At 36.7% G+C, this 68118-nt stretch overlaps 1 protein-coding gene and 1 long non-coding RNA gene across 3 annotated transcripts; one reads left to right on the top strand and one right to left on the bottom strand.

Moving 5' to 3' along the window:
• Positions 1 to 24840: 24840 nt before the first annotated feature.
• LOC143598768 (uncharacterized) lies at positions 24841 to 26306 on the bottom strand. Of its 2 annotated transcripts, none has more exons than XR_013147169.1 (3): positions 26157 to 26306; positions 25007 to 25254; positions 24841 to 24933 (listed from the first exon to the last, which is right to left on the bottom strand). It is a non-coding gene; the product is annotated as an uncharacterized LOC143598768 (long non-coding RNA). The 2 variants fall into 2 exon arrangements; XR_013147170.1 differs by having other exon boundaries at positions 24908 to 24933; positions 25013 to 25254.
• An 880-nt stretch (positions 26307 to 27186) lies between these two features.
• Positions 27187 to 41699, top strand: LOC143598772 (uncharacterized). Its single transcript, XM_077076909.1, has 4 exons — positions 27187 to 27345; positions 39449 to 39551; positions 39643 to 39839; positions 41364 to 41699. Exons 1-4 carry the CDS (start codon positions 27187 to 27189, stop codon positions 41697 to 41699), a joined length of 795 nt encoding a protein of 264 aa, XP_076933024.1.
• Positions 41700 to 68118: the final 26419 nt, after the last annotated feature.

Genomic DNA, 68118 nt, shown 5'->3' with positions numbered 1-68118 from the left:
ATGAAGAAGCACATAATTGAACTGGATAGTCCGAATCTACGTTTCCCCAAGTGTGATTATACTGACTGCCTGATGAACCAGATTCCAGTTAATTGCCTGCAAAATCGAACACCGTGAGTCTCGTCACAAGAAGGACAATATGAGGGGTCTTCCCGTAACCACCCTCTGACGTAAGAATAAGTCATGTACTGTGTGTAATAAGTACGAGATACAAGTAAATTGCTCTGATTGTGTGAGAGTGAATGAGTACCTCATTGAGATGATTCGAGTATTTATAGCCGAGTGTAGTGGGAAGGTGATTGGTGGAGTTGTCACTGCCAAGATATTCCATATCTGCCTGAATGGACACGTGCCGAGCGTTTATAGGATGTGACGGCCTGTCCACGTTAGGGATGGTTACCAGGTGTCCAGATGTCGTCCTTCCATTGGCTGATGTCGCTATCAGGGAATGTTGAGAAAATCTTCTAGAAGTTGTTTGTTATAACTGCTCTTCCATATCACGTGGGGACCTTCACGTGTGTGGTCCTTTGTGTGTCCCGCGGGTTCCTTTCGCGGATTGTGTTGGAGACCTGTGAGGTGTATTTCTTGGTTCACGGGTGGCACTACAAAAAAGAGCGGTATCTGGGACTGAAAAATCAGTCACTGATACTAACGAATTAATCCCTTTTTTCCAGTCCCAATCCCTTATTTCTAGTCCTAGATAGTAGTTTTAGTGACTGAAAATCAGTCCCCATTGCGTGGCGTCAACGGGGACTAACATTCAGTGTCCAATGCACATAAATTCAGTCCTTAAACTGATCAATGGTACCTCGTAATTCAGTCTCCAATACGTATCTTCTGTGAGTAAAAATCAGTCCCTAGTATTATGATATTTCAGTCTCAATTGCATTTATTTAGGGACTAAAAATCAGTCTTCTAAGTCATGTCTATTTGTCTCTAATGCGTTTTATTATATTCGTAACTCTGTACCAGATCAGTCCCTAAAAAGATGTATTAGAGACCAGTGTTTAGTCTCTAATATCACAAATTTCTATCTCTAATAAAGTGTTTTAGTAACTAAAAATTGTTCTCTAATAATATCTCATTTTAGTCCTTAATATGTTTTTTTTAGTGACTGAAAATTAATCTCAAATGCATTGCCATTTTAGTCTCGAATATCTTTTATATAAACTAAAATTCAGTCTCTAATAACAAAATTTATCAGTCTCCAATACGTTTAATCAAATTCTGAAAATCAATCTCTAATACGCTCATTCAGTAACTATAAATCATTTAACTGTCAATATCACAATTGTAATGCTAAACCAACAATATCATAACTTTGAAACGCTAGACATAAAAAGAAACAAAACCTGGTTCAGTATTTCCAAACATTAAAATGCTAGTAAATAAAACAAGTAATAAACCATAAAGAATAAGTCTTAACTAACACGCTAGCTAGATCAGGTCTTCGCTACCACTTTCATTGAGTTGTCCACTCGATCCATTTCCTCCATTACTTGCAGATGCAGCTACAACGTTCTCAAAATCTGGAAACTTTGAACTCATGAACATTGACATTTTTTCGTACAGCTCATTAATTTGTCTAAGTTTCTCCTGGTTCTGTTCCAGTTCCTCCTTGAGTGCAACAACCTGATTTTGAAGATTTTCGGTCTCACTTGAAGGTGGTTGAGACGAATTCGATATCATCCAGTGATCCTTTTTCCTCAGTACCGGTCCAACGCCTACCTCCCATGCAGATTTTGTTGTTTGCTTTTTAGCACACACACTTTTAATTGCCTTTTTCTCTAGCTCACGTTTCATATCAGCAATTATAATCATCCCTTCTGAAGTTGACTTAGCCATAGCCTCCTCTTTATGGTGAAGAATATTTTCCTAACAAAAGAAATGGTACGAAAAACAGTTAAAACTAATCGTAACTAGGGGTGTTCATGGTTCGCTTTAAAACTATGAACGCCTTAGTTTACGATTTTCACGGTTTGGGCTTTATCGGGTCTTGATATATAATGCATAAAATAAAAAAAGTAAATTATCAGCTGCCAACAAGAATGCGTATTGTGTGCAGCTGCACATCAGCTCATACAGTAGCGACATCAAACCATAAAAGAGTAACTAACTTACATATTCAATACGCGTGTGATTGTTTAACCATCCATTTTTGTTAGATTTGAAATGCAAGTTGTAATAAGCTTCAAATGGGGTAGGTGCTACTTGAGTCTCGTGATTTGTCTACGATAATAGAAAGCGTAATAGTAGAGAATACAGCCCCATGATAGTTTAAAAAACTGTAACTTGTAAGGCTTAAATCTTACCATCTGGAATACATGATTAGCTATTGAGCGAGAGCCTCCTCTCCTTGTAATAACTTGTTACTTCTGTTAACTTCCATTTCTTATTGTATTTCTATATAACAATATTTACCAAACATGTTAGAACTACGGATGACAAAATAGCCCGAGCCCGACGGGTATACCCGAAACCCGAAACAAATGGGATGGGTATACCCGAAACCCGATGGGTATGGGCCGGGTATGGGATTAGGATTTAAAAATTTTCGCGGGTATGGGATTAGATGATACCCGGTCCGATTACCCGAAAACACATACCCCTTTACCCGAACCAATAATTACTTTAAAAAATGCATTTACTTGGCAAATATAGTAAGCAATGACTACATTAATAATTACTTTATGCCTACCATTTACCCTACCAACAGCAGTTACACCACATACACCACCGACGACAACCCTTGCCCAACAGTATTCCCAACAATTACGGGTATGGGATTAGCAATACCCGGCCCGTTGCCATCCCTAGTTAGAACTCACAACCTAAGAAAATAAGTTATGATACGTATTTTGAGCTAAGCAAATGCTCCTCTAATGAACGTTGGATCGACCTTGTTCGTGATTTTAGTCCAGCTCTTATCCAAATTCATTGCAAAATTCTACTTAACAGCAAACATACATAAACAAGAATTTAACATATTAACTAAAATGATGTTGGGTTGTAAAAAAAATCAAGAACGTGGTCTAAAGATTTTGTCAAAAAGTTTAGAATTTAGAACAATACACAAACAAGTTGTATATACATACGTACAGACATGAAGCCAATTATATACATACACAAATTCACAAATAATAAGATGCAAAACTAAGTATATTAATCAAACTGAAGGATGGTTAAGGTTTAAAAATTGAGCCATAAAAGTCAACTTCGTGTAACTTCCAACAAAAAACCAAAATTATAGCAGGTTACAGGTCATCATATTTAGTTAACTCAAAATTGTAAAAAAGGGTTATATATACTACATGGGTTAAAAGTTGGAATTTAAACAGAATATCACCACAAAAATAATAGGGTCAGACTCTATTTCTTTCTTTCTTTCTTAAGTTTCATGATCAAACTAGAATAACCATCACACTGGTGGATTTAAGGAAAAAATCTAGTTTGATAAGTTGGAAATTACTTATAAGCAACTGTTGTTTTAGTTTAGTTTGGGCTGAATCTGTTATAAAGAAGGTTCAAGTCTCCTTCTTTTGGTCCAGACTTGTGGTTTTTATACAACAAATCTGGAAAATCCAATCACAGGGGCAGTTTGGTCTTTTCATGCTGATTAAATTGGGCCAGTTATGCAAAAGTCAATTATCGAGCCAAAGTCAAACTATGAGGAAAAGTCATAAGCAGTTCTCGAATAATGTCAAACTTATGTTCTATGCTATATTTTCATGCTGATTAAATTGGGCCAGTCATATGAACAATGGTATGCGTGGCTTTATAATAATGTCAATAAGTGTTCTCGAATGCAGTTCGGGAATTTTCGGAGAATTCATGTGCAGGAGCAGTTTGGTTATATAGTTATGATGGATCAATGGCAACCTTTGAGGCAAAATTATAGACATTATAAGAGTGTTCATAATCTGTTAAATGGGCAGGGGTATTTTGTGGAAATACTGGAAATTGTTTGCTTATGATTTTGTGGTTTCTAACACAAACATTTGCAATCTTTATACTTTCTGCTAAAACTAAAACTAGAAAAATGAAGTTCAAGTTGATCTAGTGATTCACATGGTTATAAAAGATCATTTCTAACAGTATATTCACATATCATTGTATAAAAACCAAGCACACTGTTTATCATTCATGGCACCAAATAGGGGTGCAAACGAGCCGAGCCGAGCCCGAGCTCGACAAGGCTCCAGCTAGGCTCGCTTAACTTACATAGCTCGAGCTCGAGCTCGGCTCGTTTCGAGCTCTATTTTCAAAGCTCGAGCTAGAGCTCGGTTCGTTAACTATTTATCAATTATTTTTTAGATAACTATAATTATTTTTATATATTTTTTTCTACTATAATTTTATGCATAAAAATATATATATTATTTAGTTATTTTTATTAATTTTTTCATAACATTATATATATTAATTAATAATTATTAAATATATATTTTAAAAAAATATATAGATGACAAGCTCGTTTAGGCTCGCGAGCTGGCTCGAGCTCGATAAGTGAAGCTCAGGCTCGGGCTTGGTTATTAAACGAGCTTACTTTTAGGCTCGAGCTCAGGCACAGGCTCGATCGAGCTTTTTAACGAGCCGATCTCGAGTAGCTCGGCTCGTTTGCACCCCTAGCACCAAATAGCTAGAACAAGTTTGTTATTCGATCATCATACACAAATGCATAGGTATCCGATACACTACATGAACAGAAACAGTCAAAATTCTGGCTTGAGAGACCTCCAAAATTATCTTATGTCTAAACAGTGTTTTTCCTTTACTATATGTCATCATAACAATATGAACATAACAGCTAACGATGGGTTATAAAACAATTATACTTTCAAGTTACAAATCTGGACTAGAACGCCTCGCAAATTGAGAACCAAACTAAAACAAATGTCAAATAATAACAATCTTAAGGAAATCAGATTTGACTAATTTATTGTATTTACACGAATCAACAAATTAACCTAAAATCTAATTAAAGCCAATTGGTACCTCAAATACGACCTGCAACACCGGTTGTTCTTCGCACAGATGAGGGAGTTCAAAGCAGATTTCAGAGCGCGCGTAATTGAGGGACGATTAATTTGGAAGGAACGTGGGTTTATACAAGGGATTGAGAAGTTAATTTTAGTTAACGTTGATAGGTCTAAATAGATAAGCTATTCATTCAATTTTTTGTTTTTTACTTATAATATCTAAATTACTAGGATTATTATTGTAGTATGATTTTAATACTTCATTATTATTGTTGATTATTATTGAAAGTTTTATTAAACTATTATTATTATTGAGAATACAAGTCTCCAAAACTAAAGATTTAGCTATCTATCGCTTCAGACCCTGCCCGGATATGGACCCGGACGTCTTAACAGGTCAAAGGTCAGACCGACCCGGGAGAGCGGACCGGTGTTTGCCCCGGATGACATCATAATAATTTAAATATATATTTACACACACACACACCCATATATATATATATATATAATTCATTTACATATAAAAATATTAATAACCAAAAATAATAATAATAACAAACTTTAATGTTTACTTATGTTTTATACATTGTTTTTTAAATATATATGATTTATGTTTGATCAATAAGGACATCAATGAAGGTTGGTTGGTTGGCTCATGGAGTAACCATTAAAGCTTCTGTCTCTTAAATGACCCAAGTTTGAATCCGACATACACATTTCATTTTAGATTTAATAAAAAATGGGTTTTCGCCGGGTCAACCGGGCCGACCACCACCCGCAAAACCCGGCTGGGTTTTAAGAAACGTCCCAAATACATTGACTCGGCCCGGTATAGGGACCGGATCCTGGTCGGGCCAGTCCGGGTTTCAAAACACTGCTTTCTACAACTTGTTTGTCTGCTTAAATACAGCGTATGAGTTATGTTAAATAAGGCGCCAACCTCTCGGACACTTTTGTTGAGTCCAAAATGATAATAGCTCATAGACATGCATGATGGCAAGATCACATCAGATCTTAACATGTCAGATTTGATTAACTATGACCATGACTTATCATGAATTACTCATAGATAGGCATAATGGCCGTATAAAATCACGTTAGATCTTAAAATGTTGAAATTTGATTAATTATCCACTTCTTTGCCAATTATGTTTATAATAGCTCGTCATCATTGACCCTATTAAACAATACTTGGCCCTAGTTAATCATTAGTAACCCGATTAACCATTCATGAGCAAATAATCATAATTGACCATATTTTAATATCATTAACTCTAATTGACTATCAACAACCTGCTAGTTGGCCATCAAGCATTTTACTTGGCCATATTGATGAGTTTATTGTCCAAAATGGTTTTGGACAAAAGTTATTTACCAAAATGGGTTGTTAAAAAATATTTACTAAAGTAGATTTTTTTTTTTTGTAAATTCACAATTCATTTGGTAGATAATTAGCTTTAATAAATCTAATAATTTCTTTATTTATGTTACCATATCAAATTTTAGATTATTCTCATGATACAAATCATCTAGGTGTGACAGAAATAAAAGACGTCAAATGTTAGCTTTAATTAATATCAATAATTAATAAATGACCATGGGAAATGAATTAGAGTTATTTTTTTACCAAAACGGGCGGAGAGAAAAAAATAATTACCAAAATACTTTATTAGAGACTGAAGATTAGTTGTCATACGAATAATTTTCATTATCAGTTTGGGATTGAAATTCAGTCTCCAATAAGTTTCTCGCATAAACCTAATATTGTCCAATTAATTAGTAACTGATAAATCAGTCCCAAATACCATGTATTTGAGACTAATATAGCAGTCCCTAAAAGTTTAAACACAAAACGATTGATGTGACGATGATGTTTGGAAAATGAAGATCAGTCCCTAATATTCGGCGGTTAATAGAGACTACATATTAGTCCCAAATTACTTCATCAAAAATTAAATTTAGAGATTGAAAATCAGTCCCGAAAAAGGTACATTACATGATTTCTAAGACTGATTCTTAGCCCCTAGTTATATTTTTCCTTATATTGTAGAATATGCTCCCAACAAATAGAGACTAAGAATCAGTCCTTGATCTTTCCATACACAAAATACGTCAAATATTGAATATCAATTCCTAATTTGATATGTGTTGGAAATATTAAGAACTGATTTTCAGTCTCTAATATGTTCCTTTCACGTTAGAGACTGAAGATTAGTCATCAAAATTTTGTGCCACTTTTTAGTGTCTATTTATGACTAAAATTTAGTCTCAAATAATGTACGCGACTGATTATCAGTCCCTAACATTAGTCGCAAAAAAATCAGTGCCCAATAGTAATGGTAACTGATAAATCAGTCCCAGATACTAAGCTTTACTGCCCTACATCTATAATTACGGTGTATGCTTTTGAATATATGACCGTTATATATATGTGAATTATTTTTTGTCTTCAACCATGATGAAACTTCCAAAGCAACACTTCTCCCGACTCTTATTCGTTCATCACCCAACTCTTCTTGATTGGCAGCTGCCATAAGACGCAGTGGCAATGTTGTTGTCTGAGTCCTCCTTCTTGTAGTTGAATGACTCGGTTATCTCAAAGGGAATACGTTAGGAGAGTACAATTTCATGGAAAGTCCGAAATCTTGACAAACTAAATGGGAACCCAACAAGCAAATATTCATATATGTTGGCAAATTTGAAATTTCATGAGTCGATAGGAGCGGACAACAAATTTCACCATTTATCCTATAGTATTTAACTATTTATTTAAATCATGATTGCCGGTTAATACTTCACTAAGGATCTATCTTTATGACAAGCTTTAATTTTCAGTTTAGGGAGAGAAAAGGACCTATCTTTGCAAACTTTCGATTTCAATTTACTGAATATTTAATTTTTCACTCTGAAAAATAGAAGGTTTATATGTTTAACAAACATTAGTTTTCAACTTAGGGATTATTTAGTGTGGGTTAAGTTATTCTACGACTAGGAACAAAAATGAAAAGGTTGAGAAGAATTTATAGCCACACAAAAAAACCTATAAAAAATCATTACTCAAAATTTAATTGAAAAATGAAAAAGTAAAAACATAAAAATGTTTCTACCATCTTCCTCGTTAGAAAAAAAAAAGACACAATGTTAAGGGAAAAATTTCATTGTGCCTTTTTGTGTATCATTGTGTTTTGTGTTTATTTTCGTCATTGATTGTGTTTTTTCCTTGACGTTGTGTCTTTTTTTCTTAATATTGTGTTATATTACTCAGCATTGTGTTATATTTTGTTCGACGCTGTGTTATATTTTGCGATCTATAGTGTCTTTTTTTAGTTATAATTGTGTCTTTGGTTCATTTTTGTCATTGTGTCTTTTGCCGGGTTTTTTTTTCTTTTTCTTTTGAACGGGAATGATAGAGGAAACATTCGAGTTTTTATTTTTTTTTGTTTTTTATTTATATTTTAAGTTATGATTTTTTTTTTAATTTTTTACTAAGAGGGTTTTTTTTAACCACAAATTATGTTCACACTCCTCATTTTTATCTTTCTTGTATTTTAACCTTTCCCATTTAATGTTTCCAATGAAGATCGAAATAAAACAAAAGTATTTAGGGAGTTGCATAGACGCTTATATTGAGCGGTATAAGTAGTCTAAGCGCTCTTTCCAGCCGGTGGTAGACGGAAACTCAACGATTGGATGGCTAATGATTAGGCCGTTCAAACCGCTCGCCGCTCGAACTCGCTCATCGCTCGCTCAGAAATTGCTCAAAAAATGCTCGCTCGTTTTTTCGCTCGATTGTAAACGAGCCGTTCTGGTCTGTTCGGTTGTAAACGAGCCAAGCAACGAGCAAAGGTCTGCTCGGTTCGGTTCCGCTCGAATATTTTTAATTTATTTTATATATAATTATATATTAACAAATATATAAATATATAGACAACACACGTAAAATATAAGTATACAATTTTTTAAACCCTTTTAAATTTTAACTATTTCGTCAATTTTATACTTTTGTTAGTTCGATTTAAGTTTTCAAAATACTAAAAGGTTTGTTTACATGTTCATTATATCTCACTTCGAACTTTTTTTCCTAAAAATTTACAACATATTATACGTTTGTTTAAAAATTACTAATTTGTTTACAAAAAAAAAAATCATTTACAGCATTCAAACTTGTTTTTTATTGAAAATTTTAAAGTGAAAAAGAAATTAAAAAATGCTCGAAAGTCCCCCCAGTCCAATGTTCTTCTCCTGAATGTTTAATAAAGTGAGGTGAACTTTTGGACTTTAAGCAAGGGGTTTTGAAAAGGGTTTCTAGTTTTAAGGTTCTCCGTGGGGATTCTTCCCGCGGGTTTCCTAATGTCACTTGCAAAAATTCCCGATTTTTTTGCTTGATCTTTGGGTATGATGCGGGTAGGTATGTAACCTTCTCGCAAGTCAGGAGCGTTGAGTCTCACTTGTGTGGATTCTCCTTGAGGTTTTAGTGGTTTTGAACATAGTGATCAATTATGTTTAAACCACCAATTCCATCCTGGAGCTTCAAACAATGTATTTCTCAACGTTCCCGCTATGCGGGGATGTTATTTCCGTTTCCACAAGCATTGCCCAGAAGATCCTTCCTGGTTTCAATTCCCTGCCGGGCGCTAGGTATGTGAAGGGTTTTGCCTTAACACTGTACCCGCGCTCGTCTTACGGTTACTTTACTTTCAAGGTACTCCTGGCGTCAATTCCCTGCGGGTGCTAGGTACGTGAAGGGTTTTGCCTTAACACTGTATCCGCACCCGTCTTATAGTTACTTTGTTGCCGGGGTATTCTTGGCTTCAATTCCCTGCGGGTGCTAGGTATGTGGAAGGTTTTGCCTTAACACTGTACCCGCATCCGTCTTATGGTTACTTGGTTGCCAAGGTAAGGGGTATTTTCCCGCTTACCTTTGATCTTTTTGAATTTTGAATTTTGAAATTCGAAAGGTTGGTGAGGATAAGAACAGTCCAAACATCTGAAACGTCGTGTGACGGTTTCTTCTGACTGTGTCAGGACGTGCAGGAAGTTATGGTGACGTGACAGAACATGGTCATTCCAGTCGCTTTTTCAGGCGCGTGGGCATGATTTTTCGGGCGCGTGGCCGCGAAATTACTGGCACACGTCCTTTCAACAGCTGTTGCCAGCTTGCTTTTTGCCACGTGTCATAGTTTCATTGCACCTTTGATTTCTCTCTCCTCCGCATTAAATTCACCGCATTAATTGCGATTACTATATAAAGGGGGAGAGGGTTATTTGCAATTCACACTTTTCACTCTTCTTCTTCTTCTTAGTGATTTCCGGCAAATACTCCCCTTTTTCGGGCAAGCATTTTCCCGAAATCACTCTTCTTTCTGCAAAAATGTCCTCTCGTGATGCTGAAGCTATAGCTGACGACAGGGGTACTGCTGGTGAGTGCCAGTGTGCTCTGCCCGGCGATCAGTACCGGTATGTTGTCAGGAAGTTCATGCTCGATCATCTCGAGCCTGAGTTTCCTGAATCCCACCAGACCGTGTACGATGCCCCCAGTGGCAAGATCGGGGTTTATGCTGCATTTTTTGTCTATGGGAATCTTAGATTCCCATTGACAAAATTTGTTTACCGTGTCCTTGAGAGGCACGGTGTCCATTTGACCGAGCTGCACCCCATGGCGATCGCCAAGATTCGCCATTTTGAGTGGGTGTGCCGGATTTTGGGCATCGAGCCCCATGTGGACCGCCTGATGACCTTCTATACCTGGAGGTGCATCCAAGGGTGGTACACCCTGACGACCCGTATTAAGGGTCTGAAGATTTGCGACACCGAGCGCAGTCTTCGCGCATGGAAGCAGGAATTCTTATACATTTCTGCCCGCGCCATCCCCCTTGCCATGAAGTTTAAAAATGGCCAAGCGATACCGAGCCTTCACGCCCCCCAACTACCAGGAGTTTTCGAAGATATCCCGGATCCAATCTCCGGTTTACCGGTTTGCGGAGTCCGGGATGGTCATGTTAGGGATGAGCCGGGTGTGGAAAGATGCATCTCTGGTTCCCATCCTCCTCGAATACGGTTTGAACTCTATTCCCTATGGTATGTCTTGTTTTTCTTTTTTAATACAAGTTTGTCTTCTAACTGTTTCTTTTCTTTCAGAGGGAAATGATTTGGAGTCGCTTCTGTTTCCGCGGGAAGCCGACGGTCCCGCGCGGATGGGTACTCGTGCTTTGGACGAGGGCGAGTTGCCCATCCTGGAGCAAACAGCGGATCGGTTTGTGGAGGTCTATCCGCTGGGCCACGAGATCCTGAGCCACCGGCGGCCAGGTAAGGCGATATTCTTTCCTCAACCCCTTAATGCTGTACCCGCTGTTGGAATTCTTGACCTGTCTTCTTCTGAGGAATCCTCAGATGCTCCTCCATTGGTGCGGAAGAAGAAAGCTGCTGCCGGCGGGAAAGGGAAGGAGAAGACCTCCACGGCTGGTCCGGTGGTTCTATCTGACTCGGAGTCAGATAGTGAAGAGGTGGCGAGGAAGCCCGGTGGTGAGAAGACCACTGTTCCGGAGGCTACGACCGTTACCTCCGGAGAACCAACGAAGACGACGGTGACCGGTACCAAGAGGCCGGCTCCATCGGGTTCCTCCCCGCCCGTCCGTACGTTCAGGGTCAAGAAAACCCGTAAGTACAATCATAATGTCTTTGCAGATTTATTACTTCTTAAATTTATCTAACACTTTCTTCTTTGTGCAGGCGTGGATGTTGACGCATTCCGGGGTGAAGCGCAGGGGAGTACCTCCCCGCCAATGACGGTAGGCTCGGTCAGCCTTCCTGAGGCGTCGACCCAGGCGCCTGCGCCTGCATCCGCTGGTCCAGTTGCTCGTTCCTTTGAGCCAACTGTTCCGGCCGAGATGACGTCACCGCCGGCCGTGAGTGCGATTTTTACAGCATCCTTCACGGAGCCGGCGGTTACTGCTGCTGCTGAGGAGGCGGCGACCGCGGCGGTGACCACAACGGCGACCACGGCGGCTGCCACCATGCCCGCGCCACCGGCACCTACGGCCGGACCATCAGGTACGCGCAGGGCTTCCCGCCGATCTTTGCCCCCTTCCCGTCTGCCTGACCTGTTGGATGGATTTCCTTTAGGTTCAGGTGATGGGTTTGGCGGCTATCGGCCTGTCATTGACCCTACAGGTGCGTAGGGTTCCTTTCTTTTTCCCTTATGTTTTTTATCTTTTCCTTACTGCCTTTGTTTCTTTTGCAGTGTCGGATTCCAATGAAGTGTATGTTCCGCGATGGAACATACGCCGAGGAACAACCCTTCGTACCCCTGTGGAGTGCGTGGACTGGGCTCGCCACGCTGCTCCTCATGGTGCGTTGGGGGAAGCCATGGCTAGCTACCAGGAGGGTAGGCTAACCAATGAGCTTCGGGTTCTCCAAGCCCGGATGCAGCCGCGCGTCGAGCTGCTTTGTCGTGAAAACGACAAGTTGAAAGCAGCTCGCGCCAAGGACGTATCTGAGGCGTGTGCTCTCCGGGAGGAGAACCAACAGCTGGCGGCAGCTGCCGCCGACAAGGAGAAGGCCTTCAAGGCCCTCGAGGTTGAAGTTCAGGCGCGACTCGAGGCCCGCTCCAAGGCTGCCCAAGCTGTGAATGAACAGCTTCGGCTGGCCAGGGAGACTGCGCGAAACGCAACCGAGAGGGCTGCCAAGGCTGAAGCCATTGCTGAGCCTTTGCGTGTGGAGAATGAGGAGCTCAAGGCCAAATTAGATGCTCTCCAACGCGCTCATGATGCCTTGGCAATGGAAGATGCCAAGAAACTCCAGGAAATCTTGGACCAAAGAGGGGTGCTTGACCACACCGAGCGGAAGCTTAAGGGCGTCGAAGAGGCTGCCGCAAAGGAAGTTTTACTTGCCAACCTTAACAAGAGCGAAGCCGAACGCGCCCATAACGAAGCTCAAGCTGCCCTCCAATGGCTTCTTCGAGAAGCGTTGCCTCAGGTATGTTTAACTTTATCTTCTCGCTTTTCTTTTGTAAGAAAAGGTTTTAATACTTGTATTTTTTCTTTGTAGGTTGTGCGTCGGGTCTTTTCAGAGACCTCTTACGATGATGCTATGACCGCAGCCCTCAACGCTTCTCATGAGGATGGGGAAAAGGCCGGCTTCCTGCTTGGTCAAGGGTTTGTTGAGAAAGGCGTCCCGCCTTCCAACTTCCCTTTGTTCGATGTGGATACCGAAGCCATTTATGACCAAGCATTGAACCAATACGCCGCCTTCCCGCATCCAGTGGTGGAAAAGGTGGACGAAGTAGCTGCTGCTGATGATGGGTTAGCTGTCCTCAAAGCGTTCCTCGAACCACCCCGTTCTTCTGACGGAGCGGGTCCAAGTGGAAGCGGCCCTGAAGCTTGATCCTGAAGATCCCTTTCCATTGCTAAGATAGACTTGTATAGATTTACTCTTTCAGGCGGGTAGTAACCCGGCCATTCTTGTAATATATCATTGAAATATAAATCTTTTTGCGGATAAGATTGTTATTTCCTTCTTTGGATTCCTTGCTTTATAAGCTCATGACTTAGTTTAAGTTAGCAATTTTCCAAGTTTTTAGAATAAGTTAACCTGTTGAACGTGGTTGATGATGGGTTAAAGTTTCGCTTCCTCCTTCGTGATTGTGCGGGTAGAACCGTCACTTGCACTTGGTAGGATGGCTAAATTTTAACCGTCATCTGACCTGCGTGTAGGTTTTCCTCATTTTTCCTCGAAATTTCTAAGTATTTAGGATAAGTTAACCTTTGAACGTGGTTGATAGTGGGTTAAAGTTTTGCTTCCTCTTTCGTGATTGTGCGGGTTGAACCGTCACTTGCACTTGGTAGGATGGCTAAACTTTACCCATACCTGACCTGCGTGTAGGTTTTCCTTATCCTTATTTCTAAGTATTTTTTTTTTTTTTTTTTTTTTTTTTTTTTTTTTTTAGGATAACCTTTGATCGTGGTAGATGATAATTTGAAGTTTTGCTTCCTTATTTGTGATTGTGCGGATAAGACCGTCACTTGCACTTACAAAGATGGCTAAACTTTACTTACATCATACCTGCGTGTAGGTTTCCCTTATTTTTAACGTTGTGTTTATGCGGGTTTTGCCGCCTTCCACACGCAATGACTTACTTCTCCTCATTTATGCGGTAAATACCGGCACCAGTGGGGAGTTCATAAGGATAAAGGTAAACACATTATGAAAGGAGAATCATTTCCATTAGAAGTGGCTCTTGGCCTTTTCTTTACAAGTTTTGGAATTGATCTACATATAACATTTGCGTAATTGAGCTCCATTCCATGTTCTTGGGATGGGAGTGCCATCGAGCCTTTCGAGCCGGTATGCGCCCTTTCCCAGAACCTGTTTGATAACGTATGGCCCTTCCCAGATCGGGGCCAACTTTCCTGGGCGTTCTTGGTTCGAAGCCTCGTTGTTACGCAGTATGTAGTCTCCTTCCTTGAAGTTGCAGAGTTTTACCCGCGTGTTGTAGTACTTTTGCATTTGTCGTTTGTAGTTCTCTTCACGCACTGCGGCTAAGTCTCTGCGTTCCTCGGTTAGCATAAGATCCAACCGTCTTTCCGCATCATTGTCTTCTGGCTGACTCAAGACCCTTGGTGAGGGTAGACCAATTTCGACCGGGACCATGGCTTCAGTGCCATAAGTGAGGCTGAACGGGGTTTCTCCCGTACTGGCCTTCTTCAACGTTCTGTTTGCCCAAAGGACGTGCGGAAGCTCGTCCACCCAGCCGGATCTGTGTTTCAAGAGTCTTTTCTTTATGCCTTCGACGATGCTTTTATTTGCTCTTTCCACCTCACCATTTCCTTGCGGGTGTGCCACTGAGGTAAAGGTGTGGGTGATTTGAAGTTCTTTTAGCCATTGTTGTAGCTTTTTGTCAGCAAAGTTGGTGCCGTTATCGCTCACCAAATTCTGTGGAAGTCCAAAACGACAAATTATAAATTCCCAAATAAATTTTTTGATATGCTTTGCGGTTGTTTGGGCTAAAGGTTTTGCTTCTATCCACTTGGTGAAGTAGTCGATGGCTACCACTAGGAACTGAACATTTCCTGCTGCTGTAGGAAATGGGCCTGTCACATCGATGGCCCACTTCTGAAATGGCCACGAAGAAGTGACTGGAACCAGTTCGTTTTTCGGGCGATGCGTGTTAGGTGCGTAAAGCTGGCAAGACCTGCATTTTCTGATGTATGCCAGTGCATCCGTATGCATCCCTGGCCAAAAGTATCCCGCGTTGTTTAGCTTGGCTACAACAGCGCGGGGACCTGCGTGTACCCCACAGATGCCTTCGTGTACTTCCCTTAGGAGGTAGTTGGCATCTTGGTTGTCCACGCATCTCAAGAGTGGGCCAAGAAAGTTACGTCTGTAAAGGATGTCATTGACGAGTTGATAATTCAGTGCTTTACAGCGTAGTTTTCTTGCCTGTGTTTTTGACTCTGGTAGTATTCCTGCTGCAAGGTAATTTATTATTGGTGTCATCCACGTTTCTGTACTGGTTTGGATGACACAAATTTCCTTGTGCGGGACTGATGGCGCTTCGAGGAGTTCAATGCGGATGTCCTTTCCCAGGTGGGTGAAGGCTAGTGATGCAAGCTTGCTTAACGCATCCGCAGATTTGTTTTCGCTGCGCTTGACATGTATGACTTTACAATCACTAAAATCACGCATAAGGGTTTTTGCCTGGGCGAGGTACAGGGCCATGGTGTCGTTCACAGCCGTGTATGTTCCATTTATTTGGTTGGCCACCAGCATGGAATCCACATGGGCTTCCAAGTTTTTCACTCCCATCTTACGCGCAATTCTCAAACCGGCCAAGAATGCTTCATATTCGGCTTCGTTATTCGTACTTGGAAAGTCCAGCCGAATAGCGTAAGTATATTCTTGGCCCGCTGGGTTGGTTAATTTTAACCCTGCGCCTGAACCCTCGTTACTGGCTGCTCCATCAGTATAGAGTCGCCAGACATCATTGACGTCCTGTGCTGGGGAGGGTTGAGCCTCCTCCTGGCACTCTTTCTCCCGCGAAGCGGGGACTTCTGCAATAAAATCGGCCAGGACCTGGCCTTTTATGGCTGGTCTTGGCTTGTACTTAATTGCATATTCTCCCAATTCAATTGCCCATTTGGCTAGACGTCCCGATAATTCGGGTTTGCCTAGAACGTTTGAGAGTTTGAAGTTGGTGAGAATGGTGATTGGGTGGCCCTGGAAATATCGTCTTAACCTGCGTGAAGCATGTATAAGTGCTAAGACTAATTTTTCGAGGGTAGAGTACCGGGTTTCTACGTCTGTTAGTACACGGCTAACATAATAGATTGGCATCTGGATGCCCTTTCGTTCTACTAGCAGGACTGCCCCGGTTGCTCTATCTGTTGCGGAAAGGTATAGGATTAACTCCTCTCCCGCTTGTGGTGCTGTAAGTGTTGGGAGTTCGATCAGGCGTGACCGAATCTCCTGAAAAGCTGCTTCCGCTTCTGGTGTCCAGCGGAAGTGCGTTTTCTTCAAGCAGTTTCTCAATGTTGACACGAAAGGAAACGACTTATCTGCATGGTTTGCCAAGAAGCGATTAAGTGCGACTAGTCGTCCATTCAGTGTCTGAGCCTGTTTGATGGTGGTAGGTGATTCCATTTTAACAATGGCTTCGACCTTTTCAGGGTTCGCTCTAAAGCCATCTTTAGTAACAATGACTCCCAAGAACTTCCCTTCTTCCATCCCAAATGAACACTTGCTCGGGTTGAGCTTCATGTTTATCTTTCGGAGCATGTTGAAAGTTTCTTCAATGTCTTTCAACATTGCCTCAGGCTCGAGGCTTTTGATGACCAAATCATCCATATAGACTTCCAAGTTTCTCCCGATTTGGGCATGAAACTCTTTGTCCATTAGTCGTTGGTACGTGGACCCTGCATTCTTAAGTCCGAATGGCATCATTTTATAACAAAATGTACCATCGGGCGTCCGAAATGCGGTTTTGTCCTGGTCATCAATGGCCATGTGGATTTGGTGGTACCCCTTATACGCATCCAAGAAGCATTTAAGGCGGAATGGTGCCAACGAATCCACTTTGAGATCAATTTCTGGTAACGGATAACAATCTTTGGGGCATGCTTTGTTCAAATCTTTGAAATCTATGCACATGCGCCATTGTTTGTCATTCTTCGGTACCATTACGGGATTTGCAACCCATGTTTGATATCTACTAACGCGTACGATGCCTGCGTCAAGGAGTTCCTTGACTTGGGTTCTACACGCGTTAGTTTGTTCAGGCCCCATTACTCTGCGCTTTTGTACGATTGGCGTAACAGCCGGATCGCATTTGAGCTTATGCTCCGCCTTACTTCGGGGTACACCAGTCATGTCAGCTGGTGCCCACGCAAAGATGTCAGCGTTTTTCTGCAGTAAGCGTTTGATTAAGGTGCGGGTGGGATCAACGATTGTTGGTCCAATGGTAACGGCCTGGTCGGGGTATTTGCCATTGAAGGCCCATTTTTCTGGTTCAGTGATGGTTGGTTTAGCCTTTTTCGGTTTGGGTTTAGATGAAACAGATGCAATGCATACCTGGGGAATGCCAGAGATCATTGCTACACCCTCAGCTGTTGGCCATCCCATCATGCCATGGACTGAAGATACCACGGCGTTGAATCTTGCCATCCCGTCTCTTCCGAATAGGATGTCGTACGTATGATGTGGCTTTTTCATTACGACAAAATCCACGTCTTCTGTGCGTGAATGATTCCCATCAGTAAGAGTAACGGGGAAAGATAGGATACCCAGGGGTGTTTCTGTACTTCCGTCAAACCCTTCCATTGAAGCGTAGACCGTTTCCAAGCGTTATTTGTCTTCATCATCCAGCTTATCAAAGAACTGTCTGTACATCACTGTCGACGAAGCGCCGTTGTCAGCAAGAGTGCGTGAAGTGATGTAGTGCCCCAGCTGGCTTCTGATGACGATGGGGCCTTCTTTGCTGGGGCCTCCTGGCACTCGCGGGAAGCGCACCTCAGCTTCTTTCCACGCGCATGGTTCTGCCACCCGTCTTTTTCTTCCTCTGACCTTGCCATGAACCATGTTGATGCTGATATCGACGGGCTTTCGTCCGTTACCTCTGTACCGGTTGTCATTCCTTCCTCCCTTCCTGATCGATGCCACAAGATGTGCAAGCCTTCCGTCCTTGACAAATGTCTCAATAATATCCTTCAAGGATGTGCACTCTTCAGTACCATGACCCTTTGTCCCGTGGAAATCACAGGATTTGCTTTGATCCGCATTAGGTTTCTGCCGGATCATTGGGGCTTTAGGCCATGGCAATTTTTCCGTGGCAAATATCTCCGTGACGCTCTTCGTGAGTGGCGTCCACCGGTGTTTTCGGTTTGAAGGGTGTGTGTTGTCCCTTCCGCCAACAAGAGGGCGAGAGCTGGATGAGGTGTCAAAGTTTACCCTTGACTGCCAAATACCTAGCCTCCTCTTTTTGTTCTGCCGGGCGATCCGGACATTGTTCTCTCTGGTCCTCTGCGTGTAGAGGTGTGTACTCTGGGGAAGATCTCTTCCCAGTTGCTTTTCCGTCTCGGCAAAGCGCTTTGCCGCCGTCATGATGGCATCCCAAGTTGATGGCATGCCATCCTTACCCGTCAATGTGCGGATAAGTTCTGGATATTCGGCGCCTTGGATGAAGGCGGCGCGAACCAGATCTTCACTTATGTTGCCGAGACTAAGCTTTTTGGAGTTGAAGCGAGTGATGAAGTCTAGTAGAGATTCATCCTCCTCTCTCACGCAGTTAAGGATCGTCCACTGCTCTTCAGTGTACTTCCTCTGTTGGCTGAAATGCTGGCTGAACTTGTTCTGAAAGTCCGCCCAGTCATATATGTGGTGGATCGGTAAACGATCGAACCATGCCCTGGCCGCTCCGACCAGAGTCATCTGGAACATGTAGCACCACGTGGGTTCCGTCCAGTTGCTGACGGTAGCCCCCGCAATGAACCTGTTCAAATGGTCGTCTGGGTCGGATAGACCATCATAAGTGCCAATGTTGGACATTTGTTTGGCACTTCTCGGGGCGATTGCTTCCGCAATGTCCCTTGCGAACTTTGACTTCCCTGCATTTGTAGCAGTTGGTCTAAAGGTTTTGGAAAAGTCACGCGGGTTTCTTTCCACGATTGGTTTAAAGGCTTCCCCAAAATTCCTTTTTGGTTGGACGTCCGTTTCCTTACGCTTCCCTTTCGCCTTATGGCGAGGGTTCGCGTCGGTGTCGGATTCCAACCCGTCGTCTGAGTACTCGCAGTCACTGCTCATATTGAGGTGTTGGCGAGTACTGGCGAATTCGTCAGCCTGTTGAACTGAACGCAAGCGTTCGTCCAATTCGGCTTGGAATTCTCTTTGCCGTGCTTCGGCCCACGCCTTCACTTGATCTAGTGTTTGGCGAGGAACCTTCGTTCGTTTTTCCAGTTGGGTATCGGAGAACCCCAATGGAATATTTACTCCACTTGCCCCGGCTTGGGTAGTCGGGGTAGTGTTCGTAAGGATTGTATAACCGCCGGTGTTCCCCCCAGTTGCTGGGGTTGTTACCGGGGTTTCTTGGTCGGTTACTGGCCTTTGAACCGGAGTAACGTTAACCATTTCTTCAGAAATTGTGAAAAAACTAAAGTAGTTCTAGCTTTTATACACGGATGGCGCCAATGAAGAAACACTAAGTGACCCGGTACAGATTATAGATAATCTGGGGGTTAAGTAATGTTTCCCACGGATGAGGTCTAGCTGAGAAGGCTGTTCTTCAGGAGACCTGCAAAACAAACACCGTAAGCTCGTCACTGAGAAGGGGGGAGTTCCTCCTTGTGACCACCCTCCGGCGTGAGAATCAGACTAGGTTGCTCTGAATATAAGTGTATATTAAGAGATTGCTAGATAACTGGATAGCAGATGATCTTACCATTCCAAGATATTGGAGTATTTATAGCCGAAGGTAGGTTTCCAAGAAGGTACAGCCGGCTGAATAGTATTCCTGTTCAACCAACAGTGGACTATGCACAGGCCATACTGGTTGGTGGGTAGGTTACGGCCAACAGTAACAAAGTCGGCTGCACTATTCCACCAACTGTAGATTATGCACGTCCCACTTACTGTGGATTGTACGCAGGCCATGCTGGTTGGTGAATAGGTTACGGCCAACAGTAACACTATTCCACCAACTGTAGGCCGCGCATGCTCCTCAGTAAGGGTTGGTGAGTAGGCAGCGGCTAATAGTGACAAACAGTACTAGAGGGTGCTCCTCCTCGCCCTGTTGTCGATGAGCTGTCACCCTGTGATTGGCTCATGGGCTGTTCTGGTCAGATCGTCTGTCCTATCCATACCTTGGTAGGTATGGTACAAAAGATCTTTCAGAATCAGACTGGCTCATTTAGGCGGGATTGTTCCCGCCTTGCTCATTCCTTCATGTGACTACTGAAGTAGCTAGTGTCTTGTGCGTGTAGCCCTGCTGTCTGCGGGTAGCCTTCCCTGATGGCTTGTATCCGCAACTGCGGGAACAGGCGGGGTACTTCACCATTGGGAGGCTTTCCCTGCGTGTTCAGCTTGTGTACTGCGCGTAAGATCCTATGAGCATGGTGGGTCCTGCGGGAGCAGATGGCCTTTGCGCAGACGTCCCTGTTCAAGGTGAGTCTTGCGGGACCAACTGGTCTCTGCTGGGACCTACCTCTTCAAACTTATTAACAACACAATTCCACTTCCACCAGGCTCCATAAAATGTAGGGCCAAAAGAGGAGCTTTCCAAACTGGTTAAATACGCAAGTAAAATGGCAAATCCTTATCTCTCAACAAACCAATGTGTTGATCAAATCAAAATTCATTCGGAGGATTTCACTACATATAACATGTATTTTCTATACATTTAAATCTAGCTGGTTCGGTTTATTACAACATCTATGTTGGTGTATCTAATGCAAACTAGTGCTTTACCCGTCCGTTAGACGGGAGCATCGATGCTGGAATGTGGTGCCCACATTAATGCCACAAGCTAAACATCTTAAATCATTATAATCCCTAACAATTTCAAATCGGATCCATGCAATTGTTGTGGGGTGGTCGTTGAGATTCTTTCTTTTTCTCGCAATCTAAATATCTGATATGTACTGCAAAGAATAAAAAACAATATTCCTATCTTAGCGGTTAGCCCCGCTTTCCTACACGTTCAATAACATATATTCAGCAATCATATATAATACATCAATTTAAAAAAAATAGAAAGACAAAAAAGTTGACTTGGGAACCTAACATAACCCAACCCGTTTTCACCCATAAAAAAATATCTGATTCAACACGAGCCAATTTGAGCAAATAGATAGCTTTGATTTGATTCGTTACTAAAAGAATACACTATATATTTAGAATAAAAGTACAATTTGTTTCCCTTATGAGTGAAAGGACGACCGACTTCATTAAAATAAATGTAAAGCAATAAATCAGAATAATCATAACAATATTAATAACATAATATTTGCATGAAAAGATAGCATTTTCCATCACTGCACAAAAAATCAACTAAATTATATTAATTTATAAATACATAAAATAGATTTCACAAACATAGCAGAACACCTGAATAAATTCTACCCAACAGTCAAGAAACAAAATAGAAAATAGTAGGTTTAAGCTCCGATATACTTTCAATAAGCTTTCAAATGCACATTTTGTGTTCTCCAAAACCTTTCAAATGCATTACAATCATGGCAGCTGGCAATTTGTTCTGATTTGAATGTTCGATGTCATGAATATCATAAGAAATGCAAAGCGATTGTCCTCTTTCATACATTTTTTCGTGTTTAGTATTTCTCTGCTTCTGCAATAGAAAAAGTGAAGTTTGTTAAGTGTGAAATGAGTTTTAACTAAATAGTAAAATACTACAGAAAATGTATATGTAGCAAATGCAAAACAAATGATAAATGGGTAGTTAATATTTAATAACAATTTGATATCTGGCATAAGCAGCAGCAGCAGCAGCCAGATATAAGCCTACTACACATCATGCAGCAGTCAGCACCAATATTTCGTGATATAAAAGAAGATTATGATAGTGTGAAAGATGAGAAATAAAGAAAAAAATCACAACTTCACAGAATAAAGGAGTTTTAAAATCTCAATATATATTACAACACAAGTGAAGTGTCTTATGTAATATACTAGTAGGCTGACTCGCCGCGATGCGACGGGGTCAAGTTTAAATTTTTTTCGTTTGGCCTACATTTTAGGTAATAGATACATATCAAAATGACAAAGTTTTGTAGTTAATTGTTGTAGAAGATGGGGCGTGGGGATATTTGTAGCATTATATGCAATCCGGATATCGGTGACAATGTTGTAGTCAACTGTTATTGTCCGAAAAAGTTTTGTAGTTAATTGTTGTAGAAGATGGGGACATTGTAAACCATATATAGTAAAAATATTAGATATTCTTCTCGTAACAATACTTAGCGTAGGAATTACACACTAATTAGTGGCTGACAAAAGGGTAATCAAACATCCTTGGGCAAAACGTTCAAAGACATGCGTTTACACATTCACGTACAAAACAATATCAATATGACAAGCAATCAAATTCTGTACACGAAAAAAAAATTCAGGACCTTGTATGATAGGTTTTTAAAACCAAAATACATACACACATTCATGGTAACTATTTATCTCCATGTTATGATTAATACGGTTTTTCTTTAAACAACCAAGTAAAATAAAAGAAAAGAAGATACCGTAGTTTACCACAATAGCAACCGACACAGATGCGTGGTTGCCCTTCCATCCAATATGCTAGAGCCGAAACTTCAATATGCTTCTTGATTTGCATGCCATCAGCCCATCCAGAAGGGGCTGCACTTTTGACTTAAACCAACACCTAGTTTCTCCTTTATAACACCACCAATTGGAGCAGTAGAGAGTAGGAGAGGGACAACCTTGTGCATTCCTATAAGCAATTGACTTAATACAAAACAAAGTAAACATTAATTTGCTCGATAAAAAGATTAGAGGATCAAAACTGAGTTTCATAGCTTTTGGTCCGCCATCCAGATTTGTGGGTGCACTTAAACACATACTTGGGTAACTCATATTTTGCCTCTGCAGCTGCGTGAAGTGCATCCCAAATTTCTGATTTAAAAAATGTTATTTAGAAATCAGAATAATTAAAAATTAAGTAAATGCCATATTCAACATTTTAATCATTTTAAAGCTCTTAGTTAATGAAGTATTTTTTTCGGTAACCTTGAAAAAGGATTAGAGATAACCATGGGACCTACCTTTTCAACCACCATAAGATTCAACAATATCTCTGAGTTGTCATGCATGCGTTTAAGCTGCTTCCCGGTAATTTGTTCAGAATGCTTCCATGGTTATGTATTAAAATTTTTTTAATAGGTTCTGCAATAAAAAAGAAACCAAAGTACCACATGCATAGTTAAACAAAATCTAGCATTATGCATACGCAAACAACAATCAAACACTTCAAAATTCCTAGTAAAGTTAGACCATCAAGCCACGCCATTAAGCAACTCATTTTGCACGGATTATAATTGATAGAAAGTCATTAAGCAAGAAAACTTAACTGAACATCATAAAAGCCATTAATAACTACCTACTAAAATATCAAATAAATCAAAGAAATACTCAAATTGAGTTGGTACCAGTAAGCAACTCATTATGCAGACAAAAAATGCATGGGCTTAGAAATGATGGCCCGGTTTTCTTAAGCAGTGCAGTACTAATTACTCTTTTATCCGGCCAAAATAAAGCTTATGCCATCTTATATATGTTTACTTGTTCTATTTCTTGATGTCATGCCCACTGAATTTGGTATGTGGCAGAGTTCTAGATAATATGCACCAGAACTTGGGTGGAAAGAAGAATATCAGTGCCATAAGCTAAAGTCAAAGGACTCAAGAAGATAGCTATCAATTGAACGCCAACAACTACGCAACTTACAAATTAGATTCGTATAACAGACATGCATAAAAAATGTAAAATGAAATGGTACTAACACATCATGAATGACCAGTTGATCGCCAACAATGAGGCATATTAAACATACAATTCGTATAGCAGACAAGGAGTCAAAATCTAACACGAAAGATAACAGAAATTACCTTTGGAAAGTACAGGCATGTTTAGCAGCCGCCCCTTCAAAGAAGAAACACACAACCAGTCATTGAGTTAAAATGGAGACAGTAAAAAAGATTACAATCTAGGGCTCCAAATAATAGAACTGAAACACACATGCATTATGATATCTAAAAAAGCTCAATTAGCAATAAAAACTTTAACATATTTATTTTGTTAAATGTAACATTTAGGAAAAACCCATATTTATTTTGGGTTAAGTTGTCAACTTTAAAAGTTGAAGGATTAAAAATAATTTCAAAAGCAAGTAAGGGGGTGTTTGGTACAGAGAATGGAATTGTAGAGAAATGGAATAGAGAAATGGAATTGCAGAGAAAGGAAATTGGTCTGGAGAATGAGAATTGACTGTTCTGTTTGGTAGTACAGAGATTTCACTAGAGAAATATAGCTGAGAATCATTTCTCTTGTTTGGTACATAGAAAATAAACAGAGAATTATATCAACTTTATCATTAGCACAAGTATTTTTTTCATAACAAATATTTATTAAAAAATAAAAAAACATATAAAAAGATGCATAAATTCCGACCAAAATATGCATTGATCAAACCAATTCACATACAAAACATAGTGCACAATAGTTTGTTCAGTTAAAGTTAAACGAACATACAAAAACATGCTTTGTTCGTGTTCGTTTACATGCGTAGGCACATATCAAAATTCTAAAACAGACCACCTAATTCTTTAAACTCATCACTTCCTACCTGTTCAGATTGACCGTTACGCCCTCCAATTGTTGTCCTTATTACATGTCCAGATTCAGTACTCGCCCCATGCACAATCTCTGGTTCACTATCCTGGAACAATAAACTTGATTTTTTGAATATATTTTTAACTCGTTTAACTGTTTATTAAAACGATTATACTTACACTCACTTTGTCATCGCCACGTTCCACTTTATCCCTAAGTCTCATCTCAAGCATTCCCCTTCCCAACCGATCAATTGCAGTAGAGGATTCATTAAATCCACCAACAGTTCTTGATGTACCGACTCCACCATGTCCTAGGCTGGAAGAGGCCATTTTAAGCCTGATGAGAACCAAATATTCTAATGAATGTCACCCTCCACAAACACTTTTGGGACCCTCAAAGTTATTTCACCAACAAACATGTGTTCCTGAAAAAATAATAATCAATGAGGTTTCACATAACACCTGCATAGGTATGCACTACAATAACAAAAATTATAGAAGATGCACTACAAATACATTAACTTTTATCTTCACCCTTTTTGCACACAAGGTTGGGTAAAATTACCATGGTCACAAACACGACACATCTAATTACTTTTCCTCTTTAGGCAAGAGTTAAGCATTAAAAAAGCAGTAATCAAGTCCCTAGATAGAGCACAATTCCCATGAACAAACATATTAACCACTGAAGAAAATATGCTTCTATCACAGAACTATTCCCAAAACCTCATTCAGTGTTAAACTAACTCGAACTTATATGCTAAAACAAGATGACGATGCACATAAATTACTAAATCAGTAAGATATATTCCTTCTAAGAACTGTAAATAGTAATAACAAAACCATACACTCCTTATTCCACCTTTGACTAATTATCTCCAACAAATAATTCACTAGTTTCAGTATGCAGTATGCTACAAGAGGCATTATTACATTATATGATGTACAATTTCAAAGTAAGCTACATCTAAAAACCAGAATATAACATTCAGTTGCCATTGAAGTTGCAATAATCACATTAATGTCATACATCCTTTAACAAACTCTTACTATAAAGCAACCTACATCATAAATAATTTAACAATCCACAATCAATTACGTTATCACACTCTAGATTTCACAAAACCACATCAAAATCCTCATAAGATCACTCATCGCACATCAATTAATCATCAAAACAACAATAAACCAGCACAACTAACAATTCACCATAACTTAGATCCACATCTACACAATCAATCACAACAACTAACAATCAATCACCAATCGAGACGGATCAAAGCGGAATTAGGTCATCGGAACAATAATCAGTTACAGAATCACTCACCGGAACGAGAATCGGTGTGAATTGGGAGCAAATTGTGAGCATTTGACAGTTGGTGAGAACTGGATGATCCGATTCGATTGGATTTAGGGCTTGGGGTTTGTTGTTTCTCTCTCCACCAGTTTCATGGAGATAGCGATGAGAGGGGATCTGTTAATCGGAAGAGAATGGAAGTGAGAAATGAAACCCTGGAGAAATGATTTCTCCGCTTTTTTTAGAGAAAAGAAATCAGGGAAATGGAAATGGTTTATTTCCATTTCTCACCTCTTTCTTTCGTAAACAAACAAGAGAATTGTTTCCATTTCCATTTCTCACCCCCCAATTCTCTGTACCAAACACCCCCTAAGGGAATAATAAGATATGAAAAAACAAAGCATTCTTATGTTAAGGAAATAAGAAAATTCCATCCCACACGGAAAGATGGAAGAAAAGGGAAGCATTTCCCGTGGGTATAAATAAGGAATTGAATTTTCATCCCACATGGAAACAAATAAAGAAATGGAAACTCTCTATAAGGAAGCAAGTTTCCATAGAAATGTTTTAATGTGACTAACCACTTTCCATAGTCCTAGCGGAGGGGGTGCAAAGCACCCGACACGCACGCGCACGGACCCGGACTCGGGCGTAATATGGCGTTTTGATGGCGCACGCTCGCATCGCCGCGAGCCACATAAGGGCCGCTTTAGTATTTTTGGAAGATGGAAGTATGATCAAGAAGTGGCAAGTTATCAAAGATGAAGGACCAAAAGTGAAAAATCTGATTCCAGGACCCATCGCTCTACGCGATGAGCCCAGGAACAGCATCATTGCGCTACGCGATGCTCTTCCCTAGAAATCAGAAAAGAAAGGGGGCGCCGCGCTGCGCGATGACCAAGGGATATGGGGCATCGCGTTACGCGATGACCCCATTAAGCAACCGGTGCCACATGTCCAGCCACGTGTCAATACGTGGCAGTATCTGACGGGCGACCCGTTGGAAAGCAACTAAGTGATATAAAAGATATAATTACGCTTACGGAGTTAAGTTAATTCCATGGAATTAGTTGACTACGGTTGCTCGTGTGTTTGTAGGTTTAAGGAGCTAGAGAGCGGTGTTACGAGAACAAGAGCGAAAACGGTGAAGGAAACAGAGCTGGAACGCGAGAGATACGAAGAAATCAAGTCGCGGAAATTAGCTCCACCGTGGCCCACGGTCTGAACCGTGGGCCACGGTCCACCTGGTGCAAAAACTCCAGAGTCCACCGTACCGTGGAGAAGAAGGAAACCGTGGAGGCGACCGTGGCCCACGGTCGTGCTGGTAGACCTGTTGACTTTTGGTCAACCGTGGACCACGGTTCACACCGTGGCCCACGGTCCTGGGCGGAGACAAAGTTGCATGTCTTTTAATAGCCCATTTGGGAGTGTCTTTTGGACTACTTTGTCACCTTGGCCGGCCTAGAGGCGATTTTGGAGAAAAAAACATTATTTTGGGTATTGTATTGATTTGTTTTATGTCAGGGATTGTGAGAAACAAGTTACTTGATGCAAAGATGATCTCCCGAACCATGAGTGGCTGGTTACTTTGGTATTTCTCTCGGGATGTAAGGTTATTTGCAAAACACTTTTGTTTCTTGTTCTTGAACTTGGATTGATTATCTAAATGCTATGTTAGTATGATCTTGTGCTTGTGTGATTGTCTGTAGCTTGTCCATATTGTTTCCATCTAGCTTTTAGCCATATGTTTTTGGTGTCGATGGCAATCGAGATTGAGTGGAAAGAACTAGGGAGAATAGTATTGATTGATTGATTAAGTAGCAACCTCGCATTCTAGAAATCCGAGTACTTAGTGCTTGATTAATCACAACAATTGCATACACACAAAACCGAGATATTACGGTTTATCCATTGAGCGTTAACAAAAGTGTTGAATAATAACCCGAACCCCGAGAGGAATACTTGTTTAATTATTCGTTTACAACTTTCATTTAGTTTAATTTAGTATAAAAAATCAAATCAAAACCAACTTGGAAATTACTTTGTGTCATTTACATTTATCTTAGTTTAATCGTTAAACTACTTGGTTACACATTTTCCACAAACTCTTCGTGTTCGATACCCACTTACTGCTATCTAATTTAGTTGTATTTGGTTTAAGTTTGCGTGAGCCTTCGAACTCATGTCAGTATCTCAACGTTGCGGCGTCGCGCTACGTGATGACTTGAGCTAAGGGGCCATCGCGCTACGCTATGGTACCCAAATTCAGCTATAAAGGGGGGGGGGGGTGATCGGCATTTCATTCCACACCACAAACACACACATTTTCACACACTAGTACACACACTAAGCCTCGGTTTGCGTGCCGACCTCGTGGAATGTGCCAAACGCCGAAGCTCTGAAGGGTTCAGCTGTACAACGCGATATAGAGTAGAAGTGCCGCTCGATCAATCATAGGCATATAACTCTAAATACCCGTACGAGGTAGGGGTTCTGATTAAATTATTATTTTATTGTTATTATAATAGCTTAGATCATAGTCAGGGGTATATAGCCCGAACCTTGATTACTGATAAGCATAATATAACTTTTCATGCAAAGGTTATAGTTAAATAGTATTTCTTAATGACTAAGAAAGATACTATTCATCCACACTGGTTATAGTTAAAGTAATGTTTCTTCTTGAAGAAGAAACCTGGTATAAATGTTTCTTCCTAAAGAAGAAACCTGATATATAATTAATAAATAAACAAAGGGACTAAAGGTCCACATGTTTTGTACAAATAAATGATTTGTCAAGGTTATGGCTATACAAAACAGACTACGAGGTCTGAAGCTAGATCACTGATCTAGGTATTTATACAAATGTTATACTCGTACTATAGGTCCGAGGTAATAGTCAATCAATCAATCTGAAAGCTGAAAACAAGAACAGGAATCAGTAACATAAACTGATTTACAGACAGGGGTTAGTAACCGAAACTGATCAAATATACAGGAATCAGTGTCAGAAACTGATTTGCAATCATAAAAGGTGAATACGCCCCGACTTTTTACAACTCTTTTAGAGTCTGGACTGTTTACATAGGATTTACAAATCCTTAAAACGTTGTGTTACAATAATGAGAAACGGGCATACTCAAATTAAGAGTATACATGTGTCTGGATCCATACATACATGGTGACTCGGATTTCCCCGAGGCCATGCATATCATCAAACACGCCTCTGGTAGTCTACGGGACTGATCAGAGAAATGATATTGTGTATATGATTAATTGTACATGTACTTAGGGTAATTGTAACCCAATTGAGTTGGGTGCCTAATGAGTATTATCACAAAGGTATTGTTATTGTTTACACACTGGTATTATTGAGTCAACGTCATTCACCGGCTGTGTGCTGACGTATTTTCCCCCCCATATTTCAGGGAAACTGTATAAGAATAGAACTGACAGGCAGGACTGATAGAATATTGGAAACATAGTCATTAGAGGTGATCTGATGGCTCAGATATTTATTCAGAATGTTATTAAAGAATTTTATTTTCAAAAGGCAGATATTTGAAATATTAAAACGGGTGTTCAACTCCCGAGATTTTAATATAATAATATTTTATCTGAAAAAACTTTCGCTGATATTTTATACAACGGTTATTCTGACCCGACATTTTATAAATGAATATTATATTTACAAGACTTCCGCTAAAAACCCGTAACTCTGATATATTTTCAAAACCGGATACCAACTAACGAGCGTCGCACCCAGGCCCTTAGTCGGGGTGTGACAAAAACCATCAATAAATTTCCCTAGAAATAAATCTCAGTTAGCAAAGTTCATTAAATTGAACAAGCCAACATGACAATAACATTAATAAATTGCCCATTAGCACAGTAACATACACTTAAATCCAAACGACCAAATAGATTTTGAACCTGTAGATCTCAAGTAACTATTCGCCTGTTAGCACGGTAACATACACTACAATCCAATAAATCAAACAAGTTTCAAACTTGTTAATCAGAAGTAACTCGTGAAGGTCAAATGAGTGCAGAGACACTGTTCTCAACTTCATTTCATACGGATTTTAAGAACAATCGATTATATATAATGCAAAGGGAAATCAAAATTAAAACAATCGGAATTCAATCAAAATTAAAAAAGAGAGGAAATCAACACATACAAAAGAAACTCTAATAAAAATGAAAAAAAATAAAGAATTAGGGTTCATACAAAGAAGACGAAGTCAGGAACAGTAACAAAAGACAACGATCACTCCATACCTACAATCATAAACACGATGTACACATTAAGCAAGCTAATCAAAACCGCATAAACTACAGGAAACAAAAATTATGCCGCCAATTTACCTCCGACGAACACAATAAATTAAATGGGCACAATGCATGAACATAATAGTGAATCAGTGCTGAGTAAGAACGAACGACAGATGGTTTCAACAGGAAACGACATGCGCAAAGTAAGTGGCCACAAATGAACGACAGGTCGTTTCAACAGGGCTGATTTTGATTTGAGTTATATAGATCTAGGGTTGGGAGGTTACCCACGTCTACCTAAAAAGGGGTGATGAAACCTCCCTCCCATAACTCCCATGGAAATTGTAATTTTTGTGAACTTAGCGAACGGCCAATATTCAATCTTTGATTCTAATCCTTATCAGATGGTTAATATTCAATCTTAGTTGTCCTTATCAGAAGGTTAATATTCAATCTTAGATTTACATCAGACGGGCAGGATTGAAACTCACTCTACGATAACCTATTAATATAATATTATGATTTAACAGTGAGTTATTATAACTATTTGACCTCATCATAATTTCTATACAAGATTTCTTTTAAGTGTATAAAATAGTTTGTCATAAATCTCATAATTTCTATACAAAATTAAAATAAGTGTATAAAATAGTTGCAAGTGCAGCATAATAGGTGTCAATCGTGGGCTAAAATTTTCTTTTACTAAAAGAAAATTGGATTTTAATAATCTCAATTTTGATCCATTGGCCGCCGTTAAACCAAACTTAAGAAGTATATTCTAACAATCACAGCTTTCAACCTATTTTCCTCCACTAAACATTTTTCTAATAGAGTTTAACCCCGTTAGTTTTTTCATGACGTGGACGATGACATGAATGATGTTAGATCCACCACCATTTCTTAAGTTGGATTTAAAGTCGGGATTATTAAAGCCATTGCTGGCCAATAGATAATAAAAAGTTAGAAAGTTGTTTAAAATTCTAAACCAGAACTGTAATTTCATAGTTTCTTTTAGGCCATGTGATTATCAAATGCAACAATAGGTTGGGTTTAGTACCTGTCACTTTTCATGTGTAGCAGAGGAAAACCAATCCACACACCCTTTAACATCAGGTTTCATACGATATTATAGCCCCTAAACGATCGTATGCAGAGTGTGTGGATAACCAAAGGGTGTATGAATAACATATCCATTTTTTTTTTCTTCACTGGTTTTATCGGTTTAAGGCTTCAATTTTATTAGGTCGAATAAACAAATCCGGGTTAGATAAAGTTTATCACACAATAAAAATATAATATAATAATAAAAAAGACCCCCCTTTAGATATTAAAAATAAAAAACACATAATATAAAGGTAAAATTCTTAAAATAGCCCTTTTAGAGAGAGAGTCCCCAAAATAGTCCTTTTTTTTCAAAATTTTTTAAGATTTGGACTTTCCAGACACATTGGAAAAAGATAATAATTTAGGAGTAGCAGGCCAAATTTCTAAAGAAAGTTAGGGAGGAGACCAGATTTGGGAAAATAATGAAGGGAAAGTTCAAATTTTTTAAAAATCTTGGAGTAAAAGTTCAGATTTTTATTAAACTTTTTTTCTCAAAACCCGTTTTCAGAGACTGTTTTTTTATATTTCCTACCTTTCTCGTCCGTATTTTCAAATTCTAGAAAAAAGAGATTTTGAAATCTCGTCTTGAGAGACGAGATTCTACCACCACCGCCCACCGTTCGCCTTCTACCACCGCCACTACCACCACCACCACCCACCCACCCATCGTCCGCCACTACCATCGATCACCACCCACCACCACCATCCACCGTCCTCCACCACCACCGTCTACCACCCACCGGGGAAACAATAGTATTTGACTGAAAAAACACGGGGAAACAGAAGCGAAAGGTTAGTTTCGTTCCAAGTCAAATAGTGGATGCATGCGTCAACATTCAACACCCTTCCTCACAAACCCTTCATATATTTTTCTTTTCCGAATCACAAATCACACACAACACAGTAAACTTCATTCTTTCTTTCTCCGATTAGCAATAATAATAATAATGGGGAAATACATTGAGATGGTAGTGGTGGAAGTTGGGTGGGTGGTGGGGGTGGATGGTGGTGGTGGCGAACGATGGGTGGTGGTGGTGGTCGCGGTAGAAGACGAACGGTGGATGGTGGTGGTGGTAGAATCTCGTCTCTCAAGACGGGATTTCAAAATCTATTTTTCCTAAAATTTGAAAATATGGACGGAAAATGTAGGAAACATAAAAAAACAGTCTCTCAAGACGGTTTTTTGAGAAAAAAATTTAGTAAAAATCTGAACGTTTACACGAAGATTTCAAAAAAATTTGGACTTTTCCTTCATTATTTTCCCAAATCTGGTATCCTTCCTAACTTTCTTTAGAAATTTGGCCTATTACCCCTAAATTATTATCTTTTCCCAATGCGTCTGGCAAGTCCAAATCTTAAAAAATTTTGAGGAAAAAATGGCTATTTTGGAGACTCTCTCTTTAAAATGGACAATTTTGGGAATTTTCCCTACTATAAATACAATGATATTTACTAATTAAAAAAAAAACCCACCTACAATTGTAACTATGAAAATAAAGAATACGAGTAGATAGGTGTTTGGGACCAAGTACCGGTAACATATCGACAAATTCTATATGTTATTTGGTACCCATGTTTCAAAAATTAAGTTTTGGTGTTTACGATATGGCACCGATCTCGTCCCTGCATGTACGTTTATGATTCGATTACCGTTATATTACTAACGCCTATGATCCGATTACCGTTATATTACTAACGCCTATGATCCGATTACCGTTATACATGCTTCAAATTAATTACAATAATAGAGTAATAAAAAAATAGAAGTAAAAATATGAATGATATGATATTTAAACACTCTCTCTTACAAAAACATAGCACGATCCTAACACGTTATAGGGTTTGAGGTTTAATTTAAATAGGTTTGGTTTAGTTTAGTTTGGGGTGGACCCACGAGTAAGTTTAGTAAACGGGTTGAGTTGGCCAACTTGGAGTTCATGAGTTGACTCATTTGCATTCTTAAATTAAAAAAAGTAGTTTGTCTTATTTATATGTGGCAACCGATTAGAAGAAAAATTCACCGTTGTGGGTCGTGTAAGTTATAAATTAACGAAAGAATGCAAACGAGAACAAATAAATTTAAATAAAAAACAAAGTAAACCCATAACAAAAGATAAATATATTGAATTTTTATTGGTTAGACTTAGACTTTATTTGAAATACAAATGTACCTATCATTTTCTTTCTTTTGCACAAAAGTAACAAGACAAGGGGATCCCGAATCTTCAGGAACTATCGCTATCCCTCTTTGCATTAGGTAACTATTACAAATAAATGATAAGTATAAAATTTATGAACTATTAGCTAGTTCGTTTATAAAATCAAAGACTTGCTTTATACTAGGCTAAAACATCTTGGTTTATTGTGAAACTAGCTTTTGAATCCGTGTATTACACGAGATTTGTCAAATGATAAAATAAGATCCATTATTTCAATTGTGATTATCAAAATACTTATAAAGTAATTAATGTAACTTTAATAGAAAAAACAAACGGGGTTAACGAAAAGTACTTAAATAGCATAATTTTAATGGAAATGTCAGGTGTTGATTTGCAAAAATTTAAAAAATGTACTAAAATTACGTAGTTGGTTAAATCTTAGGTATAAAAATGACAATTCAATAATGTATAAAATCCACACTATGTTATAACCCACTTGACAAAATAGTTTTGACCCATAACCCATGGATAATTAGAATGAATTAGATGAGAGATTAGGAATTAGAAGAAATATAGGCTTGACACCTAAACTTCAACATTTTTTTATTAGTATTTTAAGATAAGATAAGATAAGATATCTAAACCAATAAACAACTAATAAAGAAGCAACAAATAATGTGTTATACATTCGATAGGAAAGTAAAGGCATGAGTAGGTTGCATATGAGATGTCTCTTTGTGACTTTGTGTAAGTGTGTTACAATTAATTTAGCCAATCAACGTAACTAATAAACAATAAATGTTTTATTAAAAGTTTGCATTTTGATAGATTTTCAAGTTTCAATACTGGGTTTATATTTATAAAAAATTAAAAAGTCACTTAGAAGTCAGAAGTCAAGCGTTTACACTTCGGTTTAAAACCATCAAATCGTTTTAACTCATCAATGGGTAGGTTTTACGTGGGTTATTTTTTTTTTCTTTTATGTTCGGTCGGTAACGAAACCATAACAAAACTAATTTATTTCTTCAAACTTGGTCAGTATACCGACTATGAGTCGGTTGGTCCTGACACCAACAAAGCATGTATATTCAATCCAATTTTAATTGAAAACTAAGATTCCTATTGCTGCAAAGTTGGTATAGCGGTAAGAGACTTGCTCTTCTTTAGTGAAGACGTAAGTTTGATTCTCACTTAGGCTAGTTTGAAGGATATCTAGGTGAAGGGGCGAATCAGAGCTTTAATCCCGGGTTCGAACCCAACAAGGAGCGATTCGCCCTTTAATCCCGGGTTCGAACCCAACAAGGAGCAAGGGTTTACGGATTTTATCTAATTCCCCGCCCATCAGGGGGCAACGGTCTCACGGCGCTCGAGAAGTCGACCTTGGGCATAGCCCCAAAAGAGTATATTTTCACGTGAAATTCTTTGCCATTAAAAAAAATTATAAATTGAAAACATAATAATAAGTAAAACATAATTAAATCTAAATGCCATAATTGAAACATAGTTAAGTTTAAATATAAATTCTTTGTCTTTAGGTTTAATAATATTCTGCGGTTAAAAAAAACATAGTTAGATTTATATATTACAATCAAAACAAAATTAATTTAAAGAACTATTTGTAAAAAATACAAAGAATTGTAGAAAAAAAAGTTTTCCAAATATTTTAACTAGTTTTTATCCAATGTATTACGCATTTTTCATTTATAGTATTTTTATTTATAATATTGTGAATGTATTTTTTTTTTTTATTATTTTAGTTTATTTATTGTAAGAAGTTAATAATATACGTAAACCTATTTTGATTCATTTATGTTGGGTTATGTTCATTTTTGAATAAAACATTGAATAAACTATGTATTTAATTTTATATTTGTTCGTTTATGTTCATTTGTTATAATTTGAATATTATTTTTTGAAAATTTTTATTTAAGTTGAACACAAAAGAAAAAAATTAACCCGCTTAGAAATTATTCAGGTTTCATGAGACCTATAAAACGATACTATTATATGTTCAAACTTTTCCTGAAGGAAAAAAAAAACTTTAGTTGTACTATTGTCAGTGATTCAGAGTCTTGTTTCAGATCATTTTCTTCTTTGTTTTACTTGATTGATTCTGAGCACAAACTTAATAAACCCTTCACTTCCCTATTCTCCATCTATGCTTCTCTCTTTCATTCCTGACCGTCGTCACTCACCCACCTCCAACCCTCTTCTGATGCGACCTCCATCTTGATCCTTGCACCGTTTTCAGTGTTTCCTATTCTTGGCCTTCATTCTACGTGTAGTCTGCTGGTATGTTAAACGGGTCTGGTTCGTCTCGGAAGCTACGACCCTCAGGGGTCCCTTTAGGTATTTGTTTGTTTATTTTGAACAATGCATTGTGTATTATTTGCTTGTTTGTACCTATTTTGAACAATTTGTGTTTTGTTTGTTGGATTGGAAAGGGACCCTAGATTCTTGAGATATTGAAAGTTTATTTTTAAACAGTTTTTTTTCTAGATTTTCTTATTCGGACAGTGAAATCTACTCCTTTGGTTATCCGGTTTTGAACACCCCTAGTTAAAACACTAAAATAACAAGATGCCGTTAAACAAAAGATAAAGATACTTGTAGCTAATTAGTATTTTATAAAATGGCATAGCGACAGTTAGGTTAAAATGTCTTTGAAGTTAATTCTTCAGATTTAACGTGAAACAAAATATTATTTTAATAATAAAACATTAAAACTGTAGTGATCTTTATGTGTGTTTAGGGTTTGATCATGTGATTGTGTACATGGCAGGTTTAGGCATTGTGATTACGTTTGTGAGGACAATGATGATCTCCCTATCTTACAATTATTTTGGGCGTGGTACTTTGTGGAAAGAGTTGACAAGATTGTTGTTAGTTTGTTGGAATCGGTGGTCTCGGAAATTAGAAATTTTACACGTGTGTACAAAGTTCCTGTTAATTTTTTTTTATGTTAGGGAGAATAGAATATATTTTCCTCTAAAGTTACAAAACTGATTGATACTCTCTTGTTTGGTTAGAATTCTAAGGGTAACTATTAGATAGTATTATTAGATTAGGGTTTTATCAGTAAGAGCTCACGCCCATTAGGTTAGTTAGGGTTTTGTTATGATGTCTATATATTGAAACTTAATCATTCAAATCAACCAATATTTTACCATTATATAACAATAACTTATTTGGTCGCGTCACATCTAGTTTCTTATAATTCCTTTGATATATTGATACTTCATTTTTCAAATCATTTAAAGATTTTCGATTTATTGCTAAAGGAGATTTAAGAAATCAATGTGAATGTTGCATAGAGTCTAACAGTAACAGTAATGATTGAATATCATGCAGGCATGTTAGGTAAAAGCGTTAGTTAACCGATCGTTTATATAAAGTTTTCATTAAAATTTGTTCATTGGATTTGTGATCTCCCAATAATATATAAATTTTAGCATTCTTGTTATGAAAACACAGTGATGCTTATAGAAAGATTGCTAAAGGGCCAACCACATAACCATTTCTAGTGTAATTCCATCACCTTTATTCGTTTTCAATTGTATCAGCTAGGTTAAAAGCCATTTTCAAAATATATGGGCCGTCTAAAAACCAGCGGTTTGATGCTAAAACTGTATTTAAAAAAGAAGGCGCCCAAAAATACCACGCCCAAAATAGTGTCTGCTTGCAGTATAACAGGTTTTTAAAACAACTTATGGTGTTGGTTTAAGTATGCAAACTTAGAGTTTATTTTTTAGGTTTAGTTTTCGTACCGTAGCGAATAGCGAACTTATTTATCATGACGACACACGCAGACTTTGATTTAATATGTCATATTGTCTACAGTTCTAGTACTAAAACACCCAAGTGGCATGGTACCGAACAAATCAAATCAAAAAGAACATACCATTTTTTGAAAACCCTAATCTTGTTTCTTGCTCACACTCTTTGTTCCTTGTCAATGGCCTCCTCTAGCATCAAACGGTTGTTGCTCAAAACAGGCAGAGTTCTTAACTCTTAATCAATAATCAGCAGAGTTAACTGAAAATTGAAGGCCCTAAATCTTGTTATATTGTTTATAGTCAATTTCAAGGTAAAATTGCACTAGACTACTACTTATAGGTTGATTCTCCACAATCAAAAACCGTCCAACAATTACCCTCGTTGTATTAAGGGTTCAACGGTTTTTGACAAAAAAAATGGTAATTGATTAATTTTTAATTTCTTTTCTAAAACTAATTGACTAATTGTTGCTAATTTCTTGTTTTGATATCCTACTGGCTTAAGTCATTTTCAAGAAATTTAGTTTCCATTTTTGTTAGAGTAGCTTACATGGACTCCTTAACACTAGTGAACTTGTTCACACCTAACTTGTATTTGGGGTTAATTATTTTGGTCTAACTTTTGGTATCTTGTTACTAGCTTACGCTGCTTTTGAGAATGACAGTACGTCTGATGTGATAATTAACTCATAGAAATTGACGGTTATGATGCGTATATTCGATATGATAATTAACTCATTGAAATTGACAGTTATGATGTTTTATGACACTATTTATATGATGGTTTGTTTATGCTATTAGAACCATAAAGCGATGATAATAAGATGTGTATGCTTAAGTTATGCGTCTTTTTGTTTTCTTAGTAATGTATATGATCCTATATGTATTTATTTGTGCTGACATATGAAAATGCATTGTGCTACCCGTTTCATTGCTAGTATAATGTTTTGTTTGTGTTGTTTTTTGTTTTTAAAATAATACCTGTGTGTAATTTAAGTCAAGTGTCAACAACAACAAAGGAAAGTTCATAGCATCCTAATCTGTTGTTATGTGTTTTGAGTAGGGGTGCAAACGAGCCTATTCAGTACCAACTCGGTGCCGGTACCGAATTTGCCCACCCCTAACAAGCGAAATGTTCGATTTTATCTTGTGTGATTTACTCGTTTCAACTTTATCAACAAAGTCATATTTAAAAAATATGGGTCGTAAAAAGTATCAAAAACCGACGGTTCGAAGTTAAAACAATATTTGTTATTTAAAAAAAAAAGACTCCCAAAAATATCAGGCTCAACATATCGTCTGCATGGGGTATAGCCGGTAAAACAACTGATGATGTTGGTTTAAGTATGTAAACTTGATGAGTTTATTTTTTAGGTTTAGTTTCGGTATCGTAGCAAATACCAAGCTTATTTATCATGATGACACACAAAAACTTTGATTTAGTATGTCATATTAGTTGTTCTAGTACTAAAACTCCCAAGTGGCTTGGTACCGTACAAATCAATCACAACATTTGAAAACCCTAATCCTGTTTCTTGCTCACACTCCCCTGTTCCTTGTCAATGGCCTCCTCTAGCATCAAACAATTGTTGCTCAAAATTGGTAGAGCTCTTAACTTAACTCTAAATCAATAATCGGCAAAGTTAACTGTACTTGAAGGCCCTAAATCTCGTTATATTATTTATAGTCAATTTCAAGTTAAAATCGCACCAACTACTACTTATAGGTTGATTCTTGTTTTGATTATTATGTTTTGTTAGTAAATTACTAAGAAAGCTACGTCATGGTGTGTAAGCATCCAAAACCTTGGTGCATTTGGGCCGAATATTTAATTAAGTATGCTGAAAATGATTGCTTATTTTTTGGAGGATTCATCACTCCTTGATACTTGATTCATTTGTTTATTATTTATTTATTTGTTTTTTTTTTTTTTACTTTTTGTGTTGTAGACTTTTACAAAAACATATGAGGAAGGGAACTTGGGCATTGGTCTATTAATTCTAAAAAGGGGGATGATTCCAAGAAAGATGATAACTCTAAGATTGACAAGTTGAATCAAGATGTTAATTGGCTTTCTAAAGCACTTAAGGTGGAATCAAGCCACCCCAAAGGTTTGTGTGCGTGTATGTGTGTGAGTTTTGTCTTTTTTTTTTTTCCAACCTAGTAATAACATCCCGTTGCTTATTTTATTTTTATATACAGTTGATAATCAAGAAGAACAAACCGAGCGGTGGGGTCGATTTTCTCACATAATTACAAGCAACAAAAAAAGCAAGGAAGGGATTCCGGAGTGGAACATGAGCAACCTAACCATCGCCTTGTATCTTCTCTACAATCAAAAAGCATCCAACATTCAACCTCGTTGCATTAAGGGTTCAACGATATCTGACAAAAAAATGGTAATTAATTAATTGTTGCTAATTTCTTTTCTAAAACTTATTGACTAATTGTTGCTAATTTCCTATTTTGATATCTTACTGCCTTAAGTCGCTTTCAATAAATTTTTACATGGACTCCTTAACACTAGTGAACTTGTTCACTCCTAACTTGTATTTGTGTTAATTATTTTGGTCTACCTTTTGTTATGTTGTTACAAGCTTATGTTGCTTTTGAGAATGACAATACATCTGCTTTGATAATTAACTCATCGAAATTGACGGTTATGATGCTTTATGACATTGTTTATGTGTTGGTTTGTTTATGCTATTAGAACCATAAAGCGTTGATAATAAACACGTATGCTTAAGTTATGCACCTCTTAGTGTTCTTAGTAATGTAGATGGTCCTATATGTATTTATTTGTGCTGATATATAAAAATGCAATGTGCTACCCATTCGTTGCTAGTATAATGTTTTGTTTGTGTTGTTTTTTGTTTTGTTTTTTTTAAATATTACCTGTGTGTAATTTAAGTCAAGTGTCAACAACAACAAAGGAAAGTTCATAGCATCCTAATCTGTTGTTATGTGTTTTGAGTAGGGGTGCAAACGAGCTGAGCTCGACTAGGCTCGAACTCGACTTGTTTAACTTACACAGCTCGAGCTCGGCTTGTTTACTATTTATTAATTATTATTTTTTATTTTTTTATATAATTATAATTATTTTTATATATTTTTTTCTATTATAATTTTATGTATAAAATAATATATATTAGTTATTTTTATTTATTTTTTCATAATGTTATATATATATATGTATATTAAGTAATTATATTAAATATATACTTTAAAAAGTTATATAAATGACAGGCTCGTTTAGGTTCGCGAGCCGGCTTGGGCTCAATAAGTGAAGCTCGAGCTCAGGCTCGTTTATTAAATGAGCTTACTTTTATGCTCGAGCTCTGGCTCGGGCTTGATTAAACTTGGATCGATCGAGCTTTTTAACGAGCCGATCTTGAGTAGCTCACGAGTAGCTCGGCTCGTTTGCACCCCTAGTTTTGAGTATTGTGTGCTAATAGTAATGATGTATTAGACTAAACTTAATGTGTTTATAATAGTTTTTTTTAAGTTAAGCCTTTTTCTATTTGTTGTTTTTATTTTAATGATGTGTTGCACTAAACATAATGTGTTGGCATAAATTCAGTTACTTAACTCTACTGCATCTGATTTTGAAAGAAATTGTGTTGTGTAAGTTACATGTTGATATGATTCGTGCTCTTTAAGTTTATGTTAGTGCTGCTGCTTATGTAAAAAATCGTATCTTGTGTTCCTAAGCATAGTTGTGTTCTTTTAGTTTACTAAAATTTACTCCACAGTGTTGGTGTTGGTGCTTTAGTTGTCATTTAAGTTTTTTGTTAATAGTTATTGTTAATAGTTATTTGATTTTGGTAGATATGTGCTAGTTAGTTTCTATGTTGCTGCTAATATGATTTGAGCTCATTATGTTGCATGTTGGTGTTGCTAATTGATTTTTTTAATATGTGTAGGTTGAGGAGATGATATACAATCTAGACTTAGCAATATGGGCATACTACAATAATCCCAATTATGAGGCCCAAGACGGTATGCCCAGTGAAATTCAGATTGTAAAACTTGTGCCACGTTCGGGCCCACTCCGACCAGCTTACTTTATCGGGATTGATACTTACAACAAGCTTGTCATTGTCGGGTTTAGAAGGACAAGTACCTTTTCTGATTTCATTACCGACATAGTAGCTATAAGTGAGACTAGTGGCCCAACTCATTTTGGGATTGCCCAGGCTGCACGCTGGTTTTTGGATCATGAGATGGAATCCCTTAGACACTTACCTCGAGGAGAATGAGGTTGTTAATTTCTTCTTTTTTAGTATAATGGTTACATTTGTTTGGGGATCTATCAATCACATATTTTATTTTTGGATAGTTTGCTATTATGACTTGGTTATTTAGTTATTTACGTATTATTTTAAATTTTGTTATTTTTAAAAGAACATTTCATGTCCCAAAAATTGTCAATTTGAAGTATTCTGTTCTTTCATTTCTCTAATGAGCAAAGAGATGTGGTTTCACTATTCAACAAATTTCATAGGATTTGTATATTTCTATTCTTTTCATTTCATGCTTATCAAACTTGAAAATGCTGGATTTTTTGTTGAATTTGTTAATAAGGTGACTTTTGTTCGTGAATTCCATCTCTCCTACTCGGTTGTGTCACACGATTCGGTCGCTCTCTTTGAATCACCCAACCTGAATCATTAGGGTTTGTGTAACATCTGTAGATGGATCTTGCCTCTTTCCTTATATTTATAATTTATTTCAACCTATCTTTAACCACTATTCACCAAGCTTGTTTAAATCCTTGTTTAATTAACATGTTTTACTCGTGTAAATTGATGACATCCGTATTTTTCAACTATTACCTAACATATTAGTTTTCTTAATAAAGACACTTGATAGATTTTAAGCATTTGAATGCAATTCTAGAATCGGTATCACACATTTGACCAAAGATCATTTATCCCCATGGTATCCGGATGTGAAATACGAGAACCCTACCTTTGAAGACTAAGGGTTCAAGTCATGTAGTAAGCATGTTAGATGGATTTAGTGGTATAGCCATTAAGAAATTTAACACATTTAACCTATATCTTATTTATAAAAGGTTTTCATTAAAATTTGTTCATTGACCCTTTAAAGATTACACACAACCCTTAAAGATTACACACAACCCAAAGTGACCAACTTCTAAGCGGATTTGTGATCTTTCTTGTAATAGGGATTTAAGGTGAGGCTGACCGAACATTCACTAGGTGGTGGGATTGTCATGGTGTTGGCAATAGTGATCCGCCAAAAAACAAGAGAAACAGTCGTTGGGTATGGAACACCAACTTGTGTTTCAACAACACTCACCGAGAACTGCACTGATTATGTTACCACACTTTGCATGCAGGTTGGTATATGAAGGTTTCGTTTTAACTTATGTGTTGCAAAATATTAAATATGGGGATGGCAATGGGTCGGTTTAGGTATTTCTAAACCCATACCCGATTATTAAAGTACATCCCAAACCCATCGGATATTTGGCGGGATTTTATCCGTTCCACGGGTTTCGGGTTAGTGTATCACTGTATCTACTGGGTAACATATTGCCATATTCTTCTACAATCAATATTTGTTTCACAAGGATCTAATATATATTACATCAAAAAAGGAAGTTACATCAAAAAATAAAAAAATAGAGTATACAAGTTGTAACGTCCGTAAATTCCGATAAAAAGATTTATCCTTGTAGTGATTGCGTACACCATCGGGCTTGACCCGACTTTTTCTCGAGAGCTCCTGGCTACCCTCGTAAACGTTCTCACTTAACTTTCCATCCAAGTTGCTACATACTTCAATTTGGAGGGACTTGGATGTAACTATTTTATATCATAAAACAAAAGAAAACTCTAACCCTAAACCTATTTGCAGCCGTCGGACCTGGACCCCCCCTGCTCGTTTTTCTTCTGCCTAGCCAAGTTTCAGCCGTGAAAACCTCAATTCAAGGTCGGTTTTATGATTTCCCATGTCTTTTACACCTTAATTGATCATATTAACGCGCTTATTGGTCGTTAAGATTGAGTTTTGATGATAACAGTTTGCTGACAGATTCGTATACGTTTATTGTAGGGTCTGTAACGCGATGTTAATCCACTGTTTTTGATCGATTCTTGATTCCATGATGTTCTACTTTGAGTCTAGTTTCCAGAAAGGTATAATACGTAATTTTTGGACGAGATTTGAATGGTTTTTATGAATTTATAAAATCGAGTGTCAAAGCTGATGCGGGATGACGGATTCTGGTCTGTCTTCCCGACATCATAACCTTTTTTCGACAAGTCTAAATTGGTTGGTTCCACTTCTGGAAGTTAATATTTTGAGTTAGGAACCAAACTCAATTGGAATCGTTTAATTTAGCAAGGTAATGAATTTTATAAAAATAAAACCATTATGTTGCGCAGCTGAAATAGCTGCACATACCTTTCTGTGTTAGAAGAATTTTTATGATTTTTGTGTCCACTAGAAAAATATAATAAAAATATTTTTATAAACTTAAGATATTTATGCAACACTGGTAAAAGTTTAATAATTTAATTCCATGGTTTTCCTATGTAATAAAATACATCTTTGCATGCTAAAATCTGCATGTTATATTCGTATTGATCGATAAGTTCGTTTTAGGCTTAACTGGTGGCTGCCCTTTCTCGCATCTTTCGGGGCTGTTATAATTGAAGTTCGTACTCCGTCATATTCTTAGGTATGTCACTTACAATATACTAAAATTTCATGGCCAATGGAGGTGTTTAGGTCGTTCAATCGATTTTAGTTCGAAAACTAGGGTTTATCGGGTGTAGGATTGGCAATTATTGAGTTTGATGCGTTAAACGATCGGATGACCGACCGAATCAGTTTGTACAGCCCTAGGGGGGTTTAAGGGCTGTGGGAAAATTATATTTTTGATGCACGGGGCTGTTGGGGTTAGTGCTTCGTCAATCGAGTCGGCGGTGCGTGAATTTTCGTTTAACCGTTAAAGTAAGAGTTGTAAAAAGGAACCGTCAACCCTATCAACTCGGGTGACATAATCTTGATGAATGAAAAGATTTAAAATGGAATTTGGTCCATTCGGGGCTGATTCGTTTAACAAATGGTTTTAAGGTTTATTTTGCGCGCATTCGACCCGATTTGATTATCGTTGGGCCTTAGGCCAAGTTGTTGGGCCTTGGGCCAAAGTGTTGGGCCTTGGGCCAAGTTGTTGGGCTTGAACGGCCCATTAGGCTAGAGTGTTCTTACAGCCTAGTTTAGTAACGCGTTGTGTATAATTTACAGGCCCTTGCTTGTGATTGTGCACTTAGGGATTTCCTAGCTCATTGCAGGTGTTCGGTTGATTCAGGTGAGTTCATGATGCCCTTTTTACTCTTTTACGTTTTGGGCTAGCATACACACCGAAATACAATTTTAAACGATTTTACTCGTCACAGTGAATTGAATATTTTTACATGGTCTTACTCGTGATGGTGCATTTTGAAAGCTATATTTGAATTATTTTATATGCCTTAGGATATTTTAGACTCGTTCATGGTCTAGTGTCCTTAAGGTTACATACATTATTGATGGTCTAGACTCGAGGATGTTAGTGGACTTTGCAGTAATTGAATATGAGTAGACCTATTTGTGTTTGCATGCACTGATGTTACGTGTTGGGTTGTACGTGTGCTCGACCTTGATGTTATTACTTGGATGAGATGTTACGTGTTTGGGTTGTACATGTGCTCGACCCTGATGTTATTACTTGGATGAGATGTTACCTGTTTTGGTTGTACGTGTGCTCGACCCTGATGCTATTATTTGGACGGTATTTATAGGGATATAAATATATGGATGTATATAGATGTCTAAGTATGAATACTTAGTGTTGATGATGGCCTAACTGTTTGTATCCCGTATTATATTTAAACTCTTAGAATGTTTTATAATCCCGTTTTTATATTTAAACTCTGGGAATGTTTTATAATCTCATTTTTATATTTAAACTCTTAGAGTGTTTTATAATCCCGTTTTTATATTTAAACTCTAGGAATGTTTTATAACCCCATTTTTATATTTAAACTCTTAGAATGTTTTATAATCCCGTTTTTATATGTAAACTCTTGGAATGTTTTATAATCCCGTTTTTATATTTAAACTCTGTGAATGTTTTATAATCCCATTTTTATATTTAAACTCTTAGAATGTTTTATAATCCCGTTTTTATATGTAAACGCTTGGAATGTTTTATAATCCCGTTTTTATATTTAAACTCTGTGAATGTTTTATAATCTCATTTTTATATTTAAACTCTTAGAATGTTTTATAATCCCGTTTTTTTATATTTAAACTCTTGGAATGTCTTATAATCTCGTTTTTATATTTAAACTCTTGGAATGGTTTATAATCCCGTTTTGATATTTAAACTCTTGAAATGTTTTTAAACGAATTTATATAGGCTTGCTAGGAATGGTAGGCCTTGGGATGTTAAATATATATATATCTGTGTGTGTGTGTGTGTGTGTATACATTATTGCTTGACCTATATTTGGCGATGTTGTAGTCGTTTCGACTACTGATGTTGTGTATGCCTACTTTGTGTTTGCATGCACTGATGTTACGTGTTTGGGTTGTACGTTTGCTCGACCCTGATGTTGAGCCGTGATCGGGTCAAATATATTACTTGGGGAAGACCCGGGGTGAGGAGGCCCGTATCACGTGCTTGGATGTATGAGCCGGGATCGGGTCAAATATATTACTTGGGGAAAACCCGGGGTGAGGAGGCCCGTATCTCGTGCTTGGATGTATAAGCTGTGATCGAGTCAAATATATTACTCGGGTTTGACTCATGGTAGGGAGGCTCGTGTCACATGCTTAGGTCTTACCGCGTCCGGGTCAAATATATTACTCGACTCTTGACTCGGGGTGGGGAGGCCCGTGTACGTGTGTTCGACGATGATTGTATTACTTGATGAATTATATATAATTTATTTTATTTATACCTTCTCTATTGTGTATAACTATAGCTTTGAAATAAAGTATGAATTATTGTTTATGAAAACTTGAACTCACTAAGCTCAAGCTGACTTTGTGTGTATGTTAGATTGACTTTCAGGTTGAGGATTAGAGATTTCCGCTTGAACGTGCTAGAGACTACTCGGACGGTTGAAGGCACATCTAGTCGAATAATTAATAACGCAAACCGTTTCTTTTAAATTATTACCATAAGTATTTAAATTTTGGATTTTGGTCATTTTCCCGGGTTTTGGGAATTTTGATGTTATCTATTCCGCTGTTTACTACTCTGAAACGATTTTAATGAGATGAAGATTTCAAATAAAACGAATATTTTATTTACAATTGATTTTGGACACCTGTACCCGTGTTTTGGGATTTTTGATACTCAAACTTTTCCGCTGTTATTTACTCTGAACTTGTTTTAAATACAAAGAATCGTTTGGTTTTAAATTTTTGTGAATTTGTGGACGTAATTACCAACTGTAGGATTCCCGGGATTCGGGGTCTTACGCAAGTAAATCATTATTATGATAATATTTGGTGTTAATATTCATAGGAAAAGCATATTGGAGGAAGAAGACATTGGCAATATACTATATATTTTCAAGAAGGCAGAGCTCGTCATCTCTTCTCTTAACAACGAAGCTGAAGAGCTAGTTGATTTTTTAAGGTTTGGAAGCGAGCCTGAATCTAATGGTAAGTTGATAAAAGCACAGTCACATAAATCGCTAGGGTTTTTAAAAAGTTTGTGGTTTGCTCGATAAAAGTTCGAAAAAAAGCTCGAAACTGAACGAGTTGGCTCGGCACGTTGGTTCGTTTAGATTAAACCCTAAAGTTTAGTATACACATACAAAAAATAAGAAAAAGTCAAAATAATGCATATATTATACCCACTTAATCTTTGAAATATTATAAAGAAATAACAAAATACAATGTTATTATAAGTTTTACATAAAATATATGTTAAAAAATAATATATTTGCTGTTTATAAATTGAGCATTTAAACGAGCTAAGCTCGATTTCGATTTTTCAATTTAATAAGGTAAATGTGGCTAGCCCAAGCTCGCCTGGCTTATCTCAATTACAACCCTATGTTTTACACGCATTTCGGGTTGAGCCACATTCCCGAGAACACACGGTCCATAAAGTTATATTATATTGTTGAATAATACAATGTAATTGATTACAATCTTTTGAAAGAAGGTTTGATTCCTAACAGTTGTTCTTTGCAAAACAGATTCTACACGTGAGATGTCAAATCTAACACCTAAAATATTTACTCATTTGAAGACGAAATCTAGGCAACATTTTCAAAAGTTTCTGCTTTCAACAAACTCATTTGAAGACCACATATGTGATAACTATCATGATGGTTTGGGCATCCTTAAAAGTATGTGAGTTGCAAATGATGGGCCCATTATTTTCTAGTCAAACCGGTAGCAATTGCATCATCAAAACATATCATTTTGGTTCATAACATTTTGGTTCTAATAGGGGTTTTCCCTTATGTTGGGTTTGGGGAGTAGTGGTTTTACGGTCGGCAGGCTGTTTTAAAAGCTGCTTCAAGTAATGTGACTAAACATAAGAATGTGTGTCTTGACAACCAACATGTATTTATACATTTTATATATGACACTTTTGGTTTCTTCGCGTATGAAGCAGTGGAGCTACTTACTTGAGTCAAACGGGTCATGCATAGTAATGTTTCGACTCCAAAATCCATGAATGTATTTTTTTAAAGATTAGGATTTGCAATTCAAAATGTGCTAACGGCGTAACTTATTATTATTTTAAAATTTGAAGAATTGGCATCAACAAAATCCAAAAGGAAATGTTTGGTTAAAGTTATGTGAGTTGCAAATGAATGACCCAATACTTTTAGCTTAGCAATGAAATTATCAAAACATAACATTTTGTTTCGCATGTAGCAATGACATTATCAAAACATAAAATTTAAAAAGTTTGTTTCACATTTGTGGCACATACATATTGTATTCAAAACATAACATTTTGTTTCCTGTATGAGAAATTGGCAAATGGTTCGTTTCTGAAACCACAAGGACTCAACCAGTTCAAAAAAATTTTCGAGGACTCATTGTGCCACCGCCTTAAAACCACAGGGATTCAAAAAGTAAATTTATCTTAGCTAAAACCACTACACATAGTTTTAATAACAAAGCATGAATAGATATGGTAGTTGCATAGTTTCCTTTCCAAGTAGAGTTTCGTAACAAACTTGCATGCAAAAAAAAAACATGATTTTTAGTATTCATGTCGTCATTGGCTAAGACTTAAGAAAAAGGCTCTTTTGTATTATCACATTTTTAACTTCAATTCTTTTGTAGTGATACCCTTTTTTTCTCTCAAGTGCAACACTAGTATATCTTATTGTAAAGTTTTAAATGCCCCGAGATATGATGACGCTTAAGCTTAACGAGCTGGAGTTTGTAAAGCATGTTTCAAAACATGTTCCGAACCAAAACCTGATCCACACCGACCACGTTAAACTCGTCTTGTGTCGAAACCCGCTTGCTGAACCTATGCGCAACCCATGTGTAGTTAATTAACGTCTCAAATGGATGAGTGTTATCCTAAATGTTAAAAACAGCAGAGTTTCCAAATCAAGGTTATGAATTAAAAGTGTTTTTCTTTTTCTTTTTCTTTTTTAATTTTCAGAAGATCTAATTTTATATTTTGTGTAAAACACAAATGCTGTCATTTATAAATTATCTCATATTCTCTCTCATAAGGTGGCGTTTTACAACATCATTTAATTGTTCGGCTCACAACTGTTCGGAACCCGTATAGTGCACATTCCTTCAAGTTTTCTTGTTTATATTGATTAAAGAAGCATTTATTCACATCTTCTCGTCTTTATAATTCACTCAATTTCTCATAGTTTACTCTCTAAATCTCCCATATTTTATAAAAAGAAATGTATCAACGACTAGAGGTGCACAAATCGGTTTTTTTTAAAAAAACCGGTTCGGTTATTAACCGGACCGGTTTTTTTTGGCCCGGAAAAAAACCGGTTCGGTTAATAACCGGACCGGTTAATAACCGGTTTTTGTATCTGAAAACCCTAACCGGTCTAACCGGTTAGGACCGGTTTAGAAACCGGTTAGAACCGGTTAATAAACCGGTTTTTTTATTAACCGGTTTTTTAATAACCGGTTTTTTAGGTTAACCGGTTTTTTTTTTTTTTAAATAACCATTATTTTTTCACAGTATAAACAAACCGGTAACTACAAGGCAAACCGGTAACTACAAGGCAAAACGGACTGACTCCATTCTTTGCTTTCGTTGTTAGGGTTCTTTGCTTGGAAGATTAAAAACACATAACTTTCATTTATAGCTTTTACATTAAAAATACAAACATTAAATCGTTATCGCATATTCGTAACTCAAAAATACAAACATTAAAGAATGCTTAGACACGATTACATTAACAACTTGCTGTTTCTTACTCATTATTTGCCTCCATGTTTGCTGTTTCTTTAACTAATTTTCTTCCCTACCCGATACCGAGCTATTCCTTAGGTAATCGTCGTACGCGGCTTCTTCATCGGTCATTGGTTGAGTGTGTCCTTGATTGACCTCGTCTTCATACAAGCCCGCCTCATAGTCCATTTCCCCCTCGAGTGAGCGTTGATGTTGTGCCCTATCTAAAGAGTCCAAGTAATCCTTGTAGCAAATCGACATCTCTACAGCTGGTGGAGTGAGTCGAGTCCTCCTAATCGATATAACCCTGCCAGAAACAGAAAAAGCAGACTCCGAAGCTACCGTGGAAGCTTGGACCGTTAGTAAATCTTTGGCCATGGCGGCGAGGATCGGAAACTCATCCTCCTTACCTCTCCACCAAGCCAGCAAATCAAGACTTCTAAATTCATCCGGAGTCATGTGTTTCACAAAGTTGGTACCACCATACCTTCCAAGTTCACTGCTTGGGGTATTTACCTTTTGACGTTTACCGGCGTCTTCCCAAATCATGTAGTACATCCCCATTTCAAGGTCGGTTTGGGATTGGGATTGGGCAACAGCTCTTAACGAGTCATGAATTTGGGAAGACGACCCGTATTTTGTAAGGTAAACATCATACATGTTTGACAAGGTGATGTTGAAAGCATTCTTTAAAGTTTGGTTATAATAGAGGTTTTGATCGTCGTTTAACTCTAGCTCATCACAAATTTTTTCTATTAAAGCTTCAACACCACCAACATTGATGAAAGGGTTTAACGCAGCAGCACATGTCAAAACAGCGGGTAGTTCTTGAAAATATTTTCTAAATTTTTCTTTCATTTTTACACCCATATCAAAATAAGGTGCACCCTACAATGAAGTTCACTCAACTTTGTGCACATGACAGCAATTTTTGGTAAAGCAATGGGGCTTGTTGGATAGTAAACCCCGGATAAACTAGTTGTGCAAGATTTAAAAATTTGAAGGTCCTCCGTAACGATCTCAATCAATAACCAGTTTCTAGGATCGTACGGTGCACATTTACCCCTACTTGACAAAATTTGATGAAACGCAATTAATGATTCTTTTTGTTGGATGGCTTTCTCAAACATATCACAAGTCGAGTTCCATCTTGTTGGACAATCCCAATTTGGCCCCAACCATTGACAATTAGCTTCTACACAAAATTTTTTGTATCTTGAAAATGTTTTATTGTTGCTAAAAACATCTCGTAACATTCTTTTAAAATTGTTTCTTTGCGTTTCGATCACGTTTAACCCATCTTGCACGGCCAAGTTGATAATATGTGCAATGCATCGGCTATGAAAAAACGCTCCATCACAAATAGGTTTATACTTTAATTTTAAATGGCCAACCGCGGCCGTATTGTTGGACGCGTTATCAAACGAAATTGAAAAGATTTTATGTTCAATCTTGTATTGTCGAATGACTTTATCCAAGAGTTTAAAAACATTTCTACCCGTGTGCGGGTAATCAAACAATTGAAACGCAACGGTTCGTTTCATCATTTGCCACGACTCGGGGTCAACCCAATGAGCCGTCACACAAATGTATGAGTCGGGCGAACCATTAGGTACCGACCACACATCCGTTGTTAAGTTTACACCAGTTTGTAAGTTTGAAAAGTATGAAATTAGTTCGGATTTAGCGTTTTTCCATGCTTTAAGACAATCTCTTCTAAGGGTCGAACGACTTACGTGTTGGTAGCGTGGTTGAACATACTTTTGCATCATCTCCGTGAATTAAGGGTTGTCGAAGTGGTTGAAAGGAAGTGTTTGTTGAATCACAAAGTTTGAAAACTGTTGACGTACCGCTTCAAGGTCGTACGTAAATACCGTTCCTTGATTCGTCATCTCCGGCTGCGAACTACTTCCCGATTCGTCCTTCAAGGCCTTGCAAAAGGGCCTTTGTACATGCGCTTTTAAAGTGGAGTTTGCATCTTTGCCATAAAACTTCAAACAATGTTTGCATCGAGCTTTTTGGCTACCGTTAGACATTTCGCATAGGTCGAAATATTGCCAAACATCTTGGTTTCGTTTCGTGGGGATGACCCGAACGACCGTTTCTCCCGTGTTCGAGGCACCCATGTTGACGGATGAAGCAGCACTTTGGGAGGCCATGATAATCGACTACGAAATAAGAGCGTATGGAGTGGTAATGTGGTATAATTGAGCGTGAGATAACAAAATAATCGAGTATGAAATAAACGTTTAGAGCGTTTGGAGTTGTATAATCGAGTGTGATCTAACCAATACCCAACCTAAACTATATATAGATGTTTGTGGGGGTAAAATGGTAAAAAAAAACGGTCAAAAAAAAAACGGCTATATAGCCGTTATACAACGGAAAAAAACCGGTTTTTAACCGGTTAACCGGTTATCACAACGGTCAAAAACCGGTTTATAAAAAAACCGGTTAACCGGTTTTTTTATAACCGGTTATTAAAAAAAACCGGTTTTTTTTATAACCGGTTCGTTAACCGGTTTTGGCTCTAAAAAGTGTAACCGAAATACGAACCGGCGGTTTGTAAACCGGTCAAACCGGTTTTTAAAAAACCGGTTTTTAAGAAAACCGGTTTTCCGGTTTAAACCGGCAAACCGGTTCCCGGACCGGTTTTTTTGACCACCTCTATCAACGACTCAACGCTATATTTTCTTAGGAGGTGGATGAGACGGTGATAATCGAAGTTGTTCAAGTGAGAGTAAAATTTTAGTTGAGAGTGGCCAAGCATCACGACTAGAACCGCTTAGATGATGACCACCACTAGAACAGGATAGCGTGGCGGCTTATAACCGTTTGATAAAAAGATTATTTATTAAAATACCTTTTGTATGATCATGCTATGTTCCGATGTAATTTTCATATGAGTCGCCAACTAATTTCGAGCGAAGGAAGAACGAAATCCGTGCCAACGAGTTGGCTTTTTTTTTAATTGTTTTAGTATCTTTATTTTTTTATTTTTTTACTTTCTTTTTATTTCAGGTACCCTTTGTTTTTTTTTCTTATTTCAATTATCATTTTTTCCTATGTGCATGTACCTTTTATCTTAGTAAAATGTTGTGGTTTTATTATTTAAAATAATATGTGTAACATACGAAAAATTCGAATCAAAATAATAATAATAATAATAATAATAATAAGCATGATTGTTATGGTCACTTTGAACTGATAGAACGTTAATGATGAATAATCAACACTTTAGATATGAATGCTATAACTTATCATATAATAATTATATAATATATAACCTGAATAATAATAATAATAATAATAATAATAATAATAATAATAATAATAATAAGAAGAAGAAGAAGAAGAAGAAGGGTGGTGGTTATAGATAAAACTGAAATAATAATATTTGAATTTAAAAATCTCGTTTGAAGCACATATTGATAAGGAAGATATTGAATAAAGATGTATCTGCTCCAACGAAATCATTGATAACTACCGAAAGAATTTCGCATTATCTCTAATGATTAATAAACTATTTAAACGGCTGCAAACCCTTATTTTGGTTACAAAACTCGCTCATCAATCAGCTCTCAAAATCCGTGTTTCCGACCTCGGCTTTATGTTCCATGGAGGACGTCGCTGCATACCACCCCGTTATTAAACTGCCACCCGTTGTCTTTCTACCATCCTACGATACCAGCCCTACCGCGCAACTGTCAAGGTGAATTATCATTGTTGTCTTGTTCACCGCTCTCACAACGCGTTCAGTTTTATTCGGCTATCTGTTATAGCTACGATCCTTAGCTTCTGGTTTGTACATGATTTAACTTGTTCTAGTACATAAGTTGCTCTTGTTAGTTAATTTGTTCCCGCGACGAAAACTTGTGTAATCGGAATCAATGTTTTTAAAGGATGATCTTAAACAAAGGAATTTTCTTTAACTTTCGTTGGGATCTGTTTGTTTATATTTGGATTTTGGCACTCTAAGTAAGGATGTTGAAAGTAATAAACTTAGATATAGGATTTAAGCATATGAAAAGATATAATAGTGCATACTCTATTGTCAAATTGGTGTCCAATTCATTCACGTGAGTAATTAGTATGTACGTACGGATATATGTAGGGGTGTGTGTTGGTTAGAATTAAAACTAAACATAACATAACTAATAAGAATTTATGAATATTCAAACTATAGGTGTTAGTTAAATAAAGAATTGGTTGGGGTTCTGAGTAAAGTTATGCCATGTTATCCTACTTCTTGCATGACAAAAAAAGGTTTTTGTAATTCAAAGTTATATATATAAATGTTTATATTTTGAAAACTTAAAACTTTTGGATAATTAGTAAAACGATCATATGACAAGTAGTTTTATTAATAGATCATGATTTATAAGTGTGGCCGTCGCGGGAAAATTAACGAGTCGCCGAATTTAATTAAGTTATATATGTTTAACTCGTAATATAAATGTAACTAAATGATAGGTTCTTATACGTGTTATGGACGACTTGTTCATTTTTGCTTTGATTGCTAAACCAAGGTACGGTTTCCGTTTTCGTTTACTCTTAGTATTATTATATTCCGTTACTTCGTAGTACGGTTTCTGTTTTTGTTTCCTCTTAGTACTATTTATATTCCGTTACTTTGTAGTACGGAATCTGTTTTGGTTATTCTTAGTATTAATTATAGTCCGTTACTTTGTTGTACGGATTCTGTTTTTCTTCACTCATAGTATTGGTTCTAGTCCATTTTATATTCGATGTTCGTCACTTCGTAGTGCGGATTTTTGTTATCTAGTTCGGTTTATTCGTATGATATGGTTATATTAATTTTATAGCATGCAATAGGTTATATATATTTTGAATTCATTATTGCATATTCCTGTTTAAATATCTTTTAGTTATACGACTTTAGTTCAGTACTCTGTTACCCGAGCATTTCTGACTTGTCGTTGGGGCGTCAACGACATGGCACTTGTCGTGACAGTGCGTAATCAAAGTTCACGGCGTCTCTGAAAGTACTCATGTAGTACCTTGGCCACTTAGAGGCGTATAGATCGATCTTAGCTCCGACTCCTGACTCCTGACTCCTGACATGGCACTTATCGTGACAGTGCGTAATCAAAGTTCACGGCGTCTCTGAAAGTACTCATGTAGTACCTTGGCCACTTAGAGGCGTATAGATCGATCTTAGCTCCGACTTCTGACTCCTGACTCCTGACTCCTGACTTCTGTTTGAGATGGAACAATGTGTGCACGCCACCCACACCGTCTCCTTGGTGCATGGACTAGCTAGCTGTGTACCCCTCTGTTTAGGCTCTGGGTGCTTCCGTATTACACGACCTATTTATTTTAACATCATCGTCGTGTATTTTAGTAATTATATTTTGTTTCGCTATATTTCTGGTCCGTTTTGATATGTGTATACGCATTTGGTTAAATTTGAGTATATTCAGATTACGTCCCGATCGTGTATCGGATTATGTTTCGCATTTAATTATAGTTCGGTCTTAAACGTGGTTTTATATCCGCAATAGTTTTAGTTCTATTTCAGTATGTGTTTTGTCTTATGTGTGCTTTTACCTATACTATTGTTCTTTCCGTTACTGGGCAATTTTTGGCTCAGCCGTGTTTTCTTGTTTTGTTTTTCTTATTTTGTTTTCAGGTAATCCGGGATTCTGGGAATTTAGTGATGAGAGATAAAAAAATGAAGTTCAAGCTTCTAAAAGTTAATTCATTTTGTTTAATAATATGACGTAGGTTGCATTAATTTTTGTTGTATTTTGGATTGTGGCGTTGATTTGATATCTGTAGTAGTAACACGTTAGCCTGTTCCGGGTTGGGGTGTTACAGTTATGGTATCAGAGCTAAGGCTCTTTCCTGTAGAAAACTTAAACCTTAAAATCAGACTTGTGAGATAATGGGTAGACGCTGGGTTAGGATTACTTTCTTTTCAATTTTCTTGCTCATGATTTTGTGATTTTAAATTTAAGGGTACAAGATCGCTCTAATATTGACCGTACGTTGACATTTATTTCACTTAATGACTTTCTCGTTTATAATAAGTTAAGTGCTTCTACCGCTGTTTTCGCTTACTCTCTACCAAAGAAAACAATAACTTCCGAAGACAATGTTCAACACAGTTGATGAGATCATGATTTGAGTTACTCCTCTATGCCCCATTCAGACTTTGCTATTACATATGACATCAGACGTTTCCGAAACACTTATACTTTTGAATAGATGCGACACTCAGTATTAGTAAGCACGCATAAGATTTTGGACATCGTTTCTTAATTAGTTAAGTCTTTAACATGCATACGAAAGGACAGTTAGGACACGGTCGTAAGATAAATTGAAGATTATGGTCGCGAACGTAATCGTGAATACACAGGTACGTATGTTTGCTACTATAATCCCTGTGTGCATAGTAATATCTCTCAAATACTCCGACACGACCTCGTCATAAGTTTCCATTTATTTCTTTTTACAAGTGTTATGTGCCTCTTATATTTTCATATATTTATTTGTATATGATTTAAGAAATGTATGTTAACATACACTTTAGTCATTAGTTTTCTGCTATATATATTAGTATCCGCTTCAATAATTTTTGTGTAATCAGTTAATAGTTTACCTATTAGTTATCAGCTTTGGATACATGTGGTCAAATAAATTTTCTTACTAATTTCTACTTAAATCTCAAGTTTTCACTTATTAATACAAGACTTCTACAAGTTATATGTCTCTAGATATTCGTTATTCCATATCAGTTGTTAGTTATTTGTTCTTCTATTGAAGCCTAAAGTAATGTTTCATACATTGAAATAAAAATAAAATAAAAAATTGTTATTTGTATCTATCAAATTTCGAGGACGAAATTTATTTTAAGAGGGGAGAATTGTAACATACGAAAAATTCGAATCAAAATAATAATAATAATAATAATAATAATAAGCATGATTGTTATGGTCACTTTGAACTGATAGAACGTTAATGATGAATAATCAACACTTTAGATATGAATGTTATAACTTATCATATAATAATTATATAATATATAACCTGAATAATAATAATAAGAAGAAGAAGAAGAAGGGTGGTGGTTATAGATAAAACTGAAATAATAATATTTGAATTTAAAAATCTCGTTTGAAGCACATATTGAAAAGGAAGATATTGAATAAAGATGTATCTGCTCCAACGAAATCATTGATAACTACCGAAAGAATTTCGCATTATCTCTAATGATTAATAAACTATTTAAACGGCTGCAAACCCTTATTTTGGTTACAAAACTCGCTCATCAATCAGCTCCCAAAATCCGTGTTTCCTACCTCGGCTTTATGTTCCATGGAGGACGTCGCTGCATACCACCCCGTTATTAAACTGCCACCCGTTGTCTTTCTACCATCCTACGATACCAGCCCTACCGCGCAACTGTCAAGGTGTATTATCATTGTTGTCTTGTTCACCGCTCTCACAACGCGTTCAGTTTTATTCGGCTATCTGTTATAGCTACGATCCTTAGCTTCTGGTTTGTACATGATTTAACTTGTTCTAGTACATAAGTTGCTCTTGTTAGTTAATTTGTTCCCGCGACGAAAACTTGTGTAATCGGAATCAATGTTTTTAAAGGATGATCTTAAACAAAGGAATTTTCTTTAACTTTCGTTGGGATCTGTTTGTTTATATTTGGATTTTGGCACTCTAAGTAAGGATGTTGAAAGTAATAAACTTAGATATAGGATTTAAGCATATGAAAAGATATAATAGTGCATACTCTATTGTCAAATTGGTGTCCAATTCATTCACGTGAGTAATTAGTATGTACGTATGGATATATGTAGGGGTGTGTGTTGGTTAGAATTAAAACTAAACATAACATAACTAATAAGAATTTATGAATATTCAAACTATAGGTGTTAGTTAAATAAAGAATTGGTTGGTGTTCTGAGTAAAGTTATGCCATGTTATCCTACTTCTTGCATGACAAAAAAAAGGTTTTTGTAATTCAAAGTTATATATATAAATGTTTATATTTTGAAAACTTAAAACTTTTGGATAATTAGTAAAACGATCATATGACAAGTAGTTTTATTAATAGATCATGATTTATAAGTGTGGCCGTCGCGGGAAAATTAACGAGTCGCCGAATTTAATTAAGTTATATATGTTTAACTCGTAATATAAATGTAACTAAATGATAGGTTCTTATACGTGTTATGGACGACTTGTTCATTTTTGCTTTGATTGCTAAACCAAGGTACGGTTTCCGTTTTCGTTTACTCTTAGTATTATTATATTCCGTTACTTCGTAGTACGGTTTCTGTTTTTGTTTCCTCTTAGTACTATTTATATTCCGTTACTTTGTAGTACGGAATCTGTTTTGGTTATTCTTAGTATTAATTATAGTCCGTTACTTTGTTGTACGGATTCTGTTTTTCTTCACTCATAGTATTGGTTCTAGTCCATTTTATATTCGATGTCCGTCACTTCGTAGTGCGGATTTTTGTTATCTAGTTCGGTTTATTCGTATGATATGGTTATATTAATTTTATAGCATGCAATAGGTTATATATATTTTGAATTCATTATTGCATGTTCCTGTTTAAATATCTTTTAGTTATACGACTTTAGTTCAGTACTCTGTTACCCGAGCATTTCTGACTTGTCGTTGGGGCGTCAACGACATGGCACTTGTCGTGACAGTGCGTAATCAAAGTTCACGGCGTCTCTGAAAGTACTCATGTAGTACCTTGGCCACTTAGAGGCGTATAGATCGATCTTAGCTCCGACTCCTGACTCCTGACTCCTGACATGGCACTTATCGTGACAGTGCGTAATCAAAGTTCACGGCGTCTCTGAAAGTACTCATGTAGTACCTTGGCCACTTAGAGGCGTATAGATCGATCTTAGCTCCGACTTCTGACTCCTGACTCCTGACTCCTGACTTCTGTTTGAGATGGAACAATGTGTGCACGCCACCCACACCGTCTCCTTGGTGCATGGACTAGCTAGCTGTGTACCCCTCTGTTTAGGCTCTGGGTGCTTCCGTATTACACGACCTATTTATTTTAACATCATCGTCGTGTATTTTAGTAATTATATTTTGTTTCGCTATATTTCTGGTCCGTTTTGATATGTGTATACGCATTTGGTTAAATTTGAGTATATTCAGATTACGTCCCGATCGTGTATCGGATTATGTTTTGCATTTAATTATAGTTCGGTCTAAAACGTGGTTTTATATCCGCAATAGTTTCAGTTCTATTTCAGTATGTGTTTTGTCTTATGTGTGCTTTTACCTATACTATTGTTCTTTCCGTTACTGGGCAATTTTTGGCTCAGCCGTGTTTTCTTGTTTTGTTTTTCTTATTTTGTTTTCAGGTAATCCGGGATTCTGGGAATTTAGTGATGAGAGATAAAAAAATGAAGTTCAAGCTTCTAAAAGTTAATTCATTTTGTTTAATAATATGACGTAGGTTGCATTAATTTTTGTTGTATTTTGGATTGTGGCGTTGATTTGATATCTGTAGCAGTAACACGTTAGCCTGTTCCGGGTTGGGGTGTTACAATATGTTTATTTATTTAATATCAAAAAGTTAAGTAAATTAAAATTGATTGAGTTATAATTGCAATTAGTTAAAACCACTACGCTTGATTTAAAAGAGGTTTTAGTGAATTAATTGTTGCTTACATAACACTTAGCTGTCATTTTAATTAGATAATTAGCTAAAGAAAAAATTACTATTTGTGTCCCTGTGGTTTTAAGGTGGAGGCACAATGAGTCCCTGAAAATTTTTTTGAACCAGTTGAGTTCTCGTGGTTTCAGAAACGAACCATTTAAGTCCCTGCCATTACTTAACTTTCAGAGTAAAACTTTCATTTTACTGAAACCACAGGGACTCAAATTGTTCGTTTCTGAAACCACAGGAACTCATATTGTTCGTTTCTGAAAACCCTATGTAACATCGTTTTTTTTTGTTACATGTAATATATATTGTAACATTTAATACAAAACATCGAAACATAAAAAAAATGTTTTACTATTTTTTAACATATTTTTACTAATTTTTATATATGTTTTCAGGAGAGGGAAAAGGTTAAATTTATATTTACATTTTTTATTCACTTTAATTGTGGACCACATAATTTAAACATTAATTAAAAACATGTGGTTGAAAATGAGTTTCTAGAGTTTTTACAACTCAAGTGGATTTTCATTATATATAAAATGTAAAATTCTTTTCGTTACAAAGAAATCAATATATGGTAATATCTTAAATGTGCTCACCAATTGAAGCCCGTTAAGCCACTGGCGAACTAGGGGGGCTAGCAAAAGAATAGGAAATGGAGTAGTGGTATTTAACTATAACTTGCCAGCCACATAAGCAATTCTAGCGCCTCAAAAATATGCACTACGTGTAGTCTAAGTAACGTGTTTCACAGTTTTAAAACTAAGGTACTTAATTATTTGTATATATATATTTTTCTAATCTGAGATTACTGGTGAAAGTCAACCGAAATGGATGGGGTGAGAACTAGTGGCGGAACCATAAATTTTTTTATATGGGTTTGAGAATTTTCGACGCTTGGATTTTTTTCCAGTGTCAAAATTTTCGGGCCAAGACGAGTCGGGCCAGGTCGAATAATTAAAATGTAATTTCACTATCATAACAAAAGTACATTATGAACACTTAATAAACTACAAAGTCATTTAAATAAAAAGATATTACATATTTTAATTGTCCCATGTGCATTTTATTTTTTGAAAATAATTCATAACATCTTCAATCGCGAGTAAAAAATAACTCTCTTTTCAATATAATAAATGCAAGTATAATTCATATAATCGTAACTCATCTGATTACGTAAATATGTCTTCACGAAAAGCCACTAGGTTGAAGCGTTCGTTGTGGGTTGATTGTTGTTGAAGTTCGATCGGCGATATCGATTAGGCAATTGATTGGTCGTTAGTTTCTTTGTTTATTTATTTATTTAGGTGTTGTGTGTAATTATGTTATTATTTTATTGCCCATTTATAATGTTTTGTTTAGTAAGTTTTATAGTTTTTAAAGCCTCATATATTTATGAAAAAAAATTGATTACTAAAAAGATTTTAACAAAATTTTCATAATCAATGGGTTCGTATATCTGTTACCGGGTTTCGCTCACCGAAAAACAATAGGTTCGCTCATTAACTTGATACTATAGCACACTTTAACGCTTTATGATTAATCTTGCACCCTTTACCTCGGCACCACCACCACCCACCCGTCGGCCACAACCATCATCCACTACCACCACCCACCGTCCACCACCACCACCACCACTTGCCATCCGCCACCAACACCATACACCACCCACCACCACCGTCCATCAGCACCACCACCACCCACCACCACCCACCCGTCCCGTCGGGCACAACCATCGTCCACTACCACCACCCACCGTCCGCCACCACCACCTACCATCCGCCACCAACACCGTCGACCACCCATCACCATCAACGTCCATCACCACCACCACCACCACCGTTCACCGCCACCACCAACTATTTTACCAGTCTACAGACGTTAAATGATTTCTATCTACTGTGATATGTATGATGGGTAACTAATTTTCAGCTTATTCATACGATACCGGTTTATATAACAAACCGTATTATATTTTAAAATTGCAGACCTTCAGACCACATCTTCAGTTGCAGACATGAAAATCAAATGAAATCAGATTGCAGACAGTTTTTGTCTTCCAAAACAGACGGCACCTAAATCATTTAAAATTTTACAACGACGTGGTTCAGTCAGTTGCGGAATATTCTAACATTTTTTATAAACGTTTGTGCAAAGTAGCATATCCTAGTATCACATACGTTGGTGTCCTAAGGTATTGTAATTAAGTACCTTGTATGGAGTACCTCCAACTATTGTCAGTCGCTCTACGATTTGTAAAAAATTACGTGAAATATACCCATATTTTCTAAAAAAATTAAAATTAGTTGTTACTTATATCTGAAAATCCCAATTGCGCACCATGAAAATAAATCTGAGTATTCCACCACCAGTCACTACCTCAAACGTGTAGAAGAGGTGAAGAAAATTAAAAGGTATGACATGGCATATGTTATGATATTGCTGAATATCATTTGTCTCTTGTAGGGATAAGAAACAATATGAAAAATAACTAGCCAGGGTAGATTAAGCAAGGATGGGAAATATCAATGTGGCCAATCAACCTAAAAGTTATGTGACAACTGGCAACAGTAAGACTACAATAATCTTGACCAGTTTAATGTAAAAAGATCAAGTCAAGTCATGGCCCTCTTGCACCATTTTAGAAACATCACTATCCATAATACTAGGTCAATATAACAGTCAATATGAATATAGTTAGATAACAAAAGTTTATTTTTGAAATAACACATTTCTTATAAATCACATGAAAATATTTTTAGTTGTCTCGAACAAGTACAAGGGACAAGTGGCAAGATGAACACGTTCAGTTAAGAACCACTTTATCATAGAGCAAGTTTTAAATTTAAGCCAACTTAAAAAAAATCGTATAAACCTTCATCCTTTATTCGGTTTAGATAATCAATGATAAAAAAAATGGTTTATAGTTGGGGAAGCTAGATAAAATATTAACAATTTATATAAAATTTTGATTTTTTTGGCTTACAAATGCTGCTTTCTTTTGTTCCGGGGTTGATTGTTCAGTGACAAAGATGAAGTTTCTTAAACACTTAAAAAATTCTGGATTCTAGCTAGTCTCAAAAAGTATAAAAAAAATGCAATTAAAAAAACAATTGATTTATATATTTATATATAAATTTATAATCTTTTAACTAAACCCTAACATTTAATATTTTACTTAAACTTATGTTAGTGTCGTATTGTTCATACATTTAAAAATAGCAAAAAGGAGATTCCAACGTTAAATTAATAACACAGGGTTCAAACAAGTGTAGTTATTTGTATCCAATCATTTAGCTTAATTGTTATATAATGGGAAGTGAAAACTTGAATTAGAGACAATAAAGCTTTAAGTTTGAATTTGTTCACAACCGGGTTTTATCGTATTGGGTCTTTAAACAGTGAGTTTTCTTTAAAACAGAAGATTGTGAGTTTGGACTACCCAACGTTATATGTTGCAATCATGGAAATATGAGGCGATCTTTTGTCATTAGATTATCCTAATAACCACGATTTACTCATGGATTGTTAAGAGAAAGTTTAAAAAATCCAATCATTAGATTGGACATGGGAGAAATATATAAAGTAAATAAAAAAAAAAGAAATTTGATGGATAATATTGTTTAATTTGGGTGAGGTGGGTTAGTAGCACTTGTTTACATTGTTTTCAGCACCATGCTTTTCCAGTTTTAAATGTCATTGTTTTTAATATTATTAACTTTTATACTTTGTTTTTAATATTATTAACTTTTATACGTTGGTTATTCAAAACTTTACATGTAGCAATAAATCAGTAATAAAGTTGGAATGTACCTTTAAAAATTTGTAATTCCAACTTTTCAGAAACAATATTCTTATCAATTAATAAAAAATGGTGTAACAAATGAAATGAACGTTAGAAATCAACCGAAATTAGTTAGTTCACAACATAGTTCGTGATGTAGTTGCATATGACGCTGCAGACAAGGTGTTAGCCACACAACTTAAGGCCATCAAAACGGTGATCAAAGTGTGACGGGTCAAAGAAGCTGAGAAGAAACAAAAACCATGCACAAAAACAGGATAGTAACATTTCAATATGGAATTAATAGCCGAAGATAAGTTGTTGACGAAAGATGAGAAACAGGAGAGTTGTACATGAAAAAAAAAATATTGCTAGAACGTGATAACCCGTGAGCAAATGATAGAAAATCAAGGCACCTGGGCCACGGACTCATGGGTCCTAGGATTGAGATGGTCTTATAGGAAGAGAGAAAATAAGTGTTTTTAAATGATAGATGTAAATTTGATATGACAGGTGGTTAACTTGTCATATTTATGGGTATATTCATCCCCTTTTAAATTGCAACGTGGATGATCTAAGGAAATTAAAATAAGCGTGACACTTATACAAATGTTGGTTCAATAGTGCCAAACACTACTTTCCAAAGGTAAATTCAAAGTTTTGGACCGGCTACATCCTTCTATTTCATTTTTACATTCATGAGGACGAGGTTGGTGGATATCGAGGGGTCAGGAATTTTATGGATCGTATGCAGCATTGCAACGGTTGCAAATCATAATTTTATTTTTATATAACAAAAGTAAGAGAACTATGCATTAGTCTTTTGTATATTATGTATTCAAGTTTGTATCATATAATATTCTTTTTTATCTTTCATTTTTTTACTTTTAGTCCTTATACTTTTCATAGTTTACAAGCATGTCACAAAATATTATTTTAGTTTTAGCCGTCAACATTTTTTCATTTGTAACTTTGGTCCCCTGTATTTTTCATCTTTTACAAATTTTATGTTTAACGTTTATGTTTGAATTTAACAAGTTAACGCGCTGCAACGCACGTGTGTGGTTGAAGGTTTTTATGTCTATTTTCCCGTTTAACGTCCCCATCGCAACGCGTAGATGTTAAGTTGACTTAGTTATGTTTTTTCTATATTTTATGTTTCGGTCTAATTTTTGTGTGTTGACACGATGCAACGAGTGTCTGTGGTTCAACTTTTTATGTCTACTTTTTGTTCAGTTTTCTTAATGGTTAGCGTTAGTTACTGGCTACGGGAGAGGGGATGGCAAACGAAGACGGTGGTGGTGGTAACTTCATGCTTTCGAGTGGAGTGGATATGTAAATACACGATGCAAACGAAGACGGTGGTGGTGGTAACTTCATGATTTTGAGTGGAGTGGATATGTAAATACACGATTTTACACATCCGCAGCAACGCAGGGGGTGTAAATACTAGTTATGCATAAAACCCAATTGTGGGTGAACTGTAAATATGGTCAAAGTCGATATATTGGACTACTGGTTGGTGAATCTATAAACAAAACAATTGTTTATGATGTATAATACGAATTAAATATGTTATAAGTATAGCTATTCTCACTTTGGTTGGTTGATTAGAACTTAGGAGTTATACCTTAGGTTTATTTAAGTGTTTCATCCGTTAGACGTCGTGGGCTCGAATCCCACTCACATGCCTTATTTCTCGGGTTTAAGCCTTGATGAAGCACCACTAGGTGGAATAGACCTCACATCAACGAACCCTCTAAGAGTTTTCTAGGAGTTTAGCCAAGTGTTCATTTTTGTATAGTTATGATTAAGTTGCCTAAACACTGCATATTATGCTATATATAAAAATTTATAACTATAGATATATAAAATTTATTATATATATAAGCAAAATGATTACAAGAGAGGGCTCGAGATTTAAAATTGAGCTTGACTAGCTGAACTTAAGCTTTGTTTAGTTAAATGAGTCATGCTCGATAGCTTGAGTTTGACGAGCTCAAGTTCCACTCGATTTATTTGGATGCTTATATATTTATTTAATTTCTAAAAAGTGGTATTAGGGTAAAAGTAAGACCACTTTTTTAACGCATATTAACATGTCACGTTATTATACTTGGAAAACCCAGTGAAAATCACTTGTAACACACTCGCTATTCAAATATTGTACGTATGCTTATTACCCAAAAAGAAAAAAATAAATTGTTCATTATGTAACAAGATAGTTGTGTTATGTTTTGTATTCCAATGTATTGAAATCATTTTATGGAGTCAGATATTTTAGCGTCGAGACAAAATCTTTCAAACACGTAAAAGTCACGGGTCTGAATCCTACGGACTACAACGAAATTTGCCTTAAAAAATAATATTTAGTGACGAAATCACTTTCCATGGAAGACGATAAAACTATTGACCAAAAAGAAAGCCTTTATATGTATATAAACAAACCATCACTTTCTCTTTATAGTACAAAATGATGGTGAATTCAATATATAATTCAGACGTTTAAAATATAGCTAAATTGTATAAAACAGGTATAAATTTAAACTATTATTTTCTTGAGGTTTAAATTAACTTTTCCTTTTAACAATTAAGGATAGTTGTTTTATGCATATTAAAGTGATTTTTACATTATATCAAGGTGTAATGTCAAGTGTATTAAAGGGACTTTTACATAACATAGTCAATGCGACACAATATATAGATAACTAATGTTTCTAAAAGTTGGCGTAGGAGCATCTATGGGTCGTATTGGGCTCGTGCATGTATGCAGATTACGCTTGGGGATGAATCTGATAGGACTGTACGAGGAGATAGCAGGTCATGTGGGTGTGGGGCGGTGTAATAAAATGGCGGGATGCACGAGCTTGGGCATTGCCAAACAAGGCTAGGAGTTGAGGATGTGGAGGATTTCGTCTCAGTCTTTTATTAATTTAAAACTATTTAAATTTTGATTGTCATGTGTATCTTAGTTTTGTTTCCTTTTTTTGTCTTCTTTTCTTTTTTTTTTTTTTTTAATATGTTGTCCTCATTATAAGACGGGATCTAGTGTTTCTTGGGTTTTCATTAAGCATTGAACTCTTTCGTATCAGAGGCTCGCTCAAAGCTTTTGACTCAGAATCGTTTGGTTTCAACGTTGTGTTCGTGATGACATTTGTTTGCATTTTCGTCTGCATAAAATCCACAATATAATCGTTGGTTATTATTATCCTCAACAATTGCCACCACTTCCATTTACCATTAATTCAACCGTCACCCCTAAAGCAAATCCAATATTTTTTTACCGAACCATCAAAATTTTGAGGACCATTAAACTCATTCACAAGATCACTACAAGATGTATGATCTATCACAACTCACATAACTTTTTCCCTTAAATCTAATCCCTATATACAAGAACAAGAAAGGCGAAGCTAATGCACACAACAAAATATGATCAAACCACATATTAATGTTTATCTTCTAAGTAAAAAATCCGATGATTGGCGATTATATACTACCTAAATTTTCAAATTTATAAATTTTTTGAAATCGGAATATTGCATTATTAAATTTTATTTTTCTGAACGACTAATTTGTTTACCCTTGTCTCAAGTAAGATTAGAGCCTATTGAAGGTGGTACACATTTTTCACTATACAAAGCTCATGACTGTGTGTTGCATGATGAAATGATCGTAATGTCATATACTTTGTATTTGTATGGTTACAATCATATTAAAATGGAATTTTATAATTACAAAATGTTATTCTTATTATTTGTTAACAATTGCCATTAAATTAAAATATGTAGTGCGCTTATTTATATCCAGTTATCCACCGTGAATTATTGAGATACCAACTTGCTCAAGTTTTTTTTTCTTTTTTATTTAATATATGAATATAACCTCAACTCTTCTGTTTTCAAAATAAAGTTTTTATTATCTATTTTTAAAATGAAAGGTTGGTAAGCATGCATGCATGAAGCAACGGATCAGTTTAAAATAAAGTTTATATTAAAACGTAGATAAAAATAAAACGTCGTAACAAGTAATAAAAATATTTAATTAGGAAAAAGTCAAAAAAATAAATGAAAACAAGAAGTAAGCCCGTGGTATATAAAAAGGGCACCGTTTATACCGAACGTAAATTTTAATATATTTTATATAATTATAGAAGAAAAAATATTTAATTGGTGAGATTTCATTCCCTTTATTAGTAATACTAACTTAAAACATTAGTACATTATTACTAGTGCAAGTCAACCCTCCATGTGCAAATAAAGAAATGAACTTTATTTATTCAATTTATTTATGGTTTATTGGATTTTAATAATCACTATTTAATGGTATTGGACGATAATAATTCATATTCATTTTATTGTCACCAGCGGTCCTAAATTTAAAAAAGTTGGCCCCCAATAGTCCCTCGTTAAAAAGGACTTAACGTCGTAATACTTTTTTTTTTGAATTTCAAGCTAATGTTTTAGGGCTTTGATGGGAACAAAAATACGAGTCGACTAATGTAAAACTTTGTTTGAAACGACGCTCTAAAATGATGAAACAATGCTTCGATTTGGATCTTTGAACTTACAATTAACAAAAATCAAGCCGTTTGGATCAACGTTTCGAGCTAAGTTTTACACCAATCGACTCGTATCCTTCTTCCGATCAAAAACCCTAAAACATTAGTTGAAATTCGGATAAAAGTATAACGTCGTTAAGTCATTTTTAACGGGGGACCATTGGAGGCCAACTTTTTTAAATTTGGGACCGCCAATGGCTATAAAATG

Source organism: Bidens hawaiensis, unplaced genomic scaffold (assembly GCF_021521415.1).
Source record: "Bidens hawaiensis isolate Kalapana, Puna unplaced genomic scaffold, B.hawaiensis_p1.1 tig00050807_1, whole genome shotgun sequence".
NCBI lineage: Eukaryota > Viridiplantae > Streptophyta > Magnoliopsida > Asterales > Asteraceae > Bidens > Bidens hawaiensis.
The sequence above is the reverse complement of the archived record's forward strand: the minus strand, read 5'-3'. Positions and strand labels throughout refer to the sequence as shown.

Excerpts from the sequence above, each read along its gene's own strand:
- LOC143598772 (XM_077076909.1), top strand. The coding sequence starts at position 27,187 with ATGGAATTAGTTGACTACGGTTGCTCGTGTGTTTGTAGGTTTAAGGAG. Across the intron at positions 39,552-39,642 it reads GGAATCAAGCCACCCCAAAG|TTGATAATCAAGAAGAACAA; the intron begins GTTTGTGTGCGT and ends TTTTATATACAG. Across the intron at positions 39,840-41,363 it reads CGATATCTGACAAAAAAATG|GTTGAGGAGATGATATACAA; the intron begins GTAATTAATTAA and ends TAATATGTGTAG.